The sequence below is a fragment of the Notamacropus eugenii genome, chromosome 3 (genome assembly GCF_028372415.1).
Source record: "Notamacropus eugenii isolate mMacEug1 chromosome 3, mMacEug1.pri_v2, whole genome shotgun sequence".
Lineage (NCBI taxonomy): Eukaryota > Metazoa > Chordata > Mammalia > Diprotodontia > Macropodidae > Notamacropus > Notamacropus eugenii.
In genome coordinates this window covers 79026127-79098215 of record NC_092874.1, presented here as the reverse complement: position 1 = coordinate 79098215, position 72089 = coordinate 79026127, and the positions used below count along the sequence as shown (strand labels likewise).

The 72089-nt window shown below is 37.0% G+C and overlaps 1 long non-coding RNA gene across 1 annotated transcript; it reads left to right on the top strand.

Moving 5' to 3' along the window:
• The first annotated feature begins 20708 nt into the window (after positions 1–20708).
• LOC140532906 (uncharacterized) lies at positions 20709–36792 on the top strand. Its single transcript, XR_011976732.1, has 2 exons — positions 20709–20856; positions 36379–36792. It is a non-coding gene; the product is annotated as an uncharacterized lncRNA (long non-coding RNA).
• The last annotated feature ends 35297 nt before the right edge of the window (positions 36793–72089 follow it).

Here is a 72089-nt window from a genome sequence, read left to right as displayed (position 1 = left end):
AGAGAAGCTGTCTTAGAAAAGTTTGTTGAGTTTCCCAGGATGCCATAGCTAGTCAGAGTCATAGGTAAGATCTGATCCCAGGTAAGCCTGACTCCAGACCCAGAATTCTGATGCTGTCCCTCTACTTAGGTTTCCTGATTTCTGAGCCAGTGTTTTGGTTTTATTTTTACAGTATACCTCATTACCTCCTATCTGTAGTTCAAGATCCCTAGTTTTGGGAAATGAATGAATTGTTCATCTGTATAGTGTAGATTTCTCCTATTTATAGCTTCTCCCCATATCTAGATTTCAAGATGACAGAAAAATAAAGCAAGGCAAAAACCAGATGTAAGCACAGCTATCATCATTGAGTTTGCAATTATGCATTACACCTCAGGAAAGAAATGAACTAAAGAACATTTTGGAGCTCATTTTCATTCAATTTCAACTACTTACATGAAGTTGTTTTCTTCCCTTAAAGAGTACATGGTCTAAAAGATCGCTCACACATCCAGCACTGTAAAATGTCACTGAAGCAGAATTTCGCAAGTGGCTGTTGTCTGTAGGGAAGCAGCTGGCAGGCCATGTTGTCACAGAGCCAGTACAGGGTTTGAAGCAAAGGGCTCATGCATTCAGCAGGGAGGGTAGACAGAGCTGCCCAATGTGCTATCTAGAAAACAACATGCCTGGGACATCAGACTAGTTCTAGGTTATAGTTGTATCTATCACCTCACCACTGACTATGATATGGTCAATATTCATTATATGTGTGTGTGTGTCTGTGTGTATCTACACACAGACACACACACACACATAATACACAAACACACAGATGAGAAGCAATGTGGCTTAATGGTTAGATAGCTAGCCTTAGAAGTAAGAGGACCTGGATTAAGATCCTGACCCTGTCACTTCTTATATAACCTTGGATAGTCAGTTAACCTCATAGAGATTGAATTCTTCATACATATATGGACCAGATGGCCTCTAAGATCCTTTCTAGCCTTAAATGTGTGATCCTGCCTGTGACATATAATGACTATGTGACCTTGGACCAGTCACTTAACTCATCAGTATCCCCTAGCAACTCTCCAGGGCTATAATTCATAGGATGAATGCCAATCTACAGGGCTAGGCAGGGTTTTCTCAATAGGAGTTCCATATAGCAACTCAGTCTAAATAAAAACAAAACCAAAAAAACCTTAACGTATATACTTATAAGTCTTAACGCATATTATATGTCTGTACTATGTGTGTGTATAAAGTTTTTATTTTGAAGCATGGATTATGATAACAATACCTCACATTATAGAACTCTTTAAGGGTTCAAAAGTGTTTTCTTTACAACAGTCTTTGGAGTTGGAGTTGTTAATTTAAGTCTGATTCTTAATGACCCCGTTTGGAATTTTCTTGGCAAAGGTACTGGAATGGTTTGCCATTTCCTTTTCCAGCTCATTTTACAGATGAGGAAACTAAGACAAATTGGGTTAAGTGGCTTGCCCAGGGGCATGAAGTTAATAAGTATGTGAGACTGGATTTGAACTCAAGTCTTCCCAACTCCCCACCCAGTGGTCTATCCACTGAGTCATCAAGCTACCCCGAAAGAAAATACAGTTATAGTTCTGTGATTTGGAGTTAGGCACTGCCCATTTTATAAGTCAGATAATAGACTAACAGAAATGAAGCAATGTGCTCATTGTCTTATAGGTATCAAGATTCAAATCTAGATATTCTGGTGATAAATCCCGTACTTCTTTCTAGTGTAGCATATACACATGCAGAAGCTATATTCAGGAAATTCTTTAATTCTAAGACTGTGGAGGAAATAATCTCCTAGATCTGGGTTTGAATCCTAACTCCTGGCTGTGTGACCTTAAATAAATTATTGACCTTTGTGGATCATATTTGTCTTATGTATTAAATGAATAGGTTGGACCAGATGGACTCTCCAATCCCTTCCAGGTCCGAATCAATGACCCTCCATTCTCATTATATTTAAGGTCTCTTCCATTTCTCAGTGCTATGATCAATATTACTGGCTTTTCTTTACGATTAATACTGTGATGACCAAACTGGAATTTTCCTTTCAAAAGCATCTTCTCCTTTACTACAAAGCAACAGTACAATGTGAATTGCTATTGTCATTTGTTACAGATGACATTTTTAGAGATGCTATTCCTGGTTTTTTTCATCGATATAAGAAGCTGCTGATGAGGAAACTCCTATTACACAGCAGCTCTGCACCTGCTCTGCAAATCAATCTTAGAGTTACCTGGGTCAGTGAGAGACAGTCAAAGACAGAGACCTAAGTATGTGTCAAAAGCAAGCCTTGAACACAGGTCCTCCAGAATCTGAGACGAACTCCCTATCAAGTCCAGCCACTTTGGTTCTCTACGTATGGTACGCTTTTAGATATTTTTCAATCCTGCTTCTTAGTTATCCCCAGCAATAACTTTGACAGGTTATTGTCTTTTTCTCACCCTGAAAAATAGGAATTAAAATGGCTAAGAGACACTTTCAAGGTTCTCTCTGGCCATTAGAGCCCCATCCCATAGTCCAATGTGCAACTTCATTATAACAAGTTCAGCTTGATATTTAGTAAATTAAATCAACATGGAGGAGATCCAAAAAGGAGCCACTTTATGTTATTACATTCTGCACTACAGTAAGGTTCCACTGTCACTGGCAGATTTATCAACATGGTGGTTTGAGTGTTCTTTATTCAACTCAATTGTCTTTTTCCTTTAGGCCTTTTTTATAGCTATTATCTCTACTTCCTGTTCTTGTATATAGGTCCAGTCATCCATCATACTATGGGGCAAACCCAGCAATGTGACAGAGTTGTGTTGACAATAAAAACTAGAAATCATTAGATTACCAGGTGTGCCTTTTGTTCCCAGAGTGGGAAATGTGTGATTTCCAGATGGGAGCAAAGGGGAAGGTCAGAACAATGGGGCCAAGGTTGATTTAAGGCATTCTGTGGCATACCATAATTAGGACCTTGGCTGACATTGGTGTTATCTGGCATAACGTGTCTGGGTTTATAACAATGGCAAAAATCCTTGATAGGTGTATGGACACCACACACACACACACACACACACACACACACACACACACACACACAGATCCACTTTTTGTTGTCTTACATAAGCCTGATAGATTGAAAAGTCCCTTTAAAGACAATAATGGAAACTTCTGAGATACAGAACTGAAATATTTTATCCATGCTTTTTCATAGCAGAGCATATTTCAGGCAGTAATTACAGCTCACCTTCTGCAGCAAGTTAATAATATTATGATATTTTATTTTATGGAACTTCTAAACTTACCATTTTATTGTTTTATCCCACACCTCACCTCCCCCACCCCACCCAGGTATCTGCCTTCCAAAATCACTGAAGGAGATGCCTCGAAAGCAGAAAGTGTCATTGTTTCTTCTCTGAATCTGTCTCTCTAAATTCAACTGATTTTGATTTGACAAGCCTTTCTTCAGTGCCTACACAGTATGTGGTGCTGGAGATCCAAAGATAAAAATGAAACCACATTCCAATGAACAGTGGTATGACATTTTTATCTGTGTATGCCCAGCACTTAGCACAGTCCCTGACTCATTTTAAATGCTATATTAAGGCTTGTTGATTGATTGGTTGTCCTCAAGCAGCTTACATTCTAAGTAAATCCCTTGCATAAAATGGGCACATTGGGGTGAGCTATAGTGACTTCTCACTTAAGGAGGCAGTGTGGTGTAATGGAAAGTACACAACTCTTGAGTCAGAGGACTTGGGCTCAAATACTGTCTCAAATACTATTTGCCTGACCTTGAGGAAGTTTCTTAGCTTCCCTGTGCCTCAGTTTCTTTCTCTGTAAAATGAAGGACTTGAATGAGGTGATCTTTAAAGTCCCTTCCAGCTGTAGTTCCATGAATTTACAGTTATAACTAAAATGAGAAAATGAGGTTAGACACATAGATCCTTGAACAAAGAAAACTCCCTTCTCAGATAAGTAGATGGTCTTTTCTTTCCTTCAAGTCCCAGTTTCTACAGCTTTCCTTAAATACCATAAATGGGAAATAATCCCTCAGTGACAGTATGTGCTATAGTTTTGTTTTGATAAGCAGGATTAAGAAAAGAAACTAGCATAAATGGTATTAATGTGGAATTTCTTTTGATTCTGTTAATAACTAACCACATTTCCCCTTTAGGAAGAGCTGAAGGATAGATTACTTATTTACAAAAGTTGTTTAAAGAAGCATTTTTCATTACAACGAAAGGGATTACTTGTTAGCCCTAAATTATTTTGAGTAAGAACAACCAAGAGTAATTTAGTGTAGATTATTGTGGATAAATATATGAAACACAGAGCTATTTAGAGGAGGACAGGGATGTTGTATACATGCACAGATCCCCACCCCTACTGTATCCACAGTCACTTCTTAGCTCTCCTCTCTGTTTTGTGGTCAGTATTCCCAGAATCTTTCTGAAAATTTTCCATGTCCCACCCCACCCCCCTTTTGTTTAGCCCTTTAGGCCCAGCACAAAGGGACCATAACTGGGCTAACCAGTTAATCCCTAATTGATCTACATATAGAAAGTTAGGTGGTTCGGTGGATAGAATTCCTGACTTGGAGTCAGGAAGACTCATCTTTCTAAGTTCAAATCTGGCCTCAGACACTTTTTAGCTGTGTGACCCTGGGCAAGTCGCTTAGCCCTGTTTGTCTTGAGTTTCCCCATTTGTAAAATGAATTGGAGTACAAAATGGTAAGCCATGCTAGTATCTTTGCCCAAATGGAGTCACAAAGAGTAAGACACAACTGAAACCATTGAACAACAACAACAATCCATATAGCCCAATTCAATGAATTTATTCCCAACTTATGAGATTTAAGGAAATCTTCACACTCAAATGAAGAGTCAAAGGACATGACCCTAACATCCCTCAATTCCTCTCAAGAGGTCCACAGTGGATGTGTCCCCACCCTAAACAGGAAGATACAGTCAGTCTCAGAAAGGTTCAGCCCCCTCCAAACTCTTCAACCTAACTAGAGAATCTAATAATAAACACAACCTCACAGTTATACAGTCTCTCTCTCTCTCTCTCTCTCTCTCTCTCTCTCTCTCTCTCTCTCTCTCTCTCTCTCTCTCTCTCGCGTGCGCGCGTGCGCGCGCACACACACACACCACAAATAACATACTTCAGGACGTGAAACAGACTCATGTGAACACAGCAACCAACATGAAGAAAAGTGCTTCTAGGTAACTGGGAGGTTCAGACTGTAGGTCTTCAAAGTTGCAAAGACTGAGTTTGAATTCTGCTTTTAGATATTTTACTCATTTTGTGACTCCTGGAACATTACACAGATTTTCTCAGCCTAGACTTCCATTGAGTCAAATGGAGTTAAAAATAGCACCTGCCTCCCAGGATTGTTGTGAGGATCAAATGAGACAACGTATTATAAAGCACTTTGCAAACCCTAAGGGTCTATACAAATGCTGGCTTGATGAAATTGACTATGATACAATGAGCTGATACAGTGACTATTACTTGCATTCCAGATGTCAGACTGTATTGTGTCAGAACCTTGAGGACTGTATTGGTTCCACTCTGACCCAAGAGTCTCTTAGGCAGCTGTCCAAATTGTTATCACCACTGGAAGGTCCAAAGTGATTCTGGATCATTCCTATTCCCAAAGATCTAAGGAAACCTAGGTCAGTTCTAGGATCTTCTCATCAAGCATTCAGATTTACTACTGAGCTAATCTAGGGTGGCTGCAGAGACTCTGCAGTAAACCAGTCTCAAGAGCATCTTGAATAGCAGCTTGAAGACTAGGGGTAGAATGTAAATATTGATTGGATTTTACTGAGTTCCTTAGGTTTAAGCCTGAGCCTTGTACTGTGAGTCTTCCTCTAACTCTCTTCATTATTTTTTAAATTCAGTTTCAATTTATTTTCTGCTCTTAATTCTCTCCCACCCACTTACCCTTCTTTCTGCTCCCCACCCCCTGCCCCCACCAAAAGCAAGAAAAATAGAACTTATTATAAACATGTATAGTCAAGCAAAACAAATTCCTACATAGGTCATGTCAAAAAAAAAAAGCCTCAGTTTCCATTGAATCAATCACCTCTCTGTCTGAGGTAAAGAGCATGTTTCATCATGAACCCTCTGGAATTCTTATCTGTATCTTCATACTCTCAATGCCAATTTTCCTGATCCATCCTGATAACATATTATAACTCAAATTTGGCTGGAATTTGGCTGGACCAACCTCTAGAATTCAGTTCAAAAGGTTGGGTTTGCCAGTGATACTTATTGTCTCTATGGCTTCCCATATATACCTTTGTTTCTCAGCTGCTATATCAAGTACATGTGCCAGGATGCCATTATCACAGATAAGAGCCCATAGAGTAGTCTGCAGTTATTTTCATCCTTGTTAGAAACACCCCAGTTCCTCAGCTCCTTCTGTCAGTTCTCTAGAAAATAGGCTATCTGAATCTCTCCCAATAATGCTAAGGAAACACCAAGGACCCAAACAAATATGAGTTCAACTCAGCAATTTACCAGACATTTATCAGATGCCTAATATAGAAGCAATATAATACCAATTCCTAGGCCATTCTCTTCTTTTTCAAAAATCTAAGTAGTTGAATAAGTATCTTCCTTTCCATGACAACCCCTTCATTTTTACTTCATGACTTCAGTTTGCAGGTTGGTATCTCCTTGAATGTCATTCTTTCCTGGTTATGTCAGTAGACCAGCATTTGTAACATGCCAGTGCTGTGCAAAGCACAGGAGTGCAGACAATGAAAATATTCCTGCCCCTAGGGAACTTAAATTCTTTTGCACATGGGTACTGTTTCTACCAATGCAGACAGCAACTCTTCTACTATTTTGATGATGCATTCATGAGTTACTGTGACCAAAATATTTTTAACCACTGGAGGCCAATACTCCAGTAATGAGACTTTTAGAACTCAGTTGGGATGATCTTGGTATGACAGACACACAAGCTCTTGCTGGGAAGGGCTTGAACCCTTCCCTGCTTGACTAGAATCTCAAAAAGCCTTCAAGAGTCGAAGGTTACCTCTGTCACAAAGAGGCCTTCAGTAGAAGAGAGGCATGACATTATGATAATTTTAACATGGGTTTTAATAAAAAATTAAAGTGGAAGCATCATAGGGAAGAGGAATTTGCTTGTGTGGTGAATAAAGTCTTAAGAATTGTCTTTTTCTTTTTTTGCATTCTAAATCATCCTCATTGCTATAGAAACTAGACACTTCCAAGATAAAATACACTTAAGACTGGTGAGTCAGGCATAAAAAGAAGAAAGGAAACCCCAGGGGATTATCTTTACTTCTAGAAATGACATCAGGGTTGTGCAAGCACTGACCAGCACGGATAAGGTGGCATTTGAGATGACCTTCAGAGTGGCAAAGCTTTGACTTTATGTCTCTTTTCCCAGGAGAACCTCTTTCCTCATTGCCCCTCCTATATCCCACTCTTGTCCTAAACCAAATTAATCACTATTACTCTGTTAATTGATGATTAAAGCATTTGCTGATATTAGGACTTCTTCCAAAAGCATATGAGTTTGAAATGGCATTCTTCTAAGACAGGTCAATATTAGAGAATCACAGGGCCCTGGATTTACAACTAGAAGGAACTGCACAGTTCATCTATTCTACTTCTTTCCTTTTAAAGGCAAAGAAAGAGGCAGGACCAAGATGGCAGTAAGAAGCCAGGATTTGTCTGAGTACTCCCTGGTTTCCTTCAGAAACAATATTAAATCAAGCCTCTAAAAAAATTCTGGAACAGAATCCACAAAAAGGTGGAGTGAAACATTTTTCAAGCCTAAGATAACTTAGAAGGACCTCAGGAGAGGTCTGTCTCACTTTGGTTAAAAGGGAACACAGCCTAATGCAAGCAGTGTCTGGGCAAGCCAGAAGGAGGTTGTTAGCCACAGCACAAACCAGCAAGTGAGGCCCCCTGGTTCTGGACAATCAGGGTAGTGGCATAGCAGGTCAGCTGTGAGGTCTTCAGCCCCAGAACAGCAGGCAAATTGCCAGCCCTGGAATTAAGAGCACAACAGATGCAGGTAGTCTAAAACATCCTAGCACAGGCAAATTACCAGCCCCAGAGACCCTGGCACAGATAACCAGTGACTAAACCTCTGTTCCCCAGAAGCAGAGCTCAACTTTTTAAAATGAGCAAAGAGAGAGAAGGAGACAGAGACAGAGAAAACCTTGACCATAGAGAGTTACTATGGCAATAGGGAAGATCAAAATCCAAACTCAGAAGAGGATGACAATGTCAAAATGCCGACATGCAAAGCCTACATCCAAATATGAACTGGTCTCAAGACCACAAAGTCCTCTTGGAAGAGGGCAAAAAAGATTCTAAAAATCCTTTAAGAGAGGTAGAAGAAAAATTGGGAAAAAAATGAGAGCTATGCAAGAGAATTAGGAAAAAAGAGTCAGCAACTTGGAAGAAGAATTACAAAAGTTGACTGAAGAAAACAATTCCTTTAAAAGTAGAATTGGCCAAATGGAAAAGTACAAAAGCAAACTAAAGAAAATAATTACTTAAAAATTGTCATTGAACAAATGGAAGACAATGAATCTATAAAACACCAAGAATCAGTCAAACAAAATCAAAAGAATGAAAAAAAAATAGGAGAAAATGTAAACTATCCTATTGTAAATATGACCAATTTGGAAAATAGATCCAGGAAAGACCATTTAAGAGTTATTGGACTACCTGAAAGCCATGCTCAAAAAAAGAGCCTGGACATCATCTTTTAAGAAATTATCAAGGACACACACATGCACACACACACACACATACATAGAGGCAGAGTGCACAGAGTGAATTGAAGAGGATGGGATCATATCTTAAAAAAAAAAATGAAATCAAGCAGTGAGAGAGAAATATATTGGGAGGAGAAAGGGAGAAATTGAATGGGGCAAATTATCTCTCATAAAAGAGGCAAGCAAAAGACTCATTAGTGGAGGGATAAAGAGGGGAGGTGAGAGAAAAACATGAAGTCTACTCTCATCACATTCCACTAAAGGAAAGAATGAAATGCACACTCATTTTGGTAGGAAAACCTATCTCACAATACAGGAAAGTGGGGGATAAGGGGACAAGCAGGGTGGGGGGGATGACAGAAGGGAGGGCATGGGGAGGAGAATGCAATTCGAGGTCGACACTCATGGGGAGGGATAGGATCAAAAGAGAATAGAAGTAATGGGGGACAGGATAGGATGGAGGGAAATATAGTTAGTCCTATACAACACAACTATTATGGAAGTCATTTGCAAAACTACACAGATTTGGCCTATATTGAATTGCTTGCCTTCCAAAGGGAAGGGGTGGAGAGGGAGGGAGGTAAAGAAGTTGGAACTCAAAGTGTTAGGATCAACTGTAATGTTCTTACCACTAGGAAATAAGAAATACAGGTAAAGGGGTATAGAAAGCTATCTGGCCCTACAGGACAAAAGAGAAGATGGAGACAAGGGCAGAGAGGGATGATAGAAGAGAGAGGAGATTGGTCACAGGGGCAATTAGAATGCTTGGTGTTTGGGGGGGGGGAGGGGATAAAAGGGGAGAAAATTTGTAACCCAAAATTTTGTGAAAATGAATGTTAAAAGTTAAATTAAAAAAAAAAAAAGAAATTATCAAGGAAACCTGCCCTGATATCCTAGAAACAGAGGGTAAAATAGTCATGGAAAGAATCCACTGATCACCTCCTAAGTGAGATCTCCAAATGAAAACTCCAAGAAATATCATAGACAAACTCCAGAACTATCAGGTTAAGGAGAAAATACTGCAAGCATCCAGAAAGAAACAATTCAAATATGAAAGATCAGTATTATACAGGATTTTGAAACTTCTACATTAAGAGATAGGAGGGCTTGAAATATGATATTCTGAAAGGTAAGAGAGCTTAGATTACCAAGAATCAACTATCCAGTCAAATTGAGCATAGGGGAAAGGTGGACATAGAATGAAATAGGGGACTTTAAAACCTCCATGATAAAAAGATCAGAACTGAACAGAAAAATATGGCTTTCAAATATAAGACTCAAGAGAAGCATAAAAAGGTAAACAAGAAAGAAGAAACAACATGGTATTCAATAAGGTTAAATTGCACACATCTCTACATGGGAAGATGATACTTGTAACTCTTAAAAACTGTATCTCAATTAGGACCATTGATGTAATGATAAAAAAAATTAAGGGGGGTGAAAAAAAGGATTGTACTGGGAGAAGAGGAAAGGGGGAGGTGGAATGGGGAAAATTCTATCACATGAAGAGGCATGAAAGACCTATTACAGTTTAGAGAAAGAAGGGAGGAGATAAGCATTGTCTGAACCTCACTTTCGTAAGATTTGGCTCAAAGAGGAAATAACATACGTAATGAGTTGGGTAGAGAATTCTATCTTATCGTATAGGGAAGTAGGAGGGGAAAGGGGAAAGAAAAGTGAGGGAGGTTAGATTGAGGAAGGCAGTAGTCAGAAGCAAAACATTGGTGAGGAGGGAAAGGGTGAAAGGAGAAAAGTATAAACAGGGGAAAATAGGATAGAGGGAAATACACAGTTAGTAATCATAACTGTGGATGTGAATGGGATGAACTCTTCCAAAAGTGGAAGCAGATAGCAAAGTGGAAAAACCACAATCCTACAATATGATGTTTACAAGAAACATATTTGAAGCAGATAGATACACACAGAGCAAAGTTAAAAGACTAGAACAGAATATGTTGTGCTTCAGTTGAAGTAAAAAAAAGTAGAGGTAGCAATCCTCATCTCAGACAAAGCAAAATGAAAAACAGATCTAATTAAAAGAGATGAGGAAGGAAACTATCTTGCTAAAAGGGACCACAGACAATGAAGTAATATTAATATTAATACTATTATTCACCCAGTGGTAAAGTATCCAGATTCTTAGAGGAGAAGTGAGTTACAGGAAGAAATAGATAGCAAAACTATACTAGTGAGGGACCTTAACTTCCCTCCCTCAGAATTAGTAAATCAAACCACAAAATAAATAGGAAAGAAGTTAAAGAGGTGAATAGAATTTTAGAAAAGTTAGATATGATAGACCTCTGGAGAAAACTGAATGGGGATAGAAAGAAATATACCTTTTTTCTCAGTGGTAAATGGCACTTACACAAAAATTGACTGTATTTTAGGGTATAAAACCTTCATAATCAAATGCAAAAAGGCAGTAATATTACATCCATTCTTTTCAGGTCATGATGCATAAAAATTACATGTAATAAAGGGCCATGGAAAGAGTAATGAAAACTTAATTGGAAACTAAATAATCTAATCCTAAAGAACGAGTGGGTCAAACAACAAATCATAGAAACAATAATTTCATCAAAGAGAATGACAATAATTAGATAATATACCAAAATTTATGGGATGCAGCCAAAGCATTCCTTACAGGAAATTTTATATCTCTAAATGTTTACATGAATAAACTAGAGATAGAACAGATTGATGAATTGGCCGTGCAATTTTAAAAGCTAGAAAAAGAGCAAATTAAAAATCCCTAATTAAACACCAAATTAGAAATTCTGAAAATCAAAGAGAGATTGACAAAATTGAAAGTAAGAAAACTCTTAAACTAATAAATAAAAACAAGTGTATGGGAAGAAATAGATAAACCTTTGGTTAATTTGATTTTTAAAAAGAAAGAAAACCAAATTGCCAGAATCAAAAATGAAAAGGGTGAATTCACCACCAATGAAGAAGAAATTAAAGCAATAATTAGGAGGTATTTTACCTAACCATATGCCAATAAATTTGACAGTCTAATGAAATGGATGAATATTTGCAAAAATATAAATTTCCCTGATTAATAGAAGGGAAAATAAATACTTAATCACACTTTAGAAAAAAAAATCAGTTGAACAAGTCATCAATAAACTTCCTAAGGGAAAAAACTCCAGAGCAGATGGATTTACAAAGCACATTCTACCAAACATTTAAGGAACAATTAATTCCAATACTATATAAACTATTTAGAAACATAGGTTTAGAAATTCCTTTTATGACACAAATACAGTGACAACACCTAAACCAGGAAGAATCAAAAAAGAGGAAGAAAATTATAGAACAATTTCCCTGATGAATATCAACTCAAAAATGTTAAATAAATTACTAGCAAAGAGATTACAGCAATTTTCTTTACCAGGACAATAATACACTGTGACTAGGTGGAATTTATACCAGGAATACAGAGCTGGTTCAATATTAGGAAAATTATTAGTATAATTGACCATATCAATAACAAAACCAACAGAAATCATGTGATTATCCCAATAGATGAAGCAAAAGCTTTTGAGAAAATACAGTACCTATTCCTGTTAAAAACACTAGAAAACATAGGAATAAATGGAGCTTTACTTTAAATGATAAGTAGCATCTACCTAAAAGCATCCACAAACGTTATCTGTAAGAGGATAAACTAAAATCCTTCCCAGTAACATCAGGGGTGAAACAAGCATGTCCATTATCACCACTATTATTCAATGTTGTACTATGAATATTAGTATTAGCAATAGGAGAAGAAAAAGAAATAAAAAGAAATGGACTAACCAATGAGGAAACAAAACTCTTATCACTTGGCAGATGATGTGATGGTATGCTGAAAGAATCCTAGAGAACCAACTAAAAACTACTAGAAATAATTAACAACTGTAGCAAAGATACAGGCTATAAAATAAACCCTCATAAACCATCAGCATTTCTATGTATTACCCATAAAACCTAGCAGCAAGAGATAGAAAGAGAAATTCCATTTAAAATAACTACAGACAATATAAAATACTGGGGAGTTTACTTGTCAAGACAAACCCAGGAACTATACGAACACAATTATAAAACACTTTTTACACAAATGAAGTCATCTCTAAGCGATTGGAAAAATAACAATTGCTCATGAAGAGGCCAAGCTAATATAATAAAAATGACAATTCTACCTAAATGAATTTACTTATTCAGTGTCATGCCAATCAAACTACCAAAAATTAATTTTATAGAGCTAGGAAAAAATAGTAACAAAATTCATCTAGAAGAACACAAGGTCAAGAATATGAAGGGAATTAATGAAAAAATGCAAAGGAAGGTGGCCTAGCCATGCCAGATCTAAAACTATATTATAAAGTAGCAATCATTAAAACTTTTTGCTGCTAGGAAAAAGAGTGGTGGATCAGTGGAACAGATAAAGTATGCAAGACACAATAATAAAAGACTGTGGTAATCTACTGTTTGATAAACCCCCAAACTCCAGTTAGTGGGATAAGAACTCCCTATATGACAAAAAATGATGGGAAAACTGGAAAGTAATATGGCAGAAACCAGGCATAGAACAACTTCTCACACCATATACCAAGATTAGATCAAAGTAGGTACAGGATTTAGACCCAAAATGTGATACCATAAGCAAATTAAGAGAGCAAGGAATAGTTTACCTGCCGTATCTATGGCAAAGGGAAGAATTTATGACTAAATAAGAGATAAAGAATATTATGAAATGCAAAATGGATAGTTTTGATTATGTTAAATTAGAAAAGTTTTGTGCAAAGAAAACCAACACAACTGAGATTAGAAAAAAAAAAGCAGAAAGATGGGAAACAATTTTTATAGCAAGTGTTTCTAATAAAGACCTCATTTCTCAAATATGTAGAGAACCAAAACAAATTTATGAGTACAATTCATTCCTTAGTTGATAAATAGTCAAAGGATATGAACAAGCAGTTTTCAGATGAAGAAATTAAAGCTATCTATAGTCACATGAAAGAATGCTCTAAATCACTATTGATCAGAGAAATGCAAATTAAAACCACTTTGAGGTACTAACTCACACCTATCAAATTGGCTAATATGATAGAACAGAAAAATGATAAATATTGGAGAAAATGTGGGAAAATTGGCACACTGATGCATTGTTGGTGGAATTGTAAACTAATTCACTCATTCTGGAGAACAATTTGGAGATAGGCCCAAAGGGCTATAAAACTGTGCCTGCCCTTTGATTCAGCAATATAACTGCTAGGTCTATATCCTGAAGATAACCCCCCCAAAGGGAAAAAGGCCTATTTGTACAAAAACTTTTTAAAGCAGCTTTTTTTGTGGTGGCAAGGAATTGGAAATTGAGGGGATGACCATCAGGGATTGGCTGAACAATTTTTAGTATATGAATGTAATAGAATACTATTGTGCAATAAGAAATGATGAGCAGACAGACTTTAGAAAAGCCTGGACTTAACAGGAACAGATGCTGAGTGAAGTAAACAGAACCAGAAGAACTTTGTATGTAGTAGCAGTGACACTGTATAATGATCAACTGTAACTGACTTAGCCCTACTCAGCAATTCAATGATCCAAGACAGTTCGAAAAAACTCATGACGGAAAATGCCATTCACACCCAGAGAAAGAACTATGGAATCTGAATGCAGATTGAAGCGTACTGTTTTCTCTTTTTTGTTATTTTTTTATTTCTCATGATTTTCCCCTTTTGTTCTGATTCTTATTTCACAACATAACTAATGTGGAAATATGTTTACATGACTACATTTATATAACCTATATCAAATTGCTTGCCATTCTGGGGAGGGGAAAAGGGAGGGATGGAGGTGGAAAAAATTTGAAAGTCAAAATCTTATAAAATGAATATTGAAAACTGTCTTTACATGAAATTGGAAAAAAATAAAATATACATATATATATGTTTATACACACATAAATACATACATACATATATATGTATGTACTGGGGCAACTAGTTGGCACAGGGACTAGAGTACTGGGCCTGGAATCAGGAGGATCTGAGTTCAAATCTGGCTTCAGACATTTACTAGTAGTGTGACCCTGGGCAAGTTATGTAACTCTTATTTTCTGATATTATAATACATAATATTAACATAACATGTAATTATATTATATATCATGTGACAATATGTAACATAATATATAATTATATCATATACTGTATAAGTAATATAACGTAATTATTATATTTGCATATATATATATAAATTATTGGCTAACTTTATTAAAAAGGAAGGAAAATCAAATCTCGAACAGAACATTAAATAGAGAATTAAAATCATATAACGTCTCATTTAATTAAAATTTTTGGTCTTGTTCTCATATAGTTAGGCAAAATGGTTTCTAATATTATTCTTTATTTCTTCTTCATTTGCTGAAAATTCTTTTTTTTTTTCTTTTTGATACCAGCGATTTGGTTTTCCTCTTTCATTTTGGTCAAGTTAGCTAATAGTTTATTTATTTTTTTAAAAAGACCTGATTTTACTTATCAAATCTATTTACTTATCTATTCTATTTATTTTTGTCATTTCTCCCTTAATTTCAGGATTTATTTTTTGATATTTAATTGAGGTTTTAAAATTTGTTAATTTTCTAATATTTTTAAATGCATCTCAAATTTATTGATGCTTTTTCCTCTTTTTCATTAAAGGACTTAGAGATATAAAATTTCCCTAAGAACTGTTTTACCAGCATACCCCAAAAAATAATTAAATAAAGATGAAGAAACTGAGACCCATAACTGTTAAGCATAGAAGTATCAAAGGTGGTATTGAAACCCAGGTCTTCTGGCTCAGGAGTCATTATCTTACTATGTTGTTTTACTACAAATAAGAAAGTCACCCAGGGATCCCAATGGGTCATAGTTTTTCTCACATGTCTGAGGTTTACCTGGGTCTTGATCTTTCTTAAATATGGACAATCTACCAAAGAGCTACACAGTTGTGATCAGTCTAATTATCTACTATGACCAGGTACTCCTCAAAACCATTTGCTACACATGGCCTCTACTTGTCCATGACAACATAACACAATCTAGTTGTGGCCAGCTCTATTACTTTTCCTAGTTGTAATTCTGACCAAGTTAGGGACTGTTAGCCCTACCACTGTTCCTAAACATGGTACTAACAGTGTTTCTTTCCTATAATCCCTTTTCTCTTTCTCCTCCAAGAAACTGACAGGGTCTACACTAGGTGCTTCCCATTCAAGTCGCTAACTACTGAGGACACAGGGACATCTTTGACTAATTCTGATGAATGATCCTCTCTACCACACCTCTTCCAGTCATAATTGTCTCTCAATCTTACCTTATCAGGACAAATCAATCCTGTTATTGTTGTGGGAATCTGAGAAAATAGATCAATTTGAGGTATTAAGTGTGGAACATTAGGTTAAGTTTCCAAGTTTATTGTAGTGCTGCTTATAAATCATCAGATTAACTTTTAAATATTGGTGAAGGGGCAATATATATTCTTTAGTATTCTGGAGGACCTCCATGTGGGAAATATGTGTGAAATGGCCACAGTTATCATCTCTGGTTCTCAGTTATCTCTTACCATCTATCACCCTTGTCTTTCTATTCCTATAATTGTATTAATGTTTGCTAAGTGTTCTGAATTCCTGCAGATTTTGTCTCTAGGTCCTGAAATCGGATTTTTGTTAAGTCTCAGACAAACACATTAAAGAATGAGCTTCCAAATATGTCATACATCACTTTTTCTTGGAAGACTTTGCCATTGATAGGAATTGAAATCAATCCTGATGTAGGGTATAACAGGACAAATACTGCATAATACTCTTGCTTGGAGGCTTTATGAGTCTTATGAGATGAGGCTTATGGATGGTAGGCTGTGTATGGTAAGCCATAGCTGGACCTCTAATTTCTTTCAAAGGCCTTTCTAGAACTTGGCTATAAACTGTGACCCTCTATCCAAGACAATGTGCACAGGAAATCCATGGAAGAAAATGACCTTTAGAGAATACTATGCTGTCTGTGGGGCAAACAGTAGCTTGGAACTGGAATCAAGTAGCACATTCTTGAGGAATGATTTACTGCAGGTGGGTATAGTGTAATTCTGTAATTCTCACTACTAAGGGAGGATGGGGCTGGTATATTGTATGAACTCAGAAATTCTGAGCTACCGTGGGGCTAAAGCCAATCTGGTAACTGCACTGTCTGGCATCAATATGATGAGACCCAGGGAGCCAGGGTATTGGGAGGACGGCACCAGAGTGCTTAAGGAGAGGCACCCTCTCTCAGCTAAGACATGAGTAAGTCAAAGCTCCCATTATAGTTAGCATTGGGATTAGACTCATGAATGACCAGTACATATCCAGTCCAGACAAGATAGGGATGTGAAGGAAGGAAGGAAGGAAGGAAGGAAGGAAGGAAGGAAGGAAGGAAGGAAGGAAGGAAGGAAGGAAGGAGAGAAGGAAAGAAAGAGAGAAGGAAAGAAAGAGAGAAGGAAAGAAGGAAGAAAGGAAATAATATGGTGCTATGAGGGTTGTGGTATTCCCCTATGAAAGTAATGAACCACATATAAAATCAAACCTCAACTGATATTGTAGTCAAGTACATGTCACCATGCTCCTCCCAGGGTCTCTTCAAGGTGGTATCACCATTATTCTGCTAGAATTTTTTCATGTACTAACACAACTCATTAAATTAGAAATAAATCTGTTTCCAATAATGCTTTTGGATTCATTTTAGGATCTTACCTCCCTCAAACTTTTGGCTAACAGGTAACATAATAGACTATGACCCACTCCTAGATGAATCCCAGTTAGAAGTGTTTCAGCTTCCTTATCACTGATGCAGACTGTGTTCTGCAATGGAGAAAACCCTGGTTTTTAGTTACTGGATCTAAATTCAAACCCTAACTCTCTAACTTACTATCTCTGGCCTTGATCAAATCATCAAATATCTCTGACCCTCTTTCCTCCTCCAAAAAATGAAGGGGTTGGCCTAAGTGACCTCTAAGGTCCTTCAAGTCCCAGCTTAAAGGAGTCTTTCATGGTCTCCTATAATTCTAATTCCTTCCTTCTGTTGATTGCTTCTAATTTATAACCTGTTACTACAGAGTTGTTTAAATATCTCCCCAGATGACCTCTGAGGTCCTTGAAGGCAGGGGCTATCTTTCGCTTAGCACACTGCCTACCATGTCACAAGCACTTATTAAATGTTTATTGATTGACTTTCACTAAATATGGGCTTTCTCCAGCCTTCTTCCTCCTCAAATTCTAACCAGCACATGAATCACTGGGAAAGAAACACAAATATGGAAAGAACTATTCTAATCCTGACCTCTGAGATACACTTAAGTTTCTATGGTTCCCTAAGGTCACAACTGGATATTTAACTCCCTCAATGTTGTGCTACTATTTCCCTAGTGGTCAATTCCCAATCCATTATCGCATAATTAATCTCTGTCAAAATCAACTGATGGAAAAAACATACAAGTATGAAGTATAAAATTATGGGCTCTGATGGGCCTTTCCTTTCTGATACAATCTGATTAAGGGTTGTCCTAAAAATGCTCTTAAAGTGTTTGTTCCCATAAAGAATAACAGATTTAAATATTGTTGCAAATGTACTAGCCTAAAGACTCTCCTTGACATTGGGAAGGCAACCTCTTGGCCAACACACCACTTGTATCATATCTACTTTCTCCACAATTGTGGGATGCATCAGCCTTGAGTACCCTAGAATAAACTGCCTCTAAAAGTTTATCATACCTAAGAAATCTTGCAAGGCCTTAACTTGTGCTAATCATGCCTGAATGGATATATGACTTACATATAGGTTGAGCCCACTCATAAGCTTCTTGACCTCATCACAAATCCTAGGAATTTGAACTATCTCTGATGCAAGATACATTTCTAGGACTTACAACATAAACCATCAGTTAATTGGTTAATCCATCAATCAACATGCACTTATTAAGCCTCTATAATATTCCAGGCAAAATACTAGTCACTAGGCTACAAATACAATAATGAGATGGTCCCATAAGGAATATTCACAGAAGTAGTATATCCTACTTAATCATAGCAAAGCAACTATGTAAATATTTATCAAATCTATTTGATTTGTTTTTCTCCCCTGAAGGAATCAAGAGGATTTGCCAAAACTTAATTAATTACTTGTTGAAGGGTCATAGTTCTATTAGCCAACCAGGAGGATTGTTTCATTTTTTTTCTTTTTATCCTAAGCCCCAGGCACAGTGCCTTGCACATTGTAGGGGCTCAATAATAGAAAGGCATAATCCAATAATAGTAATGGATGAATGAATGAGTGAGAGAATATTTATTAAACCCTTACTCTGTACAAAGCTTGGAGGATACAAATACAAAAGCAACACATTCACTAAGGACATTTGAATAGAGGGAGACTACACATGAAGGTTTCAGCAACAAGTCACATGGAAAGGCTCCATGATCCTTAGGGTACAGCAGTGAAGCAGATGGTGATGCATCTTCTTTAGTCTCATTTCCATATTAAAACCATATCAGTTTCTGATGTTGAACTATTTGACTGTGCCAAGGACATCAGTAGCAAGAACTTCTCTTTTTCCAGGTCTTCAGTAGCTGTGGCTAATTTATGAACTCTGGCCAAAACACTGTTTTCTACTCATCCACCGTTCTGATTCTGAGGAGACTATAGTGCTCAGAAATCCAACTGGTGTTAGGTCTAAGTTTCCTAAACTCTGGCCAAAATAGCTGAGATCAGCAAAGATGAGGTGCAGTTATGGTGGTGATCTCATTCAAGCCTTGTTAGTCAATTCAGGGGGACCAATGTACCCCTCTTCTTGTGAAGAACAATAAAAAATAGAGCTAGCAATTGAAGCCAATGGAATCATATATGTGTGTATGTATATACACACATATGTACATGTGTACCTATATTACATAGGTGTATGTGCATGTATGTATACACACATGGTTATTGTAAGGAAAGTAATTTACAAAATCTAAAATGCTATATACATGTGAATAACTTGCTATTTATCCCTAAAAGGGATATTTAAGGCATAGATTATTCTGCATGATGAAGGCAGGGTAAGGGAAGTTAGCAGCAGATATAGAAGCACAATGATAACCATGATTTGGATGCCATCTCTCTCTTCCTCTCTCTCTCTCTCTCTCTCTCTTCTTTAAAAAAGAAAAACTGATCCTGGGGATTTAATTCACTTTAACAAACCTTTATCAAGCTTCCTGCTATGTGTGAGGCACTACACTATATGTTTGCAATACAAAGACAAAAGTCTTTGCAGTTATCCCTTCTACATTACAGGAGTTAGGAGTGTGAAGCCCCTGCAATCTGGAAAATCCAAGCAAAAGTTTTTTGGGGGCCACCCTTCATATCAGAGAAGTCTGAATTATTATGGTATTAAAAGATAAAACATGCTGACATCATACAATACTATGCCTGTATTTTATGCATTTCTGAGTTTCAAGTTTTTTTCTGTCATCTGCTGGCCTTCATGTATTGCCTACAGCTTCTGTAAAACTCCCCCCAAATTCTCATTTAACTTCTCATGTTGATCTGCAAGGTGGCAAAATCGAGATGGGGAAAGTCATGATGTGGAAGGGATAACCATACTCTAGAGAAGCTTCAGTTCTACTTTGGGGGGATATAATACAGGTATTCTCTAAGATAGGGATAAGAGAAGTGCCTGACAGACAGGGGGACCATCACTGCAAAGAACCAGATATGAAGAAAGAAAGTCATAACTTGAATGCTAGAATGATTGAAATAGAGAATGTATGATGGGCAAATGAAAAATAGTATAAAATAAACAGCCGAAATAGGACAAAATAAGACTGAAAATGTCAGTTGGATCCGTGTATGTGTGAATACCAGGCTGATGATTTTGGGTTTTATCTTACAGGCAAGAGGAAGTCATTAACAATTTTTGATCGAAGAATGTCATGATCAGATGTATGTTTTAGAAACAGCCATCCTGTCAAGAATAGATTGGAGAGAAGAAAGAGATTAGAAGTAGAAGGAAGAATTGGGAAACTGTTCAAATAATCCAGGTAAGAAGTGATGAGGTCCTCACATGGGGCAGAGGTTGTATATGAGTAGAAAGATGATGAATGCAAGAAATGTTGTCAAGGTAGAAATACAGTTATTCATCGCTTTAGAATCAGCTGGTGCTTGGTTGTTTCTTTTTTTTAATGTATTCTATTTTTCCAATTACTTGTAAAGATAATCTTTAGCATTCAATTTTTATAATTTTATAATTTGCATTCCGAATTTTCAGCCTCCCTCCCCTCTTTAACCTTCCTCCTCTCCCTAAGGTTGTAAGCAATTTGATATAAGTTATATATGTGCACTGATGGTTTTTTTTTTACCCCAGGTAGGGTTCCCAAACCAGTTTATCCCCAAAAGTAGCTATAGTAACAGATTTGCCTCTGTCTCTCTAACTAGTATTTTGCTTCTCACATTGTCTGGAATGAAAATTCCTAGTTGCCTTCATTCCCCACTAACTGGACAATTCTCATCTACACTCCCAAATTCAGTGGTAAAGGCAACCATAGTATAAATAGAAAATCATCACAATACTTCTGCTTCTATAGCACAGAAGTCCATAGTGCTCCACTTGTTGCCAGTTCCATTGGGTTCAGTGTTTCCTTGCTTTTTTTTTATCTCCCCAACCTGAACATTTTCTTGTCTAGCTAGATGGAAAAATATATCACTTTGGTAAGATCTTTTTATTGTTCAGTTGTTTCACTCATGTCCGACTCTTCATGATCCCATTTGGAGTTTTCTTGGCAAAGATACCAGAGTGGTTTGCCATTTTCTTCTCTACTTCATTTTACAAAGAAACAGAGACCAGTCTTGTTCAGGTATTGACCTTGTAGCCACTTCCTGCAAAGCTTATGCTCATGCACTCTACCAGTCATCTAACCAATGTCCTGCAGTGCAACAGTAGAAGGAATGGTATCCATGGTGGTGAAGTACTTTTATATTCAGTTTTCCAAATGCCCAGAAATCAATGGAACAGAATTTCAGATAACTGCTGTGTTACAGATATCACTGAACCTATCTCCAAAAGGACTTATCATTAAAAACTCTCCTATAATGGAAAGTTGAAAGCCTAGCCTCCAAGGAGGTACCAGTGAAGCCAGAGCATATAATGAGGAGAGAAAAGAGAGATACAATAAGCCAGTTCCTTGGCTAATCTCCCACAGATTTGCTTACCAGTTAACATATGAAGAGACACCCACATGGAGGAAGTGTCCCAGTCACACCAAACAATATACACTTTCTGTATACTTAAACCTTACCCTAGTCTGTCAAATAATATGTTTCCACATTTGCAACCAATTTAATTATTACTGGTAAAGAGGATAACTTACTTTTAGTCTCACTCTTACATGCCTCTTTGCATGCTTATAAAGGCAGAACAATTTAGATCATCTGCCATCAATTCTTTTTCCTACATATTGTACTGACTCAGCTAGCTTTTTCCCCACTCTTCTTGGTCATAGTGCCTGGGGTGTGCTGGGAAATGTGGAATAGTAGGACCCTTTGGGGAAAATATGCATGCACACACACTTTTCAGTTTAATCTGCATTATTAACATTTCCTCGGGTCTAGATAATCAACAAAACAATAAATCAATCCCTGATTTGTAGCTATTGCTTATTTCTGAAGGGTAAATGTTCACACTGAAAGTTAACAATGGCTCTCCTGAGGTTAGAAGAGATTTTATCACATCCCTGTACATTGGTGACAGTTAAGACTTGGGACACTTCTAAAATGAACTTGACATCTGATGTACCATTGATTTATCTAGTTTCTTCATGTGAAAAAAAATAAGGTGGTTTGACCAGGTAACCACAATGATAAAAGTGGGGGCAGCTGAGCTGTTGAACCAGAAAGGCAATTGATTATTACCAATAGTTTTAATAAGGGCATGGTTTTCTTTTTCACTATAAGATTGATTACTTGAAGGGAATGGATAAAAATGAGGAAAAGCCAGAATCTGTGGGTTAGTGTTTATTATAGGCTAGCTCATTTTTCAAAGAAGGGAAAGCAAGATAGTCAGGTAAAATCTAGGAGTCTGATGTTGCTAAATGGTTCTCTCTCTCTCTCTCTCTCTCTCTCTCTCTCTCTCTCTCTCTCTCTCTCTCTCTCTCTCTCTCTCCCTCCCTCCCTCCCTCCCTCCCTCCCTCTCTCTCTCTCTCTCTCTCTCTCTCTCTCTCTCTCTCTCTCTCTCTCTCTCTCTCTCTCTCTCTGTGTGTGTGTGTGTGTGTTTGCTGGGCTGTGCCATAAGGTACCTAGGGCTTTGGGTCCATAGCCCATTAAAAAATGGGTGAGATGACTGTAACAGAAGGCCGGTTATAGTTTCTTCTTTAACAATGTTGTTTTCACCCAGAGGTCACTGAACCTGGAAACTATACATTTATGATCCAAATATTTATATGATAGATACCATGTTTTCCTACATGTTCCCTCACTTTTCAATTCTGGTTTTAGTTTTTTAACTAATAGAACACAAGCCTCTATAATTTTTGTCACAGGTTGGTCTTTTTCTTTTCCCAAAGCTTCCACATCACCAAATTTGGGTATTGTTGAGAAGGGGTAGGAGGAGAAGCATTGACAATAATTTGTATGCGTAGGGGGAAGGATAAAGACAAGATGAGGAACAGTCATTGAGGTCTCTGATTAAGACAGGAACTAGGGAAAGGGATTCCTCTCTTTTCTAAAAAGGATCCCATTCCATCAGATGGTGGGATTTGAAGGCACTATCCAGTCTGGAAATTTACCATGTAAAGCTTCAAGAACTATTGCTAGACCTCAATCTACTTTTAGAGAAACCTCACACTACAGAAAAAAGTATGCAATAGTTTGCAGGGTTGTTAGAGTCCTGTGAATTCTGCTACGTTCTTTGTCATGAGGACAACTCTAGCTCTATTTAAGAATAATGCTAACAGTCGTCTCTGAAAATACTGATAAACTTTTGGGAATGATGTAGAATATTCTTGCTAGTTTGGGCCTTGAATGTAAATATCATACACTGTCTCTAGGAGATTAAACAATGGGTCACAGGATGAGATAAGTCATTGGGAGTCAATTTGGAAAAGATAATTGTTGGCAGTTTCATGAAACTAGAGTTCTTTATAAGATGCTGAAGATCTGATTGGTGGCATGGATAGTCATCTGTTTACTAGGAAAACCCATTGCCTTTATGAACCCAGGAATCTTAGATCACAGCAAAACACTAAGCTTCATAGCCTCAGGCTTACATGAAGTCATAGGAAAAATGGCAGTTTGGTTGAGATGGGAGCCAAAGCCAACCACAAAAGCCCGATCCATTACTCAGAAATGCTTGAGGATTTTAATAGATACCAAAAAAGGAAAAGTTATAATCTAGACTCCACCTTTGTTATAAGTAATATAGAAGTGTTTTTTTCTGTTTTGTTTTATTTTTTTGCCAAAAAAGCATGGAGAGCTCAGACCAGTAGCCATCAATGTTGCATTATCCCTAACTACAAATGCTATTTCAATATGCAATTGGTTCAATTTGTAGGAAAAAAAATGAAGAATAAAACCACTTGATTTTTACAAAAATTCTTTCAAAAAACATAATTTATTATGTCTCCATAATGTATATATGTTCCCACATAGCAGGCTTTTACTCCAGTAATATTATTGTGTAAAACCATCATTGATAAGAATTTCTATGTGAAAATTCATTTTGATTAACAACTTGGGATGTCAGGAGTGCATGTCTTATCTTTCCCTTATCTTTCCTTCTCCTCTGAAGCTCTGTCAGTGGGGATGGAGATTACCCCTCCTCCTTTCCCATATCTGATCACAACAGTAGAAGAAGGACAGGAAGGTCCAGGGGCAAATAATAAAGAGATGGAAAAGGGAGGAGTGTCCTGGGTTTCCCCACTGGTAGATGGGAAGGTAAGGGGAATACCAGGTGTCCCCTGAAGGGGTGTGGAAAAGAGGGGAATTTCTTTTGCTTTTGTGAGAGATTGAGTCCTTGGCTAGAACAACTGTTTATAAATAGGAAACGTTCATAAGTCAGGGACTGTCTGGATAAATGAAATCTCACCTGAGAAGTAGTAAAATCAAGTCGAGTCAAGTCCAAAATTAAAGATGTGGAGTGAGGATTGTGCTAATTTTATCATGCATTTGGTCCAAGACATGAACATTTTAGCAGGGAAAACAATTGTGGAAATTGGTCTTTCAAAGATAGTTTGCAGAATAATTGCCTACAGCTGTTAGAATTCACTGAGATCCTGTCTGCTTGGAAGTGGGTTTTATTAGGTATGACATGTAGTGGCATTTCTACAACATGGTACTTTGCTCCACTCCTGAAATGTAACAAGATTCAATAAATAAAAATCCAAATCAAACTCTGCTTTCTATTTCCCATACTTTGGTCATCTTTAGCTTATGTTTCACTGAAATTAATTGGTGAGAATTCTTAGATGAGTTGGAAAGATTTCTATTAATATCCCTCTGGCATGAATGTCTCAGGCTTTCTTTCTAGGAGTCATTATAAGAAATATTTAATATTTCCCTTTTATCTAATTGACAAGACATTTTCATTTATGGATGAATATTGACCCCTAATTCCTATTAACATCTAGCTTTCTTCCATTTTAGAAAAGACCTCAGCATAGACATCTTAATTCTCACCTGACTGCACTACTTTGGGACTTCTCTGACTTCTCTACTGTGGCCTCACATCTCCTCTACTCCTGCGCTTACCTCGCCCCCCACACACATACTTTTCAACTTCCTCTTCCATGTTGTCTTCATTCATTAGATTGTAAGTTCCTTCAAGGTAGGGACTGTCATTTTCCCCCTGCATTTGTAATCCCCAGAATTTAGCATAGTGCCTGGCAAATAGTAGGTGCTTAATAAATGCAGATTGATTGCATAGATGAGATAAATCCCCACTGCCTAATACCATATATGGCATGCAATAGGTGGTTAAGCCTCTGGTTGGATTAGTTTTTAGGAAACGTTTGTATACAGGAGAATAACTTTTTAGGTCCTTTGAAGACTGAGAAATGTCCTTGGCAAGAAAAGAACAACGTTTAAGTTTATAAGATGCCCCAAATTCCAATAATTTATGTGAGTAATAATGAACCATGAGATGGTCATTTTAGTGGGTTCAGGTTTTCTTCCCCACTGTAGAGTACTAGTTATCAGTCTCACACACAGATCAATCAACAATCATATATCAAGTGCCCACTCGGCCCACCTCAGTCAACAAGGATGCTGATAGGGACAGTCTTGAATCACTTCCAGAATGTACATTGAAAACAATGGGTGGGCAGAGACTGGAAGGAGAGAATAGGAGTTTAGGAACACTCATTCTGAGTCATTCCCTTGCAAAGATTCCAGTCTGGGATATCCCACAAAACCAGAAAAATAAATCAGTTTGAGATCTTATCATTTCCTTAGCTGTATTTCAAGAGACTTGGTTCTTCCAAAATGAGGCATTTTGGTTTTTTCAACAAACTTAGGTTTCCCTATCACTCAAATACTTTGGTGACTTAAAAGAGCTCATATTCAAATCATCAGAAAGATCTATGATCAATGTGGATGTTCCTTTCAAAGATGTCAATCACAGCCCATCTATGGACCGCAATCCTAAACAACTATTGTCTGTTGAAATTCACTCCAGGGGGTTCACCCAAAACTTAGAGAACTCTCTTCATTTTCTTTTTTTGACTTGACAAGATACCATTAGAGAACAGAAGTATTCTCACTCTCATACTAGTCCTTTTACTTTTTAATCATGCATCTCTTTAAAGATATTGGTTTTTCCCATTCTTCATATTCCTTCATATTCCATATTAGACACTATGTGTTATAGCTTACTCATGCCTACTATGTGCCTCTCCATTGTGTTCTGAGTAATATTCGCTTTTAATTCCTTGGAGTCTCTTAATGATCTATGATTTGCAGCCAGACAGCACTACCATAGTGAATTAAGTGCTGGTCTTACTGTCTGGAAGACCCGAGTTCAATGCCATATCTGACATTTACTTGTCAGATGACTCTGAGCAAGTCACTTACCCTCTCTGTGCCTCAGTTTCTTCATATGTAAAATGAGATATTTGGTCTTGATGGCCTTTAAAGTCCCTTCCATCTTTAAAGAACTATAAAAACTACAAAGGGGAAAACTTTATGCCATCAAACTAAACAACCAGTTTAAAAAATAACTACTTCAGTCAATCAACCAGTTGTTTACCCTGCGGGATCCTAGACAAAGCAGGCTTGGTTGACTTTTTTCCTCCTTTTAAAAATCATTTTGACTGATCCAACCTATTGTTTGAGGGCAATTTAGTCACAGACTTAGACACAGACAGCAGCTTAAATCTAAACCCTTCTATAGCTACAGGATTATGATTGTGATTTCATCCCTCTGCTGTGGGAAGCCTCCTTTGGGGGGAATTGATGTAGCAACCTTATGAATAGTCTTCTCTTTTATGTTAACATGTGTGTTTGAACACTTTAATACATTGATAGGCACCATAAAATACCTGCTAGATTGTTAGAGAAAGAGATCAAGTCACAGCTTTTTAGAGAAATACATGGGATGGAGCCTTTTCTTTTGTAGAGAAAATAGGAGGTTCAAACCAGAAGAATCATAGATTTAAAGCCAGAGAGGACCTCAAAAGTCACCAAATCCAATCCTCTTATTTTGCAGATGAGGAAATTGAGACCAGGGAAGCCAAATGACTGATACAAGGTCAAGGTCATACAGCTAGCTGTGGCACCAAAATGCAGGTTTATGACTCCTTGTATCATCTTTTTTCACACCACTTTTCCTAGCCTTCTTCTGACTTCTGGTCTAGCCTTTTCCATACTTTTGCACACTGAATTTTCATGTCTTCTTATGTTTCTTGTAAGATCTAGCTCAGATTATCTTTACAAAATGCTCAAGCCTTTGTTCTACATGTTGAGGGAAGAAATACTTCAGTTAGGGGAAGGAGAGGAAACAAAGATACCAAACCAGTAGAAGTGGGGGATGAGAGGTATTTTTGTCTGAAGTAAACCAAACAACTACTTGATTTCTCTGCATCTTCTTTTCACCCTATCATTTAGGCTTCTTCAAGGCACAGCCTTATCCAATCTGAATGAAATCTAACTGGAAAATACAGAGGAGAAGTTAAGGAAAGGTTATTCAGTTGCCAGGGAAGCAAAAAGAGTAGGCTTGAAGAAGGCAAATGATGAAACAGAAAAAAATCCCACATCATATGTAGGTGGGCCCCACTTCCATAAAATCTAATTTTAAAAACTCTAGTCTGAGGAACACATACACATGTGTGCTATATATGTAATATATGTGATGCATATGATATATATTATATAGTATGTATAAGCATATATGTATATTTGTGTGTGTCATATACGTGCACATACACATGTTATATATGTATGTGTGGATTATTTGTTTTATGAGAGAATTCCTTTTCGTTATAAACTGCCCTAGTAAGTTTGCAATGAAGTTGCTTACACAATTCTAATTAGCATACAGTACTTCCCTCAGTGACATTTATTGTGTAAAGGAAGACATGTCTATATCGTCATCTTTTTGGTATAGTCCAAACCACAAGTCAAGAGGAACATATAATGCATTGATATTATTTCCTGGTTCTTCTGTTGACTCATTCTATGACTTGGGGGGAACCTACTTAGTTAGGTCATTTGTACTTTTTGCCTGTCTGGAAAACAGGATTACTATGGCTACCTGTCTGTAAGCAATATTTCATGGTTAAATGCATATGTAAAATTTTTGGATAAAAGTATCATATGCAATATTCAAAGAAATAAAGATTAAGACAGGAAGGAGTATGAACAGTATATTAAATAGAACTTGGAATGAGATACCAACTCTAAAACAATCTTGTTGATAACTTGGATCCTTTGAATAATCAAATGTAAATACCTCTAGTTGATATTTAAAGCCTTTCACAATCTATAGCCATCCTACCACCCCCATATACCTCATTCTTCTTTTTCACATAAACTACAGTCTAGACAAATTGGGTTTCCTGGGTCCTCATACATAACATTCTCCTATCTTTCCTTTATGCCTTCTATACTGTTTCCTCCATTCCTGGAAGGCATTCCCTTCTCATTTCAGAATCCTTGGTTTCCTTCAAGCTTCAGATCAAATGCCATTTCCTACATGAAGAATTGCAGTTTCCAATACCTCTATATGTTAATGACTTCACACCCAAATCACTACATTTCTATTTTGTCTTTGCCTATGCTTCTGTGTATTGTCTCTCCTGAGTGTACTGTAAGCTCTTTGAGGGTAGAGAATATTTCATTTTTGTCTTTGCATCCCCAACGCCTAGCACATAGGCACTTAAATGTCATGATTGATTGGTAGGGTTTCTCCTTCCGTAGATTGATTGTATTCTCTCAATTCCCTATACATCTTGACCAACAAGCCTTTATCTTAGAAATGTACTGCAAAGATTTGTTTCTAATTAACTGTTTTTCTTTTCCTTCTAGAGGTATAATTTTTATGAAAAACTTTTCAATTTTTTGTAATCAAAAGTATACTTATTTTCTTCTATGCCTGAGTGATCCTGGGAGGTTCACTTAACTTCTTGGTGCCCCAGGTAACTCTCTAAAACATGTTCCCTTGTTTATTTATATTTCCCATAGCTATAGGTATAAAAGGTGCCATTTTAAAATGACGTTTTTATATTTATGCTATTTAAAAATTTGGAATTTACCGTGGTGTGTACCACAAGATGCTCATCTTGTCTAACTACTGTCAATTTCTGCCAAGCTGCTATTCAGTTCCCCCATTAGTTTCTTTTGGATAGTGACGTTTTTAAATGAATGGTAAAAGAGAATAGTCCTTTGATTTATCAAACTTCTTGCTATTATGTTCAATTGCAAAATCAATTACTTTTTGAGTGACCATGAATCTCATTGAGAAAGCCCTATAATGTTCTAGGTAGGGCTCAAAACAAAACATGATATCATCTGGAAACAAGAGCACCTTGGGAACTTTACCAGTGTGATTGATAGAGAATCCCTCTTCCCTCTGGACTTTATTCAGTAACTATGGCACTTGGTTGTCCACTAAAGATGTTTACCAGCATTGTGAACTAAATCTAACAAAGGAAAATTTAATATGGATAAAAGTAAAAATCTCATGCCTGAATTCAAAAAACAACTGTTCAATTTGGTATGAAATCTGTCTTACGCTACAGGAAAGTAGGGGAGAAGGGGATAAGTGGGGTGGGGGTGGAAGATAGAAGGGAGGGCAAATGGAAGGAGAGAGTAATTAGAAGTAAACACTTTAGGTGAGGGACAAGGTCAAAAGACAGAATAGAAAAAATAGGGGGCAGGATAAGATAGAGGAAAATATAGTTAGTCTTTCACAACATGACCATTATGGAAGTCTTTTGCAAAACTGTGCATATATAGCTTGTATTGAATTGCTAGCCCTCTCAGTGGGGATGGGTGGGGAGGGAGGGAGGGAGAGAAGTTGGAACTCAAGGTTTTAGGAATGAATTTGAGAATTGTTTTTGCATGTAACTGGGAAATAAGAAATACAGGTAATGGGGTACAGAAATCTATCTTGCCCTACAAGAAAAGAGAGAAGATGGGGATAAGGGAAGGGAGGGCTGTGATAAATAATAATAATAACAATAGATTGAGGGAAGGGATAATCAGAATGCCTGGTATTTTTAAGAGAAGCAGGGGAGAGATGGGAAGAAAATTTGGAACTCAAAATCTTGTGGAAATAAATATTGAAAACAAAAATAAATAAATAAATAAATTCAAAAAAAGAACTAGAAAACTAGGGAAAAGATTTTCCAGCAAATATCTCTGATAAAAGCCTCATTTCTCAAATATATAGAGAATTAAGTCAAATTTATAAAACTACAAATCATTAACCATTTGATAAATGGTCAAAAGATAGGAACAGGCAACTTTGATATGAAGAAATCAATGCTATCTATAATCATATGAAAAATGCTCTAAATCACTACTGATGAAAGAAATGAAAATTAGAACAATTGAGTTACCATCTCACACCTATCAGAGTGGCTAATATGACAAAAAAGAAAAATGATAAGTGTTGGAGGGTTTGTGGGAAAACTGGGCCGCTAGTGCATTCTTGTTGGAGCTGTGAACTGATTTTACCATTCTGGAGAACAATTTAGAATGATGCCCAAAGGGCTGTGAAACTGTGTGTATCCTTTTATCCAGCAATACCACTGCTAGGTCTATATCCCAAAAAACATCCAAAAAAGAGAAAAAGACCTTTTTATACAAGAATATTTTTGGCAGTTCTTTTTGTAGTAGATAAGAACTAGAAACCAAGGGATACCCATCAACTGGGGAATGGCTAAACAAGCTGTGGTATATGATATTTAATGGAATATTATTTTGCAAAAAGAAATGACAAGTAGGATGATTTCAGAAAAACTTGGAAAAACTTACATAAAATGATGCATAGTGAAGGGAACAGAACCAGGAGAATATTGTGCACAGTAATATCAATATTGTTTGATGAAAGACAGTGAATAACTCAGCTGTTCTCAGCAATGTAATGATCCAAGACTATCTGAAAGGACTAATGACGAAGCATCCTATCAACCTCCAGTGAAAGAACTGATAATTGACTAAATGCAGACTGAAGCATGCTATTTTTTTACTTTCATTTTTTTCTTTCATTCTAGTCTTCTTGTATAAAATGACTAATATGGAAATTTTTAAAATAATTGAACATGTATAACCCATATCTGATTGTTTATCATCAGGGGGAGGGGAGAAAAGGAGGAAGGGATAGAATTTGAAACTGAAAACTATAAATAAAAATATAAAATAAATAAAATTAAATTAAAATTTTACCAAAAAACTGTATAAAATACAAGATTGCTAAATAATTTCTAAGAGAAAATCTGAGGTTTTAGGGATTACAAGTCAAATCAGTAAACATTTGTTAAACATCTACTATATGCCAGGCATTATGTTCTGTGAATCAACAGTGTGAATATAGCAAACCAAAGTTAATTTAAAATTAGGCCTTATTAATAGAAGCATAATAAAAAGAACAAGAGAAATTAGAATACTATTACATTTTGTCATGGTAAAGATGTTTGCAGTATCATGTTTAGTTCTAGGCACCACATTTTATGCTGTCAGGACTCTAAAAACCATCTCATGGGAGGATCAATTGAAGGAATCAGTAATGTTTATACTAAGGAAGAAAATACTTAAAAGAACATGATAACTATCTTCAAGTACTTGAAGGCTATCCTGTTGAAGTTGGATTACAAGTGTTTTGCTCAGCCCCTGGGGACAGAATTTGAGTTACAGATAGATCTTGGTTTGATATAAGGTAAAATTTCTTATCAGTTAGATCTGTCCAAACTGGTGGTAGCCTTAGAAAGTAATGAGTTCTCCCCACTAAAGTCAGTTCTCCAGTGGAAGATGGATGACCATTTTGGGGGGAAGGGGCATGTGAGTTGAAATAGATGACCTCAAGTTCGTAGAAATTGAGATTCAATGATTCTGTGAATAATGATTTTAACACCACATTTCTTATGGATTCTAAGATATATCTTTTCTGAAGGTAGTTTGATACCACATCTTACAGCCTTATTGCTCAGTAAAAATCAGTTCACAAACTTCTCTAGACATGTTTACAGCTTGCTTTCTTTTAGCTAAGTCATTTTGGCCATGAACATTGCTGGCTCTTCCTTCCTTCCTTCCTTCCTTCCTTCCTTCCTTCCTTCCTTCCTTCCTTCCTTCCTTCCTTCCTTCCTTCCTTCCTTCCTTCCTCTTTGTCTTTTTTCTTCCTTCCTCTCATTCCTATTTTTCCTTCTTTCCTTCCTCCCTTCCTTTCTCTCCTTCCTTTCTTCTTTCTTCTTTCTCACCCTGGCTTGAAGGTGCAGTTATCACTCACTGGTTTGATCATTCTGTTGAATATCTCAGAAGTAATTGACAAGCTCTGTTTCTCAATTGGTCCAATTCACCCTTTTTAAGCAGCCTAGTGGCAACTGACTCTTAAGGGGCTCGCTGTATTAGTGCTGAACCTAGCACACAAAACCAATCGGCTTTACCCTATGTAAGAGTTTTCTGGTAAATGTTTAACAATCAGCTCTCTGAAAAAGAAAATGTGCACATGATATACTTGTAGATTTAATCTTCATTATTAATATTTTCTCCATCACTTCCTTAAGTGTGGAGTATGAACAAAAAAAATAAATTAAGTTCTGATTTGTTTCATTTTCTGCTTTCTGAGGTAAAAACACTCAGGCTCAAAATTTAATAATTTTCTCTTGAGAGTCAGTAAGAGCTGGCTCTAGCACATTCCTGGCCTTATTGCAACTCAAAACCCTGACCCCCCAGTGATCTACCCAGCTCAGCCTTCCCCAAGAACAGGGATTATGGGCATATGCTACCACTCTGAGCCTGTTTTATCTTTCTGTGGACTATTCCCTTTCATGGGAATGTCAGATGTGAAGGCAATTTCATTAGATTCTCAGTCAACAAGTCAGGGCCCACCAAGCAGAGTATCTTGCCACTCTCCTCATCTACTCACTGTGTCCAAGTTTTATGTTGTGAAAGTAAAACATTATATACACCTACTTGCTATATATACCTGTAAATGACTTGACTGTGGTATTTGTGAATTTTGTTATCAGTTCTCACTCCTCTTCTTTAAATTAGGGATGTCCAGAAGCAAATATAGCTATTCTTATATTTACTGAAAAATCATCAAACATTGATGTTGATCCTTCTAAGGAAATACAGTAGTAGATATAGCAATGGTCTCAGTCAGGAAAATATGGGATGAAGACTTATCTTTAACACGTTAGCTGTGTGACCATGTCAGTCACTTAGCCTCTCAATGCCTAGAGCCATTCTCTAGCATGTTATAAGTGAGTTGTTATTCTGCCAGATAGAGGGAGTTTCCATCCCTATAGTTTCTTACACAAGTGATATGATAGGTTGGGTTTAAACAAACAAAAATCCTCATAAAATGATTGTATTACTCAATGTATATTGAGTTAAATTCAATGCATGAATCAATCTGTCATCACTGAGTTCATTCTTTTTCTCTTCCTGAGAGCATGGCAGTTTCCTTTCAATTATCCACATTAATGGATGGTAAGGGGGAATAAATCCAAAATGGCAGATTGTCAAAAATTACATATTTAGTTGTGAAATGTGGCTTCAAAGTTATTAGGACATTGGTATATGATGGAATGGGAAAAGCATGAGAATAGAAGTCAAAAGAGTGGGTTCTAGGTTGTCTTGACTGTATTGCTTCTGCCAATAATTATCCTGGGGAAGTCTCTGCCTGCATTGTCAGATAGAGTTCTGGACTTGAAGTTTGAAGTTTCTGCCTCTGATACTTAACTAGCCGCTTTGTCATGATTTCTCAGAACTTCAGTCTCCTACCATCTCAAACAAGGATATTAATGGCCATAGCCCCCGCATCATAGAATTAATAATGTAAGTAAATCACTTTGCCAACTTTAAAACATGAGTCAAATTACTGTTTTTAATTTTCTCATGTGCAAAAGGAGAAGGTTGCATCAGACAGGTTCTGGTCCCTCCTGGCTCTCATATTCTTTGCTTCTCTAGAAGCACAAACACCAGTGAATTATAAAAACTTTCATTTCTACCACTGGAAGCTACACTGTCTGCCTCACACATTTGTTGTGAGAACAGTGCTTTGCAAACCATATATAATAACATCATTGCTATTAAATTCTAACAGGGAAACATGCAATTCCAATGACTGATTGAACACTTTCCAACTTGCCTCATTTTTTGACAATGCTCAAGTCAATATTTTCTCTGGAGGAATAAAGAGAAATTTCCTTTAACGGGGTCACTCATCTAAGAATGCTCCCAGAGTTGCCATCCTGGGCACTGAAGAGGGGGGACACTGTTTGACAGTACAGACGTAAGCATTGTTTTAGCTTTTCTGATTGCTTATACACATACCTCATGCCTTTTGCTGGAAGGATACCAGTTATACAATGCCTTCCTTGGAAAGTAAAGGGATTTTGCCAACTTGTATGACTAATTTGTCTTTTGGGAGAAAATGGGATGTCAGTGTGCAGTGTTACTTGGTATTTTTAAAGCATTCCAGTTGAATCAACCTGATATCCTTCTTTGTACATGATTAGAATGTTTACCAAAGAAATACATTATCAACTAAACCAATTAATGACACTTCTAATAGAATTTGTTATCAAACCTGGTAATGTGCCAATCATAAATTATACTTTGCTTTAGATGTCAAAAAGTTAAATATTCCCATGTCCCTCAGCTCACGGTACAATGGAGGCTGTTTCTGTAATTGTTTTCTATTAGGGAAACAAAACATTCAGCCTTCATGCCAAGCAATACCTAACCCACAGCAAACACTGAGGGATAACTGCTACAGACTTCAATCCACTAACCTGATAAAATCTGCCTTTGGGCAATGCAAGATTAAATGGACATATTTGGAAGCACACGATGCTTCTGCTTCATTTGGAAAATAGGATTATTATGGTGATAGAAATACAATAAATCCAGTCTACACACCCAACAAGGACATCAAGGAGTGAACATGACATAATGTTGATGTGCCTACAAGACAGCGTGGGTAGGAAAATACCCTATTTTAAAATTTTCCCTTCCCACCCCCGACTAATTTAAGACCTAATACTCCTTCTGCCTCACATGAAAGGAAACAATAAAGGAAAATGTTAAAATAATATTTTTCCTCAACTAATACAAAAGGTAATAATATTTTCTTGTGTTTAGCCTGTGTGTATATAGCACAATGAAAAGAGTACTCTCTCTGAAGGCAGAGGATCTGAGTTCAAATTCTACCTCTGATCTTATAATGTATAAGACCCTGGACAAGGAACTTAACCTCTCTGGGCCTCAGTTTCCTCATATGTAAAATTAAAGGTTGGACTAAAGGGCTTCTGAGGTCCCTTCCAGGTCTCAAGCACTGATCCTATTATCTTAGTAATAGTAATAATAGCTAACATTTATATAGCACCTGCTATGTACTAGATACTGTGCTAAGTGTTTTGCATTATTATCTCATTTGATTTAAATCCTCACACCCTGGGAGACAGATAGCCTTATGACTAAGAGCATAATCTGGTTGAGAACTTAGTAACAGCTAAAAATTTTTATAATAGTTTAGAGTCTCCAAAGTAATTTATAAATATTACCTCATTTTACCCTCATAAAAACCCTAGAAGGTAGGTGCTATTATTGTCAATTTACAGGTAAAGAAACTAAGGCAGACAGAGGTTAAGTGACTTGCCCAGGGTCACACAGCTAGTAAGTGAGGCCAGGATTTAAACCCAAGTCTTCCTGACTCCAGGTCTAGCACTTTCTCCACTCTGCCACTTCAATGCCACCCTTCACATTGACAGTTTACAAGGGAAAAGGGAAGCATGATCTCATCTTTGTCATATGAAACTAACTGTAATTATCAAGGCATGATGGGAAGAAGAGAGAATATATTGTCTATTAATTCTGTAAACTCATGTGAACAAATCCCTCTCCTACAGCAATATCTATATTGGATGGTGCCCATAAGTTCTTGGTGGAAGAACTAGGAGCAAATGGAAGAAGTTGAGAAGAGGCAGACTGAGTCCTGATGTAATGGGAAATACCCAGCAACTGGAGTTGTCTCGAGGTAGAATGGACTGGTGAGCTTCTCCTCACTTGAGGTTTCATGTGGAGACCAGAAGACTATCTGTAAAAGCTGCTGTAGAGGGAAATCCTTATAAAAGTACAATGTGGATGATAATCCCTCTGAGATCCCTTTCAACTGGGACATCCTTTGTGTCTGTAGTTGGAAATGTGCATATCTTTAAACAGCAGGCTCTAACTCTATGACTAATTGATTTCTGAGACTTTATGCCTTGAACTGTTTTGCCAAGATGATATTAACAACAACACTGGGATAGCACCTAAATTTTTGAAAATATGTCCACATCTCTTCTCTTGTTTCAATTAATCAGTGTCCAGCATTATATGAGATTCTGTGGAAGGATACATAAGTGTAAAAAAAGATTCCTATCTTTGAGGAGCTTATAGTCTAGTTGATAAAACACTTTCATACATGTGAAACAATAAGAGAGCAGTATAATTTAAGGCTATGTATAATTAAGTGCTAATTATTTATAAGATTTAATTCATTAATTATTAAGTAGCCACTGTGTGCAGAACATGGCACAAGGCACTGGATTGGTACAAAATTTAGGTAAGACCATCCTTGTCTTCGTGAAGTTTAATATTCTAATGAGCTGATATGACATATGTGCAAATAAGTTTGATATGAAATAATACTTTTCCATAAAAAGATGGTTTAAAATGCTCCAGCAGGAAAAAGACCATTGCCAACTTAGGAGGGGGACAGGCTGGACACTAAAAAAGCTTGGGAGGAAAGGACATTTGGGTTGGTCTTTAAAGGAAGATGAACAGGTAAGAGGGAGGAAAAAGCAGCTGCAGTCAACCCTATTGGGGTTTCATAAGTGAGAAAGTTGTGACACAGGTTAAGTAAATAACTAGACTCATGAAGCATATTTGTATCAGAGAAGTAATTAAAGATATTTCACTTCCTCTGTAGCAAAATTTTTTTTCACTGTCAAAAGGTAAAGATAATTAACCTTCATAGATGGTAATGAAAATTAGGGATAAATGAAGAGAAAGCAAGAGTTTAGGGGAAAGGCAACTAAAATTAAATAATGAGAAATAACAGGGATTTGGTTGAAAGAGCAAAGGAAGGAAATGAATGAGGATACTGACAGATGGACAGACAGATGGATGAATAGATAGATGGAGAGAGAGGAGAAGATGAAGAAGGCAAAGGCGAAGAAGATGAAAAAGGAGAAGGAGGAGGACAAATAATCATCTAAGGCTAAGTTGATTAGTTTGATAAAGGGAAGACAAGGCAAAAGAAAACAGAAAGTGCTCAGAAGGAGGCAAGTTCGAAATTGACTAGATTTTTCCAGACTTCTCTAAATATTTAACAACTTGTAGTCCCAGCTGCAGAAACATAATCTAACAGTCAAGAAAGGTAATGGAGAAACAGTAGGAAAGTAAAGGAAGGAAAAAGGAGAAACAGAAATCTGGAAATAAAAAGGGGATTATCACTTGATATGGAACCACATTACTTCATTTTGAAAATATCTCTATTTATAGGTGACTTTAGCCCAGGGGAATGGGGAGTTTAGGACTTTTCTTGGAACACTTCCTAAAATGTGCTGAGCCTCTTGAAAAGAGGAAACAAAGGAAGACTGGTTTAATAGAATATTTATTCATTCAGGCCTTGGTAAATGGGGTGTCTCCCTAGGCATTATGTCAAAACTGTGTTTCTTATTTCATTCATGAACATCTCTCTGAAAAAGTGGCACTACAATATCAAACTGTTCGCAGAAGAAGAATGATCACATCCTGGAAATTTCTTGGCCAGGCCTCACAGGGCCAAGTTCACATCTTTGCCCAGAACACTAAAAAACTTCCTTTTACCTCTAGCAGAAAGAGCAGACCTCCTTTACATAGCTTCTGCTTGCACAATATTGCAATGGCAATGTATTACAGCTTATTCTCACCCACTGGGGTCTTTCCACTGCCCTTTCTGTAACCCTGAACTTTAATTTTCCAGAGACTGATATCCTGAGATTCTCAGCTATATAGTATCACTAGAATTCAATTTAATTGAATACAAGAAATTTATTAAGTATCCCAGCTATGTGCAAAACACTTTCCCAGGGGATGGGGAGAGAAAGACAAAAAACAAAACAGTTCCTACCCTAGAGAAGCTTACATTTGACTGAAAGGGGAGGCTACAGTTTAAAAGATGGAACTTTGTGTCAGGTAGGAATTTGAGATCATTACAAAAAAACATGGTACAGGAGACGTATAACTAGAAGAGAAAATGGAGCAATCCTATGAGCTAGCTCCAATGATATCCATGTAATGTCAAGAAATATAGAGAAACGACCTCAAGGTAAGTGGGGTCAAATCTTCTGTGGAAAATTTATAGGAAGACATAAGACACAGACAAGACTCAAAGACAATGAAGAGGCATGGAAGAGTTGAGATTTGCATCAGTGGAAAAAGCCTATAGATCCATCAAAGAATAAGCAGAAGGAGCATTGGTCCTGAATGGATCATAGGAGCGGTTAAGGATACCCAAAGCATTTAGAGATTGGGACTAAAGTTATGATTTCATTGATAAAGAGAACTTCAGATAAGGACACTTCCTCTCCGAGGGTAGTTGGCACCTCCTTGTTTTTACTGCTCATAGCACATAAATAAAGCTCACAGGTAGTATGTGTCAGAGATAAGACTTGAACCCAGGTCTTCCTGGCTCTGAGGATAGATCTCTATTTAGCATGATAGCTGTCCATGGCAACTAATAATATTGGCACTTATATAACACTTTCAATCAACGGTTACTACCCGTCTCTTCAGTGATGGGCAACAGTTAAAAAAGACTTAGCTGCAGAAGAATCAGGACAAAGAAGCTGTCTAATCAGTTTCTTGGAAGAGTGGCAATAGCATACTCACTCCAAAATTCTTAGAGTAGAAACAAAGAGGGGTCAGTGTCTTTCCAGTATGACTTATATTACATTTATTGCATGTTGTAGGAGATAAACGTCTGCTCTCACAACCGAGAGGACCAGAGTTCAAGTCCCTCCAGTGTCCCATACTGATTGTATGATCCTGGCCATGTCACTTAATCTCTCACTCTCTACCCTAGGCAACTGTCTAAGCTTATGAGATGAAGGTCAATTATTAATATAATCTGCATTGTTACCTAAGTTTCTTCACTGGTACTTGGTTGTTGTTTAATTGTTTTTCAGTCCTACCTGACTCTTTGTGACCCCATTTGGGATTTTCTTGGCAAAGATACTCAAGTGGATTGCCATTTTCTTCTCCAGTAATAAGGTAGTTCCCTTCCCACACCAAAAAAAAATTGCTGCCATGTCTAACACAGTATTCCATCTACACAAAGTAGGCACTTAAGAAATATTTCTTAAATGAATTTTCTCCTTCAAATAGCTAACTCTTGGTGAAAAATATGGTGCTCTATTTAGCAACTATCACAGGTACAAGAAAAAAGGAGGCAACCATTTTGGTTTAATATTTTTGTTTCCATTTTTGTTGCATTAAACCTTGGCCCAGGAAATGAAAAGCCCAGTTCTGTCCCATGTTTGTGTTATATTTAGGTAGTTGCCTCTGAATGTAAAGAATAAATAAAATATGTTGCTTAAATTGAGGACAAAACCAACTAAAAGCTTTTTTGGGAAGCATAGCAGTTGGCATGTCTTCAATGCCTCCTTTTAAGTCATGAGGACTCATTTAATTTTCAGACTGTTGTGGTAGGGAAAAGCATCAGAGACAAACAGAAGATTAATAAAAGTTAGAATAAAAGGACATAAAATAGAAAATGCAAAGTCAGAGTCCATGGCTTGCCAATATGAATGAAATTAGAGTAATAATTTCGATGGGTTAGAGGCCAAAGATAAAAGCACAATAAATTCCCAGAAAACTAGATTACCAAGAGCGCCATTGGAAATTAAAAAGCTACATAAATCACAATTGTAGGATAAATGGTATTTGGATGACTTTTTTGACTTTTTTTTAACTGATTAAATTTAATTTTTTGTTTCTTCTAAGGAAGGTCTTGTTGGAAAAAAAGCAAAAGAGGAAATCTCTAATCATAAGTTAACAAAAATATTTTTAATCACAGAAATGTTAAACCCTAAACCTTTTATTTTCCTAGTATCTTCTCCTATGTGAATTTAGTTCATTCGTTACCATGACAACAGGTTATTCGACAATTCTTCTTACTCAGACAGTTTTTCACTGTGGATAGTTTGAGACTGAACAGTAAAATGGTTTTCCATTTGATTTAGCTTCCATACTTTCTTTCTATTTTAGGGATTCCTGTTTCAATCTACTGCAGGTTAACAAAGGCCCAAAGATAGGGCACATCACAGTTGTGGTGTGATCAATGTAAAATGAAATGACATTCTTGATGTGAAAATCACCTTCTGAATCATTTGCTGAGGGCCCACTGAGCGGATGACAAGATGCTACATTGGTAGAGTTAACAAAGTGTAAGCTGTGTCTGCTTCACTTTTGTGCCTAATATTCCCTGTTGTGAAGCAGGGTGGTTTCTGTTAGGATGGATATCACCACAGTCCACATCCTCATCTCTTCTCACCTGGTCTGCTAGAATAGCCTACTAATTGGTCCTTTTACTTTTGGCATCTCCCCTGTCTGATCTCTGCCCCACACATCAGCAAAAGAATCTCCTGAAGGCACAAGTCTGACCATGTTGTCCCTCAGTGCTTCTAGAATAAAATACAAACTCCTCAGGCTGGTATTTAAGTCCTTCCTCAACTAAATTCCTTATCTAGCCTTATTTTATATTATTCTTCCTGTTAAGGACTTCTGTATTCCAACCCAATTGGATTATTTGCCCATCTTTATCCTTCAATCTTTCATTCCTCTACTTGTTTATACATTCCTGCAAGGCATTCACTAGACCTAAAATTCATCTCCTCATCTAAACCTCTCAAAATCCTCATTTTCTTTCAAGGCTCAGTGTAAGAATCAATTCCTTTAAGAAACTTTTCCTTATCCTTCTCCCTCCTTAATTTTCTTTACAACATACTTGTCTGTGTAGCTGTTGCAGCTCCCAAATAAAAAGAGCTAACTTTTATATAGTGCTTACTATGTGCCAGGCTTTTACAATTATCATCTCATTTTATCCCCACCACAACCTGAGGAAACTGAGTCAAGCAGAGGTTAAGTGACTTGCCCAGAGACACACAACTAACATTTGAGGGCAGATTTGAATTCAGATCTACCTGACTCCAGGCCTAGTGCTCTAGCCACTGCAATTCCTAACTGTCCCATATTAACCAAAAAGACCTTTGAGCTCAGGGACTTTTTTTTGGGGGGGGGGTGGTCTTTCTAACCTTAGGCTCTAACAGTTTTACATTTAGTAGGCACTCAATTAAATGTTATTGAATAAACTGACCAATGTGAGAGTTAAGTGACAGAGGTGAGAGTCTGTGTATCAGAAAAATGCAAGATTTAAAATGACCTGAAACTTAATGCATCTTCACACCTCAAACTGACTTTCCTCTGGCTCAGAGGAACACTTCACTGGAGGAGAAGTGAAGGGCAGATTGGAAAACTACTTGAAGATTCTACAGATGTTCATCTCGAAGTCAATGATTTCTCTGCCCAATGGAGTCATTTTTCAAAGGTGCCAAAATCTAAGTTAGAAGCGTTGCAGTTTGATTTCCCATGAAGCCTACTAGTGATTGTCAAATGGGGGAAGTCTTATTTCATAAGACTTTCTTTTCCAAAGACCTTGAAAAATTATAAAAGAAATATTTATCGACACCATTATCAGAAAAGATCATAATACCACACTGAAAATGTTAGGAGGAACGTATGCATCTCCTATCTTCCACTTCTCGAATAGAGTGGCCTTAGAATTAGTCAAATTTAGTGTTGGCAATGTGAAATATCAAGAAGGTGAAAATGAGTATGTCCATTTGAATATGATCAGAAAGAAGACTGGGTAGGGAACATTTACTGAGCCTATATGTGCTAAGCACTGTGCTAAGTACTTAATGTACTTCTGACGGAAATACACCTAGAAGAAATATATCTCAAGTTGCTATTTATTACTAATACCTTTATGTGAAAGAGGGACCTCAGGTGGGAAAAATGTGAGGACATTAGATGCTTGAAAATTATGGCAGGGGATGGGAGGGGGAGAAGAAGAGGAGAAGAGGTATGCAAACCAAAAATGCCAATGACAGATTTTGATTAAGTTCTAATTTTGTTTGTGGAAATGACTCATAAATACCTACCCCATCCCTGTCACACACATACCTGACTGAACATTTACAAATGTTTTCTTTAGAACCAACTTATTGAATAGCTCAGATATCATTTTCCTATTTTTTAAAAGGAGTTCGCTAGGATTTAGAGAAGACATATAGTTTCCTCATGGTCATGCTAGTAAGGTGAAGGTAACTAGGTGATATTTCAGGTCTTTGTATTGGAAGACTTGTTATCTTCTTTCTAAGATTATAAGTCTAAATCTAGAAGGGTCCTGAGAGGTCCAAAATCACAAGCACTAGAAAAAAAAATGTGTGTGTGTCTGTACACACACACACAGACACATATATGTATGTATGTGTGTATTTTTGTATGTATGCATATGCACATGTATGTATGAATGAGTGTATACACACATATGTGTGTGTATATATATATATATATATATATACATATATATATTAGATGTAGGATTTGAATCTAGATCTTGGGGTTAGAAGCATTTGCCAAAGTCATAGGGGATGTCTTGTGCATCATAAAAATGGTAAAGTGATTAATGGTTCTCTAGCCCCTAATATTCATGGGTAACAATGTGCTAATTGCATTAAGAACCGGTGCTCTTTCATAAGACGTTGGAACCACTGATTAACTAGACCATAATGTCCCCATTCATTAGAAGTCTTTTGAAAATTTAACCTGTCAAACGTTATCAGGCAAACATGCATTGTTCATTATTTGCTTTAGTTCGAAATGTTCTAAAATGCCTCCAGAACTACATAATTTAAAATAAAGTGATAATGAGTCTTTTTTTAAAAAAAATTCAAGAACCATTTATTAAGTCCTTATTCCATTCAAGGGTCTGTGTTAGGGTTTGTGGGAAAACAAAATTAACAGTCCTGCCCTCAAGGAGTTTATATTACTTCCATCTGAAATGAAATAACTTAAAAAATATAGAAACTATTTTAGAATCCAGAAACCTACCCCATGTTCAGTTCTCATAAGGACATGTCCAAAATTATATGGAAAAGTATCTATTCTATTACACAAATTTTAAACAAATTCCCAATATCCACCTTTAACATTCAACATTGGGGGAACTATAACTCCGACAGAACCCTAAAAGGAATAATATTAGAGGGAAGGGGAGCATACGGGGAGTTAAAAGAGAGAGAGAGAGAGAGAGAGAGAGAGAGAGAGAGAGAGAGAGAGAGAGAGAGAGAGTTTATTATTGTAAGTGGACAAAGATTGGGGAGGAAGAGGGCTAGACAGATAAGTATGTTTTTTATTGAATTATAGTTTATTTACAATTTATTCTATTAAAGAAGTAATTATAATAATAATCATAAATAAATTATAATTTATGCTATTGAATCAGACGTTGAACATTTTGATAAGATACACACACACACACACATATATGTATATATCCCTAAAATTTAGCCCTTTGTCAAGATCAATGCATTTCCTATCAGAGATTTGGATAGAAAAGGGCAAATCACAGAACATATTACATGTGTAAGGATAAGGACTGGGCTTGTGATTTTATTAGCATATGGAAGTCCTGGGTGAAGAAACTACTGCCAGTGTATATTTGCATCATCTCCGCAACCTATAGTCCTAGAGAGTTGCCTTGAGTAGTGATGTGGAACTGAAAGAGAAATGATCCCCACAGCCTGCATAGTGACATAGAAAACCAGAAATGAACATCATCTATAAGATATTATTTTTAAAAGTCCTTTGGTAACTATTTCTCTAGTACAATTTAATCAGGTTAGGTAAGAACTCAGGAATGTGACTCCTCTGGCCTAGAACACTGAGACATTCAGTGACTTGTCTAGGGTCACCCAGACAGTAATATAAAAGACAGGTCTTGAATCCAGATCCTCCATATTCTCTCTATCCACTACATGTCATATACAGACATTACCACAGATGTGAAATATCTGAAGATAGTAGATTGTGGCAATGAATGAAAAAAGCAAAAAGACAATGTTCATCATTGTCATCACCAGCAGTACTCTCCTAAAAAATGTTGTGACAGAATATTGTTAGAACACTGTGTAGAGTTCTGGCCTTGGATTGAGGAATTCTTGGTTTTAAATTGGATCCTACACACCCATTATTTGTGTGACTGTGGGCAATGAACAAACTTCCAGGCCTCTAGGCAACTCTCAGACTGTTACCTAACTCTCAGAATTTCATTCATCATTAGATGGATTAATTTATACAAGGCAAATTACATCTATTGAGGCATAACAACTACATTCTGAAATGGTTTCGTATAAATTGGGTCAATTATATAACACATGTCCCAAGACTCTGTCTTCCTATAACAGTGTTACAAACATTATCTCACATTACTCTTTCTCATGTATCCTATGTAGCAGGTTACTCACTGGTCTTCAAGTTTATGCCTTCCCATTCCTCTACCTGAGATACATTTCCTCCAGCAATCATATGAAATAGCACACCCTCATAGGTTCTTTTGTAATGTCTGATCATGGTACAGAGGTGTCTTGAATTTCCAAAAGTTATGCTAGCAGAGCATAAGCCCCAACGGAATTTACCAAATTAGAAGGGTTATGGTTCTTGATTCTGGTGACATATGATATCTCTTCTCTAAGAACTAGCATACCCAAATATATACAAGCTCATCACCACAAGACCAGCTTGGTAGGTAACATAAAGCCATCGTACTCTGAAACTGATAAAAATCAAAAGTCCTAGATTCTTCGCAGCCATCTTCCACTTCCATAGTGAAAGAGACAAATGTAGTGGGGAAGGGGTCAGAGGCTACTAAAATGCACCCTTTTCTTATACTATATAGAAATACTTATAAAATGTTGGCCTATTCAGGGTCTTTGTCCAATGACCAATGAGTATGATATGCAACTAAAAGTACTAGGTTACATTCCTGTTTCTCATAGGAAATGAAGCTATAAGATGTAAGGAATTTATAGCCAAGAATGAAGAATCACAGGCTCTCTATTGCAATATGAGTCAAGGAGTTTGTACAGTTAAACAGTGTACTCTGTGTTTGCAGGAAATATTATTTCCGAGAACTTTTCATCATCTTCATCTTATAATGCTTACAGTTATGATAAACAAATCATCAGGAAAATAATTTTATCTGTGCACCAAAAGCTATAGTAGAGGAAGCAAAGATCTTATGAAGACTTAAGATCATCCAAACAAAATCAATATGTATCTTGAGTATTACAGAGGAAAGAGACTTGAATTTGGAGTCAGAGAACCTGGGTTAACATTCTGGCTCTGTTACTCACTATCTGTATGACCTTGACAGTATCATTTAATCTCTCTAGGCTTCATATATAAAAAGAGAGCGTTAGACCTAATGACCTCTATTGTCCCTGTCAGTTATAGCTATGAACCTATGATCATATACAGGTGGGCATGTTTGGTTTAAAAAAATGTTGGAAAATATGATTTGTGATAAAGAAGTGAGAATCCAAAAGCTGATCTATTACTAAGTCTTATTCTTGCAAACCATGAATTTTCTTTTATCGAAATGAGAGTTGAACAGTGGTGCATATGGCAAGCAGTAAACATCTCAAAAAATGAAGACTTTTTTTTATCAGATAGGAAGATATTGGTTATCAAGACAGAATTTATTTCTAAATTAGCTGACCATGTGAGATCAGATGATCAACAAATTAGAGCTGGTCAAAAGGAATAATTAGAAGAAACAAATATGAGAATAAGGATCTATGTGTAATTACCAAAGGGTCTATTGAGGTAGTCAAATCAAAAACAAATGCAAAGAAAATGGTAACTAGACAAATCTAAAGACACTGACTCTGTTGCCATATCTTAGAGAAATTTCACTGCTACATGCCAGTCATTTCAGTGAGGAGGCTGTCTAGAAACCACCTCAGTCAGTAAACACTTGATCTTCTTGTAAAGCAAAGAAAAATAACAGCCCTGGCAACAGCAGTTGAGAGTCTAATTTCATTCTGAAACTATTATTGAAGAAAATCTTAACATATGTTAACATCATATAAAATTCCTTGATAAATGCAACATTAAGTAAGTTTTAAAAAAAGGAAGACATTTGCTTGCTAAAGGTGTTTGCCAGAGTCATGAAGGATATCCTACACACAATACAAGTGGAAAACAGATTTCTTATAGAAAATGAGATCTTCCAGATGTTCTGGTGTTTAGATGACATTGTGTTGATTGCATTAAGTTCCAGAACTTCACAGTACCTTTATATAATGATTACTGTTAACCTTTTAAGCAATGATTACTTAAAATCAATCAATTAATCCACATTTATTAAGTGCTACTATTTGTCAGGCACTGTGCTGATTTATGGGGATATCAAAAGAAGAAAACAAAACAGCCCCTGCCTTCAAGAAGCTTACAATCTAATGCGGGAGAAAACATGCAAACAACATTAGCTAATACAGGATTAACAAGGATGAGGCACTGGAACTAAGAAGTAGTGGAGAAAGCTTCCTGTGGAAGGTGGGGTTTTAATTGGAACTTAAAGGAAGCTAGGCTGATCAGTAGATGGAGCAGAGGAGGGAAAATGATATGAACATGGGGGATAACCCCCCCCCCCAAATGCCCAGAGCTGAGAGATAATGGTTCATGAAATGGTCAGAGTCCAGTGTCATTGGATCAAAGAGTACATGGCAGGGAGTAAAGTGAAAGAAGACCTGAAAAGGCAAAGGTGAGTAGGTAATGAAGGCCTTTGAATGTCATGCACAGCATTTTGTATTTGATCACAAGTCAATAGGAAATCACCAGAGTCTAATGAAATGGGGGGTGGGGGTGTGACCTGAACTTTAGGAAAATTGCTTTAGTGGCTGGTTGGAAGACAGATCAGAGTGGAGAGAGACTTGAGGCAGGCAGAACCACCAGCAGGCTATTTCAATAATCCAGGGTGAAATGATGAGGATCTGTACTAGAGTGGTGGCAATGTCAGGGGAGAGAGTGGGGTATATTTGAGAGATGTTGTAAAGGTGAAATAAACAGGCCTTGGCAACAGATTAGATATGGTGAGTGAGAGATAGTGGGATGTCCAGGATGACTTCTAGGTTGTAAGCCTGAGGTACTGGGAGGATGCTGTTGCCCACCACAGTAAAAGGGAAGGTGGGGGTGGGAAAGGGTTTTGGGGAAAAATAATAAGTTCCATTTTGCACATATTTATTTAAGATATCTACTTTGAGATGACAATTTGTACACAGATGTAAATTTTAGACCCTCTGGAACCCATTGGGTTAACTTTGTGAATAACTGTGGCTGAAATAGCCAATATTCAGCTAAACTGTTGATGAGCCTTTCTGAATGTAGCTAAAGTAGTGCTCAGATAACAGAAAGCCTAACTGATTATCACAAGTTCCATATTTGAAATCTTTACAGCCTGTTAGATCCTACCAGAGTATGGTCCATTGAGTTGTTTTGAGAAACTCAGGGTCAACTCCAAGTCATAATAAGGAATAGAAGTGACCTGCAGAAGAGGAGAACACATTCTTAAATGTGTTAGAAAGTAGAGGAGATTCCACTCCTGTAAATACTGTTTTGATGGTGGAGTATATCAGAGCTTATTAAGACTGAGTTAAACAGAAATGGTCCCTAGCATCAAGGATCACAGCAGGTCTAAAGGACCTCTGACTTTGAAGGTCACATTCTTTTTCTTGGAATTAAGCCTCATTTAGATAAATAATAGGGCTGCAATGTGAACAGTAACAGATAAGGTACCAGGCCAAGAACAGATGCTATTACTCTGCCTAGCATAATGCCATGCCAAAGAGGGTTTTAATGAATATTTGATGATGATAGTCTGATGATGAGCACTAAGTGTATTCCTAATACATGGTATTATTACCTTAGACTCAATTCCAAACTAGTATATGTACCATCTCCTCTATTTCAGGAAATCAATCAATCTGGTGTATTGATAGACCAGAATTTTATTTATATTAAAATTTAAGTTTTAACTGATCATGCCCTAAACTCACAAAGTATACAATATTAAGTAGAATTAGAATGACTAGGTAGAATTTACAAGGAGGCAGATTTCAGCCCAATAAAAGGAAGACTCTTCTATCTCAAGCTTTCCAAATGGAGTAGCTATGGTCACTTAAGAACTCCTTGCCAGAGCATTTCAGAGATCAGATGTCTGCCAACTGTGCTAAAGAAAGATATTGTGTTGGAGGATGAGTTAAATGGCTCTTCCAACATCTTAGGTTAGGACCTTTGTTCTGAGAAGCTGATCTGAGGAGTGGCCACTGGGTAGTGATCAGCCCAGAACCTGAAGTCCTGTTTTTTCCTTGCTGGCCTTCACTGCTGCTCTGCAGAAACTGTTAAAGCAACTGGATAGGGGAAACTCTTCTGTCTTTGACCACAACTAGAAAAAGTGAGGATGGGGATGATTCAGTGGTTATCACAAAAGTTTAGTTGGTCAGGCACTATTATGCTGAGGTAATAGGAGCTGATGGCCTTTGCTGATTTCTTTTTTTATCTGTCCTCCAGTTTTGCCCTGGTTTGATTGCTCTGGGGTAACCTGTCTCCTCACTTAAGGGAACTAGTCTCCCGGGCACTTCAATTCCCCCTCCCCCACACCTCAGATTCTTTAAGGACAGCTATATTTTTGACTTGTGTAAGGGTCTTCCTCAGTAAGGAAGGAGGATGTTGTTAAAAAGCATAGAGAGTATCAACATGAATTGGGTGGAGAATAGGTAGTTTTATCCTATAGAAAAAGCAATATTAAATAATAAAGATCATGGAGTGATTAAAATAAGTTGACAGGCTGGTACAGAAGCCTGGTGGGGACATTGGCAACAGGAATGCTTATTGCAGGTTTCACATTTCACTTCCACTGAGGATAGCCTGATCAATACCAAGAGGACTCTTTTCCTACCAATGACTTCTCTCTATCTGAGTATCTGTCTCTATCTGAGTATCTCTCTCTCTCTCTCTGTATGTCTCTCCGTCTCTGTTTCTCTCTCTCTCTCTGTCTCTCTCCCTCCTTCTCTCTTGTCTACATATCTCAATATTCAGGTGCTCAGGAATAGAAGAGATGCCCTGCATTTTGAGATATCACAAGGCCCTGCACCAACAGAAAGAAAGACGCAAGTAGTAGGGAGCTCCATTCCAGACACAGGTTTGTCTAGGAAGCCATGTGTTCATGGGAAAAGGAAGGCAAAAAGATAGATTAGAGCTAGGTTTCTGGAGATCTTTAAATACCAAAGGAGTTTTTATTTGATCCCAGAAGCAACAGGAAGTCATTGGAGTTGTAGACAAGTTATGTGGTCAGATAAGTGTTCATGTTTTACTTTCATATGTTTTACTTTACTTTACCTTTGTAAACCTTATATTTTAATGTGTTCACATGACTTTTACAACAATATATAGGATGGACTACAATGGTGAGAAATTTGAGGCATAGAGCCCGATTAGGAGACTGTTGCAATAGTCTAGATGAGTAGTGCTGAGAAACCCAGGGAAGCTAAAGAGATTACTGAGTAAGAGTATAGAGTGACAAGAGAAGAGAAACAAGGACAGAAGCTTGGGAACCACAATTAGGTATATATTAAGGATGTTGATCCAGGAAAGGAGATTGGGGAATGGTTCGATAGGGAGGAGAAGAATCAGGGGACATTTGCATCATGAAAACCCAGAGAGAGTATCCAGGAGATAATGATTCACACTGTCAAATGCAGCTGACAGGCTGATAATGATGATATAAGACCAGATTTGGCAATTAAGAGGTTACTGGCAACTTTACAAAGAGCAGTTTTACTTGACTAATGAAGTTGAAAAATGAATTGCAAAGTGTTAAGTAGTGAGTGAAAGTAAAAGATATGGAGACAGAAATTATAGCCAATTATTTTTCAAGGCTGAGAAAGGAAGGGTGATATCTTGAGGGAATGTTAGGGTCTATCAGAAGGGTTTTTAAGTATGGGAGAGACTGACATATTTAAAGGCAGTAGGGAAGAAATCAGTAGATAGGGAGAAGTTGAAGTTTTGAGGCAATAGTTCAGAACAGAGTGCAGAAATACATTAAATTCAATATAGAAGTAGAATAGGACAGGAAGATGAGAAAATGGAATTTACCAGAGAATTGAGGAGAGAATAGTAACAAGCAGAATAATTTCAACTATGGATTCCAGATTTAAAGGGGGAATGAAAAGGGAGAAAGTGTAAAATGGTCAACGAAAGTAACGAATGCTATGGCACTGCAGGAAATAACGAAAGTAGTAGTTTCAGAGAAATTTAGGAAGACTTATATGAATTGATACAGACTGAACTGAGCAGAACCAGGGGACCAAGTCATAAAATTACTTCTGCAATATAAATGAAAAGAACTTGGAGAGATTTAAGAACTCAAATCAATTCAATGACTAATCATGACTTCAGAAGAATGATGATGAAGCAATCTTCCCACCTCTTCAGAGAGAGGTGACAGACTAGAGGTGTAGAATGAGACATATATTTTCACACAGACAATGTGTGAATTTTTTTTGCATGACTATATTTGTTTGTTTTAAAAGAGGACTTCTGAGAAGCAGGGCTGTTGAGGGGAAGTTGATGGGTAGTGATACTGATGCAAAAAAATTAGGAAAGAATATCAATAAAATATAAAAATATTTTAAAAGGAGCAGAAGTTTAAGAAACATGGACAGGCAGGTCAGTTTTATAACTATTGTATTAGAATTAATGTGGATCTTAAAATAATATAATGGAAGTTCCCAGTTTCATATATAATCCTCTTTTATACTTTTTCTGCAAATGGAAATTCTCATGTTTGTTAAGTTCATAATAAAAAAAAATAAAGCTGCCTAGAGTACAAAAATATATCAAAGAAAAAAATATGATCAAGAAATCAGTCCAGTATCCTTACTAGTGTTTCTTTGTGGGAAGAATGAGTTTTGACTTTTCAGGGAATTTATAAAGTTTAGGTGACCCAATACACCCTTTGATCTCAAGCTATTATTACCTTATTTATCTTTAGGTACATCCTACTGTACCCAAAGGAGAAAAACAAAGCAATGATATAAGTAAATTTTACCCTAGAGGCATTTTCCATTTTGTGTGTTATATGCTCTGATCACACAAGTAGGCAGCATAAAATGAAATGGAAACATTTTTGATGACAAATTAACTCACTCTATTTCTCTATTATCAAAGAATTGCCATTTCCCTTCTTCCAGTGGTAGCCTCCTTAATAATCTCTGTCTTCAAAGAAAAACCACAGGGGGTGGGAGAGAAGCAACTCATTCATAGAGGGTTAAATACAAGGAAAATAGAAACAGCCTCCAAAGCTCTGTCTCTGCTTATGCTACTTCAGTAAGCACTTTCTTCAGGTCACCGCTGATGTTTAAGTAAAATAATCGAAAGACTGCTGATCTCCTTTCATTCTATCTTTCCTTCATGACACAGTTCTTCTTTTGGAATCTCATTAAATCACATGAACAGCTGCACCAAGTTGTTATGGCAACTAGAATTTTAAAAGTAAATTAATTTCGCTACAAGGTGTTATTAAGACCAGGTAAGGATGGCCTTGAATAATAATGCCTTTGTATTGTTGAGCCAGAATACTAGAGCTCTAATTTAGTTGAACAAGTGTTACTACTTGAAATGAAATGTCCTTGATTTATCACTCTGTGTCAACAATTCTTATAGGAAACCTCATCCATAAATTGTGTTGATTTTAGCATAAATTCTCATATTCAATTTTAATCCCCTATAAAATCATAGAATAGAGGAATTATATTGCCCATTACTTCATTAGTTTCTAATGCACTTGAATAACAAAGGCAATTATAATTTTATGATTTCCTAATTCTTTAAAATGAGTAGGACTACTTTCCTAAATTAAATGGCAATTTATCCAGAACAGAGACATAGGTTTACATGTTGTTTACATTTGAGTCCGGAAATAGAGAAAGTTATCTGGCAGATGCTGCGAATTCTAGCAGAAGTTGCAACTGAAATGTTTGGCAAATAACCAATTGGACCTTGCTGCCCTTGGAGCTTTTACACAGGTCTCAGTGTCTCCCAGTGTCCCCCAGGTCTGGAATGTAGTACTTTCCTCTTTACCATTGCCTCAAAGAATACTTAGCTCCCTTCAAGGCTCAGCTTTAATAGGACCTTATATAAGATGTCAACTCTGATAATCCCCAAATGTTAGTGAATGTCCCTTACCACCAAACTGCTTGGTTTTTAGCTTTCAATATTTTGCATCTTATTAGCTTTGTGAGGCCTGCCACATCCCTGCAACAGATTGGAAGCCCTTTGAGAGGAGGAATTATTTTCATGTTTGTTTTACATGCCTGGCACATCACAAAATACCGAACACATATTTAATGAATCTTTGTAAAACTAAACTTGAGAGAATTTTTCAAGATTGGAAGGGAATAGTTATGGAATTCTTCTACAACTTCTCCCTCTTTTCTTTTTTATTGGTCATTTTCAACTCCTTAAATGACTAGAACTGTAGTTTTCTAAGAAGAAAAGTGAAAGGGTTGAAAAACACTTTTGGAAAAGGATTATCAAGTAATTTTCTATAATTTACTTCATTACCAAAATGCATATTACCAAATGGATAGAGGCACTTGAAAGCTACATCCTTTCTCAAGATGCAATTTGGATTAGCACATATACATAGCCATAGATCAAAGGCTTTCAAAGGGATGTTTCTTTTTCTAGCATACAAAACCAAAAGAGAAGCAAAAGCATTTAATGAAACAGAATAGTGATATTATCAAGGAATACAATCAAATAATGAGTAGACATATCACCCACACCCAAATAGCTACCTCTTACACCTCTAAGGGAGAAGTTAAGTCAAATCTATGTCTCAAATGCAGTCAATTTAAACTCATCATTATAGTATTAGTTGTGCTGCCTAATTAGCTCCCCTTCACTCTCAGTGCAACCAAGGCCTCATATAAGGCTTTCTTATTTTTAAAGTGGATATTATGGAAGTATGTCTAGACAATCAGAGGCAGGGCTGGATAGGTACCACCACACTGTGGAGCCCAACTATAAACTTTTGTGGAATATAATCTGGGGAACCAATCTCTCAATGAATGGAGCTCTCCTCTGGCCCCCAAGCATTGTGGGAGCATCAAGGTCATATTGAGATTTCATACACACACACACACACACACACACATACGTATGTGTGTGTGTATATGTATGTATGTATATATAAAACTTAATCACCACAGGTATTGTTATTCCCATTTTATGGATGAAATGGAATCTCACGAAGATTAATGCCTTGCCGAAGACCACAAACCCAGTAAATATCAAGAGCTAGATTTTAAACCATGTTTCTCGACTCCATCTGTTACCGTAACTGCTCTGCTATGTGCTTCCAGACCATGATAACTCAATCATGCCTTCTCAACCTATGGGGCTCTTGTCTATGTCTAAAGGGGCTAGATTGCATAATCTCTAAAAACCCTACTCCCACCTATAAATCCCTGTAGAGGATTCACCCAACGCACCTCTCTTTAGTTTGGGAGTTCTTGAGATCTGGGGTCCATATATTTTTAAACATATTTTGATCATTCTATTTCAATATCAGTTTTTTTATTTCCATATATTTTATTTTCCCCATTTTATAACATTATTCTGAGAAGAGGTCCATGAGTTTTACCAGATGACCAGAGCTTGTGCAATATGACCCACAAAAATGATGAGGAACCTCTGCTCTAGATTTTATAACATGAGGCATGCTAGGTGGCACAGTGGATAGAGCACTGGGGTTAGGAGTCATGAAGACCTGAGTCTGAATTTAAACTCAGATACTTTCTAGTTATATGATCCTGGGCAAGTCACTTAATCTCCGCTTGCCTAAATCTCTTCATCAGTAAAATGGGGCTAGTAATAGCCTCTACCTCCCAGGCTTGCTGTAGAGATCAAATAAGATGATATTTGTAAAGTCCTTGGCCAGGGCCTGGCATATAGTGAACACTACATAAATATGAACTATCATTATTATTGTAACACTCATTGCATAGCAGCTTAGGCCTTTGAGTTGCCTATCCATTAGCCTTTATTTTCTCTTTTTCTAAACCCACAGTATATTTCCTGGATGAAAGCAAGTTATTATTGTTAATATACTATAGTCTTTTCTTCCTTCCACATAGGAAAATTTAAGTGAAATCAATCAGTCAATATTTATGGAGCACATTTATTCACATGGGACACTGTACTAAACTGACTAGCATACTAAGAAGCATGAAGACTTCAGAGAGGATAACAAAGTTTGATTCATTACCTTTCATTATCTGCTTCAATTGTCTCCATCTCTTTGGCTTTGGATTCTCCTTCTAATCCGATGTTTGTAGATGCTTACTGTTTATTGAATTGAATCGATCTTATTCTGTCTTCATAACGGAGAATCCCAGTCATGTCATTCATCTATTCAAAAATATTCAGTGGCTCCCATTGCCTATTGCATAGTCCACAATCTACTATCTGGAATCAAAGTGGTTCATATAATAGTTCTGTGCGTGTGTTTTCTCTGCAGATTTAACTTCCACTTTCCTACACTAAATCTATGCTCCAGCCAAGGAGGATTATTTGACTTATTCAAGTAGACCCTGTGCTTTCCCACCTCAGGGTTTCCTGCTTATGTTGTTCCTATTGCAAGGAATGTGTGTTCGTCCTTGGTTGCCAAAGAAGACCATGCTATCAGAGAAATGATGACATGACTTGCACTTGACTTTGTTTTGAGTGAGGGAGGGCTGTGCAGGTCACCAGCCTCACTTCTCCAGAGCCATCTGAATCCAGCAACCAGATATTCATCAGGATGACCCAGGGTGAGGCAATTGGGGTTAAGTGACTTGCCCAAGGTCATTCAGCTAGTGAGTGTCAAGTGTCTGAGGTGAGATTTGAACTCATGTCCTCCTGACTCCGGCACTGGTGCTCTATCCACTGCACCACCTAGCTGCCCCACTGCAAGGAATACTCTTCCATTGTATTCCCATTCTCCCTTTCATATCTTTCAGCCAAAAGTCCATCCACCTGAGGGCCTAACCCAAGTGCTAGCTCCTCTAGGAAGGCTTCCTCTCCCACCTTGGAAACTTCAGATTGTTTTGTTAGTATTTCTCAATCATTTGTTATACAAAGTTAGCAGGAATGAACTTTTATCTCTGTATCTTTTCCTCCTGCTAATTTGGAGGGTAGGACTTACTCACGGTGTGACCCTGATGAAGTCACTTAACCGACCTCATCGATAAAATGGGAGTAATGAGAGCACTGATCTCTCAGAGTTATGGAAAGGATCCAACAAGATCATAATGATAAAGTGCCTGGTACAGAGTAAGTGCTACAGAAATGTTAGCTTATCATTACTACTCAACAAATACTTGCTGTACCAAATCAAAAGCCTATGAAGAGATCTGCAAAAATACATTGTAGGTAAGTAGGAAGAGGCCCAAATGAGTATAACAGGCACTAAGAGCTACGGGAAGAAGCCCAGAAGAGGGAATGGTTATTTCAAAGGCCTCTTGGTCCATCTCCAGTCTTTTCAGCTATATCCCAGCATTCAGTTTAATTAAATAAAAACAAAACCCAACCACTAAGTCCATCCTCAAAAGCAACGATACCTTTAAGACAGTCAGTCATTTGCAGGGTTCTCACCAGTCTTTTGAAGAACCGATAAATCACATCGTATCTTCCACTTAACCTTGGGCTCTTCCCTCTGCAGCCAGTCATTACCCCATAAATAGAAGTGTTATAAGACTCTTCCTAACCCTCCCTTTTGCTTTACCCATCAAAGGGACTTGTTGCCATTACCACATCTTGCACTGTAATTCTTCTAAATCGCTGCTTAGAGGAGGCATTATACGGCCTGTAATGAGAAGTGTAAAATGCATTGTTCTTATTATTGCAATTTGAATAACAAATATGGTGCTGGCTCTAGTAAGAAGCAACAAAACACCCCAGACAATAAAAATAATTGTTAACCCATTTTACTAGCAAGCAGCAGCCAAATTATATTTTTATAGATTACAGTGTCAGGCTAGGTAAATGTGCTCACATGTTACTTGTTAACAAGGTCACTAGTATAATTTGAATATTTTCAGCAGCTGTTGCTCTAACACCTAAAGAGGGAAACAGCTCCAGCTATGTAGGGCAAGCTAATGTGAATGCTAATAAGTCTAACAGATTTTTTTTTTTTAATAGAAGCAGGTAAAACCACGATTCATAAGGCCCCAACATTTCAGAAACCAAAGAAGAAAAGTGATCTGGGCTGGGGAATTCAACACTGCCAACATTGTTTGAATATTTGACATAGTTCTTGACCCGTGCTTGGCAATATTTGAAAGCTATAAATAGAGGAACAGGGAGAAAGGAGATTACCAGGAAAGCATATGATTCCATGGAAATGAATTGCACTTCTGGAAGGAAGAAACGAATGAGGATACATTAAAAACATGCTTTGTTCCCTCTCTTTAATAGAACTATTGTATAGAGGGCAACCCAAGAGTAATGTCTTCTTCTCTATGTCAAAGTGAAGTTAAAGTTCTAGCATTTTTACAATGATGTAAATAAGGTCACTAATTGAATCAAGCAGAGAACATTACAATTTAATGACAAAGGAGACAGTGCTGTGTCTATTAAAATATTACAAGGTCCTCTCTGTGGCTTTCCCCTTTTTAATAGGGGTGAAGCAAACTATCTTTATCGTCTGGAAATGTTAAGCCTGTTTCCCATCAAGTATGCACTGGGCTCAGTAGGTACAGGCACGCTTAGGGTAGTTTACAAGATGGGATATTTGTGTCAAAGAGCCAGATTCCATTGTGCAATAGGGAATAGGAAAAACATGTTTTCTACGGTGGAAACAGTAAATGTGAAAGGACCAGAGTTGTCCAAAGGTCAATATGCTTTCATTAAGGAACTTGAAAAATTTCATGAACCACTATTGCTGGGTGAAAATTTCAAAAAGTTCCTACTAGTGCATAGTTTAAATTTTCCAATACCCCTGCTTGGGTAGCCCATCTAAGCTGTGAGTATTCTTATCCTAATTGTCACTCTCACAGATGGTTCAGAAAGCAAAGCTTACTCTCCCTTCTCGGGATTCTAAGGGTAACCCAGTGAATCAGAGGGATTCTCTAAGGTCATGGGTTTGAGTCCCTATAACTAATGATGTCTCCCTCTAACTTATGCATTGAAAATCAATTAGTTCAACCAGCCCTAAGGAGTTTTTAGAAAGAGGGTATTTACCTAGGTGGCACACTTAGAATAGTTGGTATAAAGTTTCAAGAGTATACATAGCAAGAGGGTAACTCAAAATTTCTGATTGCTAGCTTTTTTCTCCTATTTATTGAAGAAGTTCCCATTAGGCGTAGTATGGTCTTTTGCCTGGATTCCCTGTAGAGTCAATAATCTATACCCAGGCTTTCCTTGATTCCCCATGCAGGCACAGCCATTGGCTGATCTGGGATGCTGCTTGGACACTGATTTGAAAATTGAAAGTCCATCATCGTGTGATTCCTTTGTCCTTTACAAGGTCTTACTCTGGTAAAGGGAAGAGTGTGGGTGTGGGGGAGGGGAAGGAGATCTAGTGGAGGCCTCTCCTCCCTCCTCCTAGCAGTTCCTCCTCAGGTGGTTTGCAGGAACACCCTCCTTATTCCAAACTTCTTGAATACCTCTGGTACTAAACTGTTGTTCAGTCACTTTTCAGTTGGGTCCTACTTTGGGACTCCATTTGGGGTTTTCTTGACAAAGATACCAGAGTGTTTTGCCATTTCCCTCTCTGCCTCATTTTACAGATGAGGAAACTGAGACAAACAGGGTTAAATGACTTGCCCAGACTCACGCAGCTAGTATCTGAGGCCAGATTTGAACTCAGGAAGATAAGTCTTCCAGAATCCAGGACTATCACTCTCTCTACCTTGCCCCAAATTAAGCTAGCTTGATAATTCATAAATGACCCTACAGTGTGACCAAGTTTCTTTGACCTATACAAACACAATTCCTAAACTACATTATCCAAGTCCAAAGACTTTTCAATTTAAAACTTGTACTTGAGAGTGACTCTTTGGGTGCCACATCTTTATCTATTAAGTCTTCCCTCCTTGAAGATCCTGTTTATGCACTAACTTTTCCTTTAAGCCAGAACAGTACCATCCCAGTCTCAGCTGTTAGTGATATCCCTTGCCCCACTCTCCTTCATCTTTTCACCTTTTTTTTTTTTGGTACAGATTTCTGACTTGTGATTTCATGGACTCTACATCTAAATGACTTATAATCTTATAGTCAATAATTCATACTTGAAGAAAGTTGACTTGGACGCTGAGAGGATCAAATTACTTGCTCATGCTCATACAACTAGGACTGATTAGAGAAGGGACACAAATCTAGGTTTTCTTGACTCCAAAGTTGACTGTCCGTCTACTATATCATGCTGCCTCTCAAACATCTCACATCTCTCCTGCTGATTTGAACTTATCATACTGTTGAAATTTAAGTCATAGTTTTTTATTCATTTGTCATATCTCCTAGTAGTAAGCTCTTTGGAAATTTGTGCCTTATTTCATCTTTGTATTTCAACAAACTCTTCTGAGAATATAGTAACTATATGAGTAGCAACAACTCACATTTGTATGATGTTTTAAGGTTTTCTTCTCATACAATAGACATTTAATAAATGTTTGTTGATTATTTGCATTATGTATATGCATACATTATGTCATTTGTAGGTATTTAATAGATATTTACTGAATTTTACTGAATGGAATTCACCCATCTATTGAACAAAGATGTATTAAGCACCTACTATGTGTGAAGCACTATGAATCTGTCGAGGGAGGTGGAAAGATAAATAAGAAAAGCCTTGACTCCTAAGATCTAAAATGCTTACTTTTTTCAAGAGAAGAAGATAAACAACGAATAAGCTTGGGGAGGAATGTTTCAACTTCTTCAGTGTTAATGTTAAATTCCAGCCCATCGAAGATATTTTTCACAGGTGAAATGAAACTAAGGTGCAAATGGTTCTCAATCCAACTCTACTTCAATTAGCAAAGGGTAGGGGGGGGGGTTAAGAAAAAAATTAGTTTTCGGGCGGAGCCAAGATGGCAGAGTAGAAAGACGCACATACACATACCTCCGAACCCACAACACATAGAACAGCTACAAGGAAGTAACTCACAGCGAATTCTGCACCCAGAGGCCACGGAACATTGGAGCGAGGGAGATTTCTGTTCCAGAGAGACCTGCAAACCTCTCGCGGGGGGTCCTTCACGCTGCGGACTGGGCGCCGGGACAGGGAGCTGAGTGCAGCCCTGCCGCGGCCGTGGCACCGAAAGGAAAAGATCCGAGTGGGCTTCAGGGACGGGATCTCCAGCAGCCACGTGGTTCCCTCCACCCACAGAGGGACCTGCAAACCTCTCGCAAAAGGTCCGTCGCGCTGCAGACGTGGAGCCCAGCCCAGACCTGCTGTGGCCGCGGCCGCGGCACAGAGAGAAACAGATCCAACCAGGCTTCAGGGACGGGATCACCAGCGGCTGCACAAGTACCTCCACCCACAGGTGACGGAGGTCGGTGAGAGAGTCTCTTTGGCGGGTCGAGAGGGGAGTGGGGTGCCCCCATAATTCAGGCCCCCCCCCGGAGGTAGAAGTTGAGAGGCGGCTGCAGACCAGGGCTCCCCAAGCAGGTGGGAGCCTGAATCCATTGTGGAAGGTCTGTGCATAAACCCCCTGAGGGAACTGAGCCTGAGACGCGGCCCTGCCCCGACCTCAGCACCTGATCTTAATCTCACACTGAATAGCAGCCCTGCCCCCACCAAAAGCCCTAAGGCTGGAAGCAGCATTTGAATCTCAGACCCCAAACACTGGCTGGGAGGATCAGGAGGCGAGGTGGGTGTGAGGAGAATATTCAGAGGTCAAGTCACTGGCTGGGAAAATGTCCAGAAAAGGGAAAAGAAATAAGACAATAGAAGGTTACTTTCTTGGAGAACAGACATTTCCTCCCTTCCTTTCTGATGAGGAAGAACAATGCTTACCATCAGGCAAAGACACAGAAATCAAGGCTTCTGTGTCCCAGCCCACCCAATGGGCTCAGGTCATGGAAGAGCTCAAAAAGAATTTTGAAAATCAAGTTAGAGAGGTGGAGGAAAAACTGGGAAGAGAAATGAGAGAGATGAAAGAAAAACATGAAAAGCAGATTAGCTCCCTGCTAAAGGAGACCCAAAAAAATGTTGAAGAAATTAACACCTTGAAAACTAGCCTAATTCAATTGGCAAAAGAGGTTCAAAAAGCCAATGAGGAGAAGAATGCTTTAAAAAGCAGAATTAGCCAAATGGAAAAGGAAATTCAAAAGCTCACTGAAGAAAATAGTTCTTTCAAAATTAAAATGGCACAGATGGAGGCTAATGACTTTATGAGAAAGCAAGATATCACAGAACAAAGAGAGAAGAATGGAAAAATGGAAGATAATGTGAAATATCTCATTGGAAAAACAACAGACCTAGAAAACAGATCCAGGAGAGACAATTTAAAAATTATGGGACTACCTGAAAGCCATGATCAAAAGAAGAGCCTAGACATCATCTTTCATGAAATTATCAAGGAAAACTGCCCTGAGATTCTAGAACCAGAGGGCAAAATAAATATTCAAGGAATCCACAGAACACCGCCTGAAAGAGATCCAAAAAGAGAAACTCCTAGGAGCATTGTGGCCAAATTCCAGAGTTCCCAGGTCAAGGAGAAAATATTGCAAGCAGCTAGAAAGAAACAATTCAAGTATTGTGGAAATACAATTAGGATAACACAAGATCTAGCACCCTCTACATTAAGGGATCGAAGGGCATGGAATAGGATATTCCAGAAGTCAAAGGAACTAGGACTAAAACCAAGAATCACCTACCCAGCAAAACTGAGTATCATACTTCAGGGGAAAAATTGGTCTTTCAATGAAATAGAGGATTTTCAAATTTTCTTGATGAGAAGACCGGAGCTGAAAAGAAAATTTGACTTTCAAACATAAGAATGAAGAGAATCATGAAAAGGTGAACAGCAAAGAGAAGTCATAAGGGACTTACTAAAGCTGAACTGTTTACATTCCTACATGGAAAGACAATATTTGTAACTCTTGAAACATTTCAGTATCTGGGTACTGGGTGGGATTACACACACACACATGCACACATGCACACATACATAGAGACAGAATGCACAGAGTGAATTGAAGAGGATGGGATCATATCTTAAAAAAAAAATGAAATCAAGCAGTGAGAGAGAAATATATTGGGAGGAGAAAGGGAGAAATTGAATGGGGCAAATTATCTCTCATAAAAAAGAGGCAAGCAAAAGACTCATTAGTGGAGGGATAAAGAGGGGAGGTGAGAGAAAAACATGAAGTCTACTCTCATCACATTCCACTAAAGGAAAGAATGAAATGCACAATCATTTTGGTAGGAAAACCTATCTCACAATACAGGAAAGTGGGGGATAAGGGGACAAGCAGGGTGGGGGGGATGATAGAAGGGAGGGCATGGGGAGGAGAGTGCAATTCGAGGTCGACACTCATGGGGAGGGATAGGATCAAAAGAGAATAGAAGTAATGGGGGACAGGATAGGATGGAGGGAAATATAGTTAGTCCTATACAACACAACTATTATGGAAGTCATTTGCAAAACTACACAGATTTGGCCTATATTGAATTGCTTGCTTTCCAAAGGGAAGGGGTGGAGAGGGAGGGAGGTAAAGAAGGTGGAACTCAAAGTGTTAGGATCAACTGTCGAGTAATGTTCTTGCCACTAGGAAATAAGAAATACAGGTAAAGGGGTATAGAAAGCTATCTGGCCCTACAGGACAAAAGAGAAGATGGAGACAAGGGCAGAGAGGGATGATAGAAGAGAGAGCAGATTGGTCATAGGGGCAATTAGAATGCTTGGTGTTTGGGGGGGAGGGGATAAAAGGGGAGAAAATTTGTAACCCAAAATTTTGTGAAAATGAATGTTAAAAGTTAAATAAATAAATTTAATTTAAAAAAAATTAGTTTTCATTGGCTAAATTTGTAACTCTTGGTATATAAGCACTTTAAGAACAGCTACAACATATTTTTCATTGCATCTTTTATAGAAATGACCAAATTTTATGTGCCCATTTTTCATGGAAGTTTGGTACTTTTTCTAAGACTTAGCTGAAGATCTTTATGAGTTGTTGTAATCTTTGACATTCCTGATCTGGAGATAAACCCATCTTTTAGTGATAAACTTCTGTGCTTCTCTGAATTTAAGTAGTTGAGTCTTCTTATGGTCTCTATACAACCCATCATTTATTCTGTACTCAAGGCCTTTCTACTTGGTAGGGCCTACCAGAACTTATTTTCCTACTCCATAGCCTTCAAGAACCCAGGATCACTCCCTTGAACCACACTGGTGTATTGAAATTTTGTACAAGAGAGGAGTTTCACATGTGGAAAAGTCAGTGGTCTTTGAAATAAGCTACAACCAAGCTGATCAGAGTTAGCATTATAAAGTACTTACTGGGAAAATTTTTTTCTAATGATAAAATTAGAAAAATAACCTAAAATCATTGTCATCATTATGAATTACTGAGACATTAGGGGACAATTTGGTGAGTTACATACTTTAGAGAGATGAATAGTCACTTAGTAGACTTAAAAAAGTTAACATAGCTCCCTGGGAACAAATGTTATGAACAAGGAGAATCTGGCCAACAATTAAAAGTGATAATAATGGTTATATGTTAGGTAATATAATTTCAGCTTCAAAAGTAGATTTCCCACAGGTATTCTAATTGTAATCATAATTAAGTGAAATTTCAAGTTAACTTAAAAAACCTTATTATGTGATATTTTTATTGTTTCTTTTTAATGCATCCTGTGATTTTCTCACATAATACATTTTCCCTTTAGAGGCAAAATGGAATGTTTTGGTGGGTTGTTGGTTATTATTATTTTTTTTGATCAGTTGGGGAAGTGAATTAAATAAACATGGAGGAATTCTCTGACAATTTAATTTGATTTGACATTTGAAAAAGAATAATAGAACAACATAATGGATAGAGTTCTGAACTTGGAGTCAGGAAGACTTGAGTTCAACTTCTTAGTCTCATATTAAGCTATGGGATTATAGATTAATCCCTAATAGACTCTGGCATCTACTCACAACTTATCTGTTAAGGTATGGAAAGACTGTTATCTGAACTGGTCAGGGGAATTCAACTAAATCACAAGTCCTTGATTTATTATAGTATATTTCCTCTATAAAGATTTAAATATATCAGTTTTATATGCAAAACTAGAAGGATAACAAGTAGATGTAAAATGGGACAAGTCTGCTAATGTTTTGACAGAAAATCATTCACATCACAAATGACAATGAAATATCTCCATTTGGACACTAACAACTCAAACCACATTGTGCTATAATGTGTAAAAAAAATAAAGTATAGACTTCACTCAAAAAAGTAAAGTATAGACTTCCATGAGCCAAGATGGCAGAGAGCAGTAAGTTGCTCTCACTCTTCCTTACTGATCTTGAAAAACCCAGAAAATACTGCTCTAGAAAAATCCTAAAACAGTGGAGCCAGCAGAAAGATAGGGTCAGCAGTCTTTTAGCTCGGAAGACTAGGGGGATTAATAGGAAAGGTCCTTCTTGCCAGGGCTGAAGGGAACCAGTACGGGACAGAGATATCCCAGCAAGCCAGAAGGAAGCTCCACCTCAGCAGACCAGCAGGAGATCCTGAGCCCCAGCATAGTGGATCAGACAAATGCCATCACCAGGACCCCCAAGTGCCTTTTCACAGACAGGGAACCATCAGACACCAGTGTAGAGAATCGCCACTTGTGTAGCAGATGGATATCCACCAGTAGCTGAACCTTCCTGTGCTCTAGCACAGCCCCTGGTGAGGAAGCAACCTCCAAAGGCCAGACCACCCCCACTCCTCACCCCTCAAGCTCCAGTGGCATCAACACACACCAGCCACTACCACCAACTCAGTTATAGCCTCTAGGTACCAGAATCTGACACCCCAGCACACAAAGTCAATAACCAGGACCTTAGCCCCAGCACAAGAAGTGTAGGACAGTGCTCCATGTGCCCCAGAACCAGAGATCAATTTTTAAAACCATAAGAAAAGGTAACCACCATGAGCAAGAAGCAACAGGGAAAAACAAAGACCATAGATTCTTATTTTGGGGACAGGTAAGATCAAAACACAAATTCAGAAAGGGACAGCATTGTTACTATATCCACATCTGAAACCTCAAAGGGAAAAACAAACTGGTCTCAAACCTAGAAAGTCTTTTTGGATGAGTTCAAGAGATTTTAAAAGTCAAATTATAGAGGTAGAAAAAAATTAAGCAATTCATTAAAAAATATAATTGACAAACTGGAAAAAAAAGTACACTGAAGAAATTAACTCCCTAAAAAGTAGAATTGGTCAAATAGAAAAGGAGCTTCAAAAGCCAATTGAAAAAGACAATTCATTAAAAATTAGAATTAGGCAAGTGGAAGCTAATGACTTTATGAGACATCAAGAATCAGTCAAACAAAATCAAAAGAATGAAAAAAAACAAAAAATTGAAAAATCATCTGACTTGGAAAATAGATACAGGGGAGATAATTTACAAATTATTGGCCTACATGAAATCATGATGATAAAAAGAACCTGGACAGCATTTTCCAAGAAATCATCAAAGAAAACTGCCCTAAGGTCCTGGAACCAGTGGGTAAAATAGTCACCAAAAGAGTCCACTGATCACCTCCTGAAAGAGATACCAAATTGAAAATACCAAGGAATATTTCAGCCAAATTCCAGAATTATCAGGTCAAGGAGAAAAGACTGCAAGCACCAGAAAGAAACAATTCAAATATCATGGCATTAAATCTTACAATATGTTGTTTATGAGAAACACATTTGAAACAGGGGGATACATGCAGGATAAAAGTAAAAGGCTGGGGTGGAATATATTATGCTTCAGCTGAAGTAAAAAAAGCAGGGGTAGAAATCCTAATCTCAGACAAAGAAAAAGTAAAAATAGGTCTAATCAAAAGAGATAAGGAAGGAAACTATATCCTGCTAAAAGGCACCATAGACAATGGCATAATATCATTATAAACATATATATGCAACAAGTGGTATAGCATCCAAATTCTTGGAGAAGTTAAGGGAGTTATAGGAAGAAATAGACAACAAAGCTATACTAGTGGGGGACCTCAACCTCCTCTTCTATGAACTAGATAAATCTAACCACAAAATAAACAAGGAAGAAGTCAAAGAGGTGAATAGAATTTTAGAAAAGTCAGATGTAGTAGACCTCTGGAGAAAAAGTGAATAGGGCTAAAAAGGAATATACCTTTTTATCAGTGGTACATGGCACCTACACAAAAACTGACCATGTGTGAAGGCATAAAAACCTCACAATCCTATGTAGAAAAGCAGAAATATTAAAGGCATCCTTTTCAGATCATGATGCAATAAAATTATGTGTAATAAAGGCCCATGGAAAGGTAGACTAAAAATTAATTGGAAACTAAATAATCTAATCCTAAAGAATGAGTGGGTCAAACAACAAATCAGAGAAACAATCAATAACTTCATCCAAGAGAATGACAAAAATGAGACAACATATCAAAACTTATGGGATGCAGCAAAAGTAGTTCTTAGGAGGTTTTACATCTCTGAATGCTTACATGAATAAAATAAAGAAAGAGGAGATCAATGAATTGGTCATGGAACTAAAAAAACTAGAAAAAGAACAAATAAAAAAAAAATCTCAATTAAGTCCCAAATTAGAAATATTGAAAGCCAAAGGACAATTAATAAAATTAAACATAAGAAAACTATTGAACTAATGATAAAACTAAAAACTGGATTTAGGAAAAAACAATAAAACAGATAAATCTTTGGTTAATTAGATTTTTAAAAAGAAGAAAACCAAACTACTAATATCAAAAATGAAAAGGATGAATTCACCACAAATGAAGAGGAGATTAAAACAATAATTTCAAGCTATTTTGTCCAACTATATGTCAATAAATTTTAGAATCTTAGTGAAGTGGATGAATATTTACAAAAATATAAAGGTTAGCAGGACAGGAAATAAGATAGTTAAATAACCCCATCTCAGAAAAAGAAATTAAACAAGCCATCAATGAACTCCCTAGGAAAAAAAAGAATCTCCAGGGCCAGATGGATTTACAAACAAATTCCATCAAATATTAAGGAACAACCAATTCCAATACTATATAGATTATTTGGGAAAATAGGTGAAGAAGGAGTTCTACTAAATCCTTTTTTATGATGCAAATATGGTACTGATACCTAAACTGAGAAGAGCCAAAACAGAGAAAGAAAATTATAGAACAATTTCCCTAATGAATTTCTCTAAGCAAAATCTTAAATATTAGCAAAAAGATTATAGTAACTTATCATGAGAATGAAATACTATGATCAGGTAGGATTTATATCAGGAATGCAGAGTTGGTTCAACATTAGGAAAACTGTCAACATAATTGATTGTATCAACAACAAAAACTAACAGAAAACATATGATTAGCTTAATGGATGCAGAAAAAACTTTTGACAAAATACAACACCCATTTCTATTAAAAACACTAGCGAGTACAGCAATAAATGGAGCCTTCCTTAAAATGATAAGTAGCATGTACCTAAAACCATCAGCAAGCATTCTATGTGATGGGGATAAGCTAGAAGCATTTCCAATAAGATTGGGAGTGGAACAAGGATGTCCACTATCACTGTTTTTCAATATGGTACTAAAAACCATAGTCTTGGCAATAAGAGAAGAAAAAGAAATTGAAGGAATTAGAATAGGCAAAGAGGAAACTAAACTATCACTCTTTACAGATGATATGATGATATACTTAGAGAACCCTAGAGAATCAAGTGAAAAACTACTTGAAGTAATAAACAATTTTAGCAAAGTTGCATTATACAAGATAAACCCACATAAATCATTGGCATTTCTATATATTAGTAACAAAGCCCAACAGCAAGAGATAGAGAAATTTCATTTAAAGTTATTATAGATATTATAGAATATTTGGAAGTTTACCTGCCAAAATAAACCCAGGAACTATGTAACACAATTACAAAATATTTTTCACACAAATAAAGTCAAATCTAAATAATTGGAAAAAACATCAGTAATTCATGGGTAGGCTGAGCTAAAATAATGAAAATGACAATTCTCCCTGAATTAATTTGCTTATTCAGTACCATACCAGTCAAACTTCCAAAAAATATTTTATAGAGCTAGAAAAATAAGAACAAAATTCATCTGGAAGAACAAAAAAGATCAAGAATATCAAGGGAATTAAAGCAATGAAATGTTAGGGAAGGTGGCCTAGACATATCAGATCTTAAATTGTATTATAAAACTGCAATCATCAAAACTACTTGGTACTGGCTAAGAAATAGAGGGGTAGACTAGTGGAATAGGTTAGGTACACAAGACACAGTAGTCAATGACTATAGTAATCTACTGTTTGATAAACCCAAAGATTCCAGCTTCTGGGATAAGAAGTCATTATTTGACAAAAATTGCTGGTAAAACTAGAAAATAGTATGGCAGAGAATGGATACAGACTATCTCACATAGTACACCAAAATAAAGTCCAAATAGGCACCTAATTTAGATATAAAGACCAATACGATAAGATAATTAGGAGAGCAAGTAATAGTTTACCTGCCAGATTTATGGACAACAGAGGAACGTATGACCAAAAAAGACATAGGAAACATTATGAAATGCAAAATGCATCATTTTGATTACATTAAATTGAAAAGTTTTTGCCCAAACAAAGCCAATGCAACCAAAATTAGAAGGGAAGCAGAAAATTGGGAAAGAATTTTTAAAACCAGTGTCTCTGATAAAGGTCTCATTATTAAAATATAGTAGAGCTGAGTCAAATTTTTAAGAATACAAGTCATTTCCCAATTGATAAATGGTCAAAGGATATGAACAGGCAATATTTAAAGCTATCTATATCTATAGACATATGAAAAAACTCTAAGTCACTATTGATTAGAAAAATGCAAATCAAAACAATTCTTAGGTACCACATCACACCTATCAGATTAGCTAATGTCACAAAATAGGAAGATAATAAATACTGGAGAAGATGTGGGAAAAGTGGAACACTAATTCATTGTTGGTAGAGTTGTGAACTGATCCAATCATTCTGCAGAGCCATTTCGAACTATGCCAAAAGGGCTACAAAAATGTGCTTATCCATTGACCCAGCAATACCACCTCTAGAGCTATATCCCAAAGAAATTAGAAAAATGGGAAAAGGACCCATGTGTACAAAAATATTTATAGCAGTTCTTTTTGTGGTGGCCAACTGAAATCGAGGAGATGCCCAATGATTGTGGAATGATTGAACAAGTTGCAATATATGAATGTAATGGAATGCTATTGTGCTATAAGAAACAATGAGCAGGCAGACTTCAGAAAAACCTGGAAAAACTTATATGAGCTGATGCTGAGGGAAGTGAGCAGAAACAGGAGAACACTGTACACAGTGACAGCCTCATTGTACAATGACTGACTTTGATAGACTGAGCTCTTCTCAGCAATGCAAGGACCTAAAACAACTCCAAAAGAGTCTTTTTGGAAAATGCCATCCTCTTCCAGAGAAAGACATATGGATTCTGAATGCAGATCAAAGTTATTTGCTCTTTTTTGTTTGTTTTGTTTTTTCTTTCCCATAGTTTCTCTCATTCATTCTAATTCTTCCATACAACATGGACTAATGTGTAAATATATGTAATAAGGATGTGTATATAGAGCAATATTGGATTCCATGCCATCTTGGAGAGGGGTGAGGGAAGGGAGGCAGAGAAAATTTAAAACTTATGCAAGTGAATGTTGAAGATTAAAAAAATAAATGAATTAATTTATTAAAAAGTGAAGTATATAAAAGTCATTGATTAAGTAAATAATGAAATCCATGCTAGAGTTGACACAATTTTAAAGTCATTAAGAGAATTGATTTCAAGATATTTCAAGAGAAAAAGTGAGACTGACATCACTCAAATCAAAATCAACTGCAAGTCATGTCATCATCCTGATGTCATGGTCCTCTTCAAGAATGAAGGACAAACACAACAATTTCAACAGAAGATTCCAAATGAATAGAAAAGATCACAGATGGTATCAATATTAAAGGAGTGCAACCAAAAAGATATCCAGATGCTTATTTTCTCAACTACATAAAATCATTATGAGAATGGTCAACACAAACGTTAAAAGTATTATTGATACATACACATATATACATACATGTATATGTATATACATATATGTGCGTATATATAGGGGTATGTGTATACACACACACACATACACACAGAGAAAGAGAAGAGAGAAATAACCTCCAAAGCTCTTCTTATAGAAGAACATATATTTGAAATCACACACCTGAATAATACAATCAAGAGATCTGGAGGATAGAAGTTTTCACTGTAGTTGTTGTTTGTTGAGTATTTGACCCAGTAGAACTGATCGGACAGGGCTAATTCTATAGAATTCAGTAAGGGATTTAATTTTGTGCTCACTGTCATCTCTAAACTCCAGCATATTCCAATACTCCATGCATCTGTGATATAAAACAATATGGTCAAGTGGAAAGAGGATACAAGATAGGGAGTTGGAGATCCTAGTTTCTAATTCTGGTTCTATCATTTACTCTCTATAACCTAGGTGAAATAATTTAATCCCTACGGGCCTTAGTGAATATAGAAGGATTGGAATATATAAGGACTGGATTATATAAGCATTAAGGTCCTTTCTAATTATAAATTCTATGACCTATGAAGACAACATAGAATTAGAAGAAACTATAATTGTCCTGAACCCCAGAGTAAAAATGCTCCAGTTCACAATGCTCTCCATGATGCTCCGAGTTCCAAGCTTAGTAATTATTAAACAATGTTGTCTCATCTAACTTTTTCCATTGTCAAGACAAGGGATTTCGTTATTTACATTAGATATTGCATTCTCCTACCCTTCTCATTAAGAGTGTTTATGACCAGCTGCTACGAGCTCTTAGAAAAGGTCCTGTAGAAGTGGGAGTGCCAGATGAGCAATGGAGATGAGTCAAGAACTGAGTTGTCTAATAATCTTTACTTTTATAAATGAGCTGTTGAATTCTCAGCCAAACTTCAGTAACAAATTCTGATGGCAGATAGTCATCCAGCTACCAGAGCAAGACATAACTATACTTCATGGGTAGGAAGAGTTTGAGAAAAAGAAGTGAGAAAAAAGATGCAAACATAGACAAACATATTTTGCTTTTTCATCGTTACTTCACAAAACACTTCTTTTTTTAACATGGAAGAATGAATAGTTCTGATCCAAATGAAAGCAATAAAATAATAATTTTACTATTCCATGGGAGATTACCCTAATTACCTAAGTAAAGTATTTAATACTTTGGTACACTGGTGGATCTATGATCTCACCTATCTGAGGACCCCTACAGTGGAACACATGGCAACCTCTCTAAACCTTTTCATCCTCAGTGATTTGTCCTTGTCCTCCCATAAATCTTCCATATAGCTCCAGACAACGTGCTGTGGCCCTTCCTCTAGTGCATGTGGACTGTCCACCTGTGATTCCTCACTCTTGTGACATGTCAGGTTCATCTCCTTTTCCAGTTATACATTTTATGATATCATTTATGCCATTCCTTATGCAAAAATGCTCATTGCTATAGGTTATTTGTACCTACCATGTGCCTCTCCATTGTTTTTTGGATGAATTGCAACCTGAGTTCTTTGGAAACTGTTACATTACATTACTTGCCATTATTCAACATCACCAGAAGATTATTTTTGTTAAAAAAAAATGAGTCTGAGTTTCAGAGAGAAACATGAGGTCATTGAAAGCACTATATAATTTCCCAAAGGCAAATCGAGCCTGAGACTTCAAGTGTGGGCTAAGAATTCCAATCTGTAGAATCTATCCATCTAAGATGTATGTACTGATAGATGAACTCTTTGGATTGTCCATCCCTTTGCTTGCACAAAAGACATTTTTCATCCAGTTATGGAATTTCTTTTGCCTTTGTGAATAGTCTTGAGTGATTGTGGATCTGATTTTGGAGGGTCTGCAATTTTCTGGGGTTTGATGAAATCGGCATAGTTATCTGCAAACAAGAGTATCTGAATGGCCTTCTTATCTTTAAAGAAAAATCAATGTCATCAAAGTTAGATAAGTGAGATGCCCACAAAGGTAAGAAATATATTCTGAAAATGCATTACTTTTAAAAACAATCTGTTCAATTCAATAAAAAATACCTGAAAATGTCTAACCTCTTCTGTACAATGCACTGCACTAGATGCTAAAGATCTCAAAACAAAAATGAAACAGCCTCTGCCCTCAACCAGCTTACATTCTAATGGG